Below are 72,089 nucleotides of genomic sequence, written 5' to 3' on the forward strand. Positions count from 1 at the left end.
CCAGTACCGGTATCGAGCTCATCCCTACTCAAAGGGCTTTTGACAACATAGATCATATTTTAGAATGTGAAAGCAGAAATACAGGAGTTTATTATAATATATTAAGATGAAAATTATTGTAGAGGATGAATATGTGAAAGTTATGATATATAAGTCATTAATTGTTTTATGCACTTCCATTATTGTTCATTTATCACATAGCATTATGTTGTTCTTTACTTCTTAATGGTAGACAATTACATGAAATGGACTATTAATAGCTTGATAATTCGGCTTTCATGTTGCAACTCGTTGGATTTTTTATTTTTTTAAATTGTTGGGTACTTTTTATGTAGTTATGTTAATTTCTTAGTTGATGTGCAATTTGAAAATATGACAAATGTTATTGAGCAAGTGCTTACACATTCAAGCAGCTATGGAGCTAAAAGATTGGGCACATGTTTGTTTTCAAAGTTTCTACTGAATCTGTGTTTTCATTTGCTTCATATCATGTTTGTGTAGTGTATCATACTCATAGTTGTCAAAGGCACAAGAGGCATTCAAGACTCTAAGAGTGGGCCTAGGGGCAAGATGCTTAATAGGCGAGAGTCTTGGATAAGCAAAGCGCATAGCATAAACGTACCATTTTTTTTGAGGTTTTAGACATGTTTTAGGCTTTTAAGGCTAGTTTGGGTTCGTTCCATGCCTTTTTTGTTTGTTTCAAACAAGAATGTGCGGAGTTCACAATTCTCTGTTGGAATTTGCAAACACGTTACCATCCAAGTGCTCTGGAATCTAACCCAAAGGTTGCCAGAGCGCTTATATGGTAGCAAGACGTTTTCTCTGTGCCTCGACTCGTTTGACGGCCTAGATACGAGAATGAAGGCTTTTTTTTGACAACATAGATAATAACATTGTTATTAAAATGAGCAAAGTGAGGCCAAAACAGGCTGGATAAAAATAACGATTACATTGGCGACATAAACCCGTGATTTTGAGTAAACCCTAGACTTTTCTTCAAGAATTTTAGAGCTAAAACGTCAATTAACATATTTGTGTCTCTTTAAATTCAAACGACCCGCTTGCAGTATGCGTATATAATGTATATATGTGTGGGCGCTCGGGGGGGGGGAGTGAAAGTGTATATTTTTAACGTTATTTTACAAAATTTCGTGAAAATAACGTTAAAAGAGAAGGATGGTTAATCACGCATCATGTGGTGGCGTTGATAGCCGAAAGACAAGGGGTACATACATTAATCGGCATTTGTCTCAATTGTTGGGTGTTATGTGCCTTATGTCCAAGACTTGATACCAAACTACTATCGAGCAAGGGGTCTCACTGGAAGCAGTCTCTCTATTCCTACGGGGTAGAGGTAGGGCTGTCTACATTCTACCCTCCTCAGACACTATCTTAACTTTGCTATTGATGAAATTTACCGAGTATGATGATGAGGATGGTGTTTCCCTTTAATTTCACACTTAAATTCGATAACATTATTAGTAACAATACATTTAACGTTCACGTCCCATACCATAAACATATAAAGCATAAATAGTTACCACAGACATTGTTCTCAAAGACAAATAATTGTTCCGACAACTCAGGTTTTATTGAATGACGTTTCTAGACCACCTAACTTGATTCCACAAAAGTTCAGCGATCCTAGCATCCTAGACACATGTCGCATACATTAAAATAAGGTCAATACACATAGTGTAAAGGTGAGCACACAAGTTTAATATCATATAGTATAGCGAAAACGTTTTACGCATAACCAACATGTAACACGTAGAAATGTGAAGCAAGTAAGCTATCAACAATGAAATATGCAACCGACATGACTGCGAGTTGTAGAATGCGCAACACATTATCACCACTGTGACCATGTGAGGTAAAACCCTTAACAACCCCTGTCCACGACAGGTGCTGAGTCCAAACTATAGTACTATCATTGCTAAGGTGCCAGGCAACAATCACTGTGTAAACATAACATACAAGCATTCATCGAAAACACGTATAACATGCGAGAGCGGTCAGCGTATGAAAAGTGTTTGCATTGTGTGTTGATGTGATTTGATATTGGTAACGTATGTAACACTCAAAAGTGCGTTAAGCAAAAAGGGATCGAGTATACTCACAGAGCGTGTTTAGTAAATAAACACTATCTTGGATTGAAGGGAGCGCGTGGGAGATTAGCTTGATCACAGAACGATAGCGTGTAACACCTCAAAATTCGAACTATTAAATTCGTTAGCATGTTGCCATGTTTAATAAAATGAGATACAATAACTAAGTTAATAAACCTAGTTAAATGCCTATTAGATAAGCTAAATGATGAAACTTGTGGCATTTATGATAGTAAGTTAAACTTGAGGGACTTAGAGTGCCAAACTTGGGAGTTTAATTTATTAAAACAAAAATCACACACACACCCACACAAGGTGTGCGTGTGATCGAGCAGGAGAAAAGGGGAAAGGGTGTAAACCCTAACCCACATGAAATCATCAAATTGGAAAAGGATTTGAGGGTTAATTGGATGCATGAACCAAGATTTATGATCACTCAAGCGTTCTTGACACCAAGTAAGTCGAATTTTGCATATTGGTGATGTTTGATTTAGTGGGTTTAGTGTAATTCGTGAATGTAATGCTAAATCTAGTATGAATGATGGTTGCTATGGTTGTGTAGACATCAAGATATGTTAAATTTTGAATATGAACATGGATTAGGCAAAACCCACTTGTATGTTAAGGAATGGCTAGAAATTTTGAGGTTTCTACATGTTAATTTGGTTGTTGTTGATGATCTTGTTATGAATAATTGATGTCACAACCATATGTTCATAGTTAGGATGAAATATTGTTATGAACTTGATTGATTGTTAATAAGCTATGTGAAGAATTAGTAGGAATCACGCTTTAAAAGCTTGTACATAATGTGTTACAAATGCGAAACCCGCCAAGTGTTCGATGAAATGCCTAAGAGAACAAATTGTGAAATTATATGAAAGTTGTGGGTAAGTATGTATAGAAAGTGTTTGTAGTCGTTAGCAAAATAATATGTTAAGTGTGCTTACGATGGAGTTCATATGAGAATTCGGATTGAATGTATGGTTTGGTAAAATTATGCATTAGGAACTTGTACCTTATGCTTCAATGGTGTGATGCTCGCCATGTATTTGATGCGCTACATTTATGGTAATTAAAAGTGAATGCGTATGAGTGTGAAATGAATAGCTTATTGGTAAACAATAATGTTGGAGTTATGTCGTGAACGTATGTAAGATAATAACTTTGATTAAGTGAATGTTGAACAATGTGGTTGTTAGTTCATGTTTATCTATGATAAAGTTCGACTATTAAGAGTCTATGTAGTTAAAAGTTGGAAATGGATGTGATATGAATAAACATGCGGACTAACTATGATATGGGCATAATGACTTGAAAGGATAGGAATCCCAAATTGACATGGACTCAAGTATGGAAAGCTAATGGGTCAAGCGGAGGTGAGGAAGCAAGCATGAACACTAACGCTTAAGGTAAGTGATTCCGTAATCACTTCTTAGTTGTTTATGTAATGTTATATGCAATTTAATTATATGTGATAATTGAGGTCGAATAGGAATAAATTGTATGATGTCAATGAAGTATTAAACGGATTTTAGTTTTGATCCGAGCAAGGTAGGTGTGATTAAGAAATTGTAGCTAAGTAGTGGAATTGGTTACTTATGTAAGGAATTCCTTTGTTATTAAGGATAGAGCATAGTTGACTAAAATGCCCTTGATAGGTATATTGGACAAACGACCTTAGAAGTCGTTTGGAAACGAGCTATTCGATTAGAGTAATGTCTAGGACAAGTATGAAAGCGAAGTATAGGGTTTGGTATGTCATAGTCCACTTAATGCGCAAATACCCATAACGGGTCAAAAATAAGCCTTTGAGCGAAAATGGGTTAAGAGGATGCAAGACGTCCGAGAATTTAATCTTTTATGATAGGTGCCAATGAAATTATTAAAGTTCATATGAGATTGAGGTCAAATAAACAGATTATGTTGATAAATGCACGAACGGGTCAAATAGTTAGAAAATGATAATATGTCGAATGCACGTAAGTTAAGAATTTCCTTAATCCGGAGGTAGGATTTTAAGTTAATATGATAGAATGTGAATTTACAAGCATGTAGGAAGAAACAGGAGGTTAAACGGGTAAACGGTTCAAAAGTTATGCGAGTTTTAGTGCGTTCGAACGACGAAAACAACACAGCAGGAAAACTGATTTTCGAGAGGCCGTAGCCTACGCCCAAGTAGGCCGTCGCCTACGACCCCTGGAAAGTCAGTTTTTGCTGACGGGTTATTTTGCTGCCTACGGAGGTTTTTGGCTACGTGTAAATGCAAGGGCCGTCGCCTACGACCCCTAGGGCCGTCGCCGACGCCCTCCCCATGTCCAAAAAGCTGAAATTTAGTTATTATGTTAATTATGCATCGTAGGCTTCGGTATATTACCCGTGGTCTATGGCGAGCCTTCCAATCATGATTTCGAGTGTTCCCTTTACGCTTATGAGTTGTAAACCTAAGTCTAAGACCCATGTAAATATTGTATGATTATGTAAAGATGTAGGAAAGGTATGTACGTATGTAGTTGTGTATGTATGTATGTGTAAAGACATGTAAGAGTGTATGCACGTAAGTAAGGTTGTAGGAAAGGTATGTATGTATGCATGCAGATGTGTATGTATGTTTGTATGTAAGTACGTATGTATGCATGAATTGATATGTTAGAATTTTAACGTTACTAATTATGCGTTTGAGGTCGGTATGTGATGAAACAATGGTTAACCGGGCAGGATTAACACACTGGTCTCGTCAAGAAGGGTTAATCCCTTCCTCTCGAGGATCGCTGGCTGGATCACCGGTGGTTGATCTCCTGCACAAGGAAACAAGCCGTGACTCGTAACAAGGAGGATGGGGTGGGGGTGCTCCTTGTTACCACTCTCCGGCGTGAGAATCAGTAGTTTGCTTGGGAAGCAAAGTAAGATAGTAGTAGTAGTGAGAGAGTTGTGAAGAGATACCTCAAACCTGGTTTGGGGTTGGTATTTATAGCCGAGGAGTGAAGGAGGGGGATGATGGATGGACTGACGACGTGCTGCACCTTTGCAGGTGTGTCAGGCTTGTCGGTTGTGGAGGTTACGCCACGTCAGTCCATTGCTTACGTAGCTCTGACAGGTAACTGCCATTGGTGCCACTTGCACTGTGGTGTCAGTCCCACTTGTTGAGTGCATAGGATGCGGTGCAAGCCGCATCGCTGCATGCGGTAACGTCTGAGGTTACCGCGTCTCCTACTTGTGACCAAGAAATACGCGAGATGCGGTGCTGGCCGCATCGTCATCCGCGGAGACTATTTGCCTGCATCCCTTGTCGTGACGAAAATGGCCATATGGTGCGGTGCCAGCCGCACCGTTATGTTCATCTTCTTCTATGCCTAAGGTAAGGCTTCCTTGTATTGATAGAAGTGTTCACTGGACGCGGTGCGAGGCCGCATCGCTATGAATACTTCCGTTTTCATACACCAGATGTGATGCTATGTCGCATCACTCTACCGTTCTCATGTTCCATGTAAGTCCTCCTTCGTTACTAGATAGATTGGATTCAACCCTTGTGCCGACGCGTTCACGCATGGGCACAAGTAGGTTGTTAGCTGGTGGGGGTTTTGATAAGGGTAATGGTCACTCGCGGTCGATGCTGACGCGAGATCTGGGACAATACCCCTTCAAGTCCCCCCAGTCTAGTGTTGCTGCCACATACAAGTTGTATGTGGGAGGAGTACTGGACTATGGTGTTTGGAAGGTAGTTTGGAGTCTTGAGAAGATCCTAGACCATGTGGATGGTCTTTTCTGTATGTAAATCAAGCTGGAGGTCTGGAAGGGTCATCTGACGCCTCTTCCGTATCGGTGAAGGAATTTCGTCTGATGCGAAATTCTCAGCCGTTTTATGTCACCAGGTGGGTTGCCACCTGTTGTTGTGCCGAAGGTCTCTTGGGGACTTTGTTAGTAATGCTGCACAAACTTCGAACCAACCTCTGAGATGGTGGTTTGAAGGTATGCACAGGCTTTCAACCTCTGAGAGGTGGTCTTGTCTTCAAACCAATTGTTGAAGTGGTGCATGAAGAAGAAAAGAAACTTTGGATCAATCTCTGAGATCAGGATCAAAAGTAGTTGATGCTTGTAAGTGCTTTGCTCAAGCTGTATGTTCAGCATCTAGTCATGAGATGACAATCCCTTTTTTGTTGGGTTTTCGTGTTCGTCGTCATAGCTCTCTAGTAACCGCACGCCCTTTGCGGTTACCTCGTTGCGTCATTGTTGGCCATGTTTGGTCGAACAATGTAGATTTGTACTATGGGTAAACAAACATGGTCATAGGCAAGGGTATGCCCACCATTGTTTATTCTATGCGGCCCATAGGCGGGCAAACAAAGTCATAAGCAGACTTGTTACCGCTGTTCGGACGCTTGCTGTTCGATAAGGGCTTGTTTAGAGCGCTTATCTGCGTTCTTTCTGGAGCCACTTACCTTCACGCTCCAATACCGAGTTTGCCTTGAAGTAGCTTCGCTCGGTGATGTGGAGTGAGCTTGGCTCTTCCGTAGCAACCAGTCTGCGGAAGCTATGGTTATGTCCGTAGCTACTCGTGAGTGTCTGCGGTTTTGTATTACCATATTCGCTCGAAGCGGGTGTGTTGCTCGGATGTAGCTCTTGAAGGTTCAGGAGTCAGGGTTGCTGATGTGCGCGCGCGTACATTCCCTTCCTTCTTTATGTTAAAGAAGGTGTTCATGTACCCTCTGCGGTTGTGAACCGGACAGGAGGGATTTGAAGCTTGAAGAGAATGAAGGCGATGCGGTTTACCTGTGTCTGAGATGCGGTTCAGTCCAAAGAACAACGCTGGTTCTGAGCATCCGACACACCTGAACGGGCTCGTGTGTGTCATGTCCGCATATTCCACGTGTGCTCGTGGGTAGTGCGGATAGGTATTATACCCCCTTATAGTGTAGAGATATATTTTTTACCTATTTTTAGGGGTATGTTAAAAAACGACATGCGGTATGGGTTATGGTGCGGTATACCAGAGAAACCGCATGCCGCTTATTGTTGGATAATGTAGTCGCTTTTTCTTGCCTACGTGGCTGATCTCACGTGTGAGTTGGTGGAAGTTGGTGAGATCTTTCTGGCATGTGCTGAAATGAAAGGACATTTGCACTGCCCGAGGCATTAAATGCACTGTAGCAAGGAGTGTAAACGTCTCCTATGTCAGGCGCGTGGGCGGCCACGCGCGCGTGATAACCGTCAGCGAAAACGGCGCTTGACACGTGGTGTCGCGCAATTCGCTCTTTTTGAACGTGATGATTCGTTTTCTTCCTCCGCATTAATTGCGATGGGTATATAAGGGGAAACCGTTCGTGGTTTCCCCTCACTTGTTCGAAATTTCAAAAATTTGCCGGTGAGAGAAAACTTTTTCTTTGTCTTCTCCGACGATATTTCTTGAAGTTCCGGTGAGGTTTTTAGTTTTTCCACTCACTGTCTTCTGTTTCTTTGATATATCTGATGGCTGAACCATCAAGTCCACACAATGTGGAGGGTGAAAACCCTGAACAGTCGGTAGTAGCGGCTGATGAAGACGAAGATGATGACGTTGACGTTCCCGGTGGTGGGTTACCGGTGTTGAAGTGGTCAAAGGGTGGTTTTAAACTCCTGATGACCACTGTGCAGATGGCCGACGATTGGGATGCCACCTACCCACAAGAGTGGGATACCGGTGCCGATGCTCCGGCCGGTTATATAACTTTGTGGGCCGATTTTTTCAACGACGGCAACCTTAGGTTGCCGGTGACGGTGTTCGTTGCGGAGGTGTTGGAGTATTATCATCTCCATATCTCCCAACTTAGTCCCTTTGGAATGTTCCGAATTAGGAACTTTGAATATACATTCCGTGCCCATGGCTTGCCCATTACAGTGGAAAATTTCCGGCGATTCTACCAGTTGACGGTGAACACCCGTTTTTTCTCGTTTACTCAACGGCATGGGAGCTTGAAGTTGATGACGCCCCCTAAGGGTGTGACAGGAGGGAAGAAGAAATTCTTCTATGTGAAAGCCTGTGCGGTCTATGCCAGCATGTCTTTCAGGAATGTCAACGTTGGAGTTTCTGATGAAGATATTCCTGTTGCCACCGCAAAGACTGTGGATTGGTTCTCTAGGCTGCGGCCTATTGAACTCAAGAAGTTGGATAACAATCAGCTGTGGGTATTGCGGATGATGCTCACTAGACCGGATAGGAAGGCAAGGCCCGTTTTGCGGGAAAAGAGTGGTGGTAAGTTTGTTACTCTTTGTTGTTTTCCTTATTTCCTAAGCCTTGTAGTAACCTGCATGCATGTGTTGTATCAGCGGATGCGGTTGGCTCGTGGAGAATGTTTGAGCCCGATTTCGAGGGCCGGGTTGAGCTTATTGCGGTTGAGCTGAAGAAAGGCTTCAACCTAGAAATTCTTAGCAACTTCCGCGTACCGTCGCGTGCGGTGCTGGATGCCCCGGTTCTGGGAGACGCAAGAGGTAGTTCATACATTGCATTTGTTTTTTCAGTTTATCTTTTTGACTGGTTTTCTTGATTATGTCAATCCAGGTATCCTTGCGGATTTGGGGAAGTTTGAGAAGCGCATTCCCAAAAAGTATGCGGAGAAGAAACCGGTGAAGAAAACCGCGCGGGGTCATGGCAAGGGGAGTTCTGAAGGCTCAGTTGCCCCTTCTTCAGTTTCTGAAGCCGCATGTACCTATCGATCTTGTTATCGCGGATATACCGATTACGTGGTAGTATCTGATACCCTTGAGGGCTTGGGTGTTGTAGGTAGTGGTGCGGCTGCGGGTGGAACTGCTGCGGTTCCCCCTATAGTTGGTGAGAAAAGAGGACCAGAGCAGAAGGCTGCTGGTGGTGGTGAACCAAAGCGTCGGAGACTGCAGACCAAAAGGGCTGCTCCGGCGCAAAAGAAACCTGCGGTTGCTGCTGGTAAGTATATCCCGTTTCATTGTTTTGCATGTACAATATGTTGGATTAACAATTGTTGCTCTTTGTGTTGCAGAATCCCGAGATGCAGGGTATTCTTTCTTTGACTTCCCTTCGTCTCCCCTGCATACCGCTGCTGCGGGTGCGGGGGTACCGAAGGAGACTGTTGTGCCCAAGGAGCCTACGGCCCCTTTTGTTGGGCCGGTTCGCGATCCCACCGTGGAGAAGACGGTGGAAACGACTGCTGACCAGATATTCGACACTGTGGATTCCTCAGACAATCTGATCTCTCCTAATGAGGGTGATGGATTGGACTTGAGGTTTTCAGATGCTGGTAAGCAGAAGTCTGATGCTGAGGTGCGGCAGCAGGATGCTGAGCCGCGGAAGTCTCCTGCTGGTGAGAAGGGTACCGGTTCGTCTGCCGGTGGTGCGGGTTATGATGGGCCTCCAATTCAGCCTGGGGAGTCTGAATTGGAGTATTACTACCGCACCTATACCCAGGGTCGAAGTACTGTTTATCACCGACCCCCCTGGACTGTTATGCAGGGGGATGATATTTCCAATGACCCTTCTGCGTGCAAGGAGATTTTGGGTGGTCTGGGTACTCCGTTTGAAGTTGATCGTGCCCGTTCGGCACCCCGTGAGCTGCGGATCAACCAACTTTCTACCATGCTAGTAGGAAGTTCCATAGTGGCGAACGCCATTTTGGAAGACTATCGGGTGTTAGGCCGCAGAGAGGATGAAGCTGCTCGCTTGCGGGCCGAAGCGGAAGAGTTGGTCAAGGCTGCTCGTGCGGGTGCGGAGCAGCTTGAGAAGGATAGAGCTGCTTTTGAGAAGCAGAAGCAAACCTCGGAGTGGGTTGCCACTGCTCAGTTGAAACAAGTTCGTACTCTTGCCAAACTTCTTTCTGATGAACGCAAGAGTTGGAATGAAAAGTATTCCAATGAGTGCAAGAAGTGGAATGAATCTTGGGCGAAGCAGAATGACACTCTGTTTCGTGCTCGGCAGGAGTTGACGAACACCAAGGCAGCGAACGTTGCCTTGGGCAAAGAAAAAGCTGCAGCTGAGGCCATTGCGGTTAAAGCGCAGCAAGCAGAGGCCCTGGCTATTAAGGCGCTGGAAGAGGCCAAGAAAACGGGGGCCCGTACTGCGAAGGCCCTAGATGAGGCCAAAGAGAGGGAAAACCGCACTTCGAAGGCTCTTGGAAGAGGCGAACGCGGAGCTTACCCGCTTGGGTAGGGTTGTTGCCAGCCTTCAGGTATGTTTCGTTACCTCTGTTGTATATTTCCTTCATTGTTTTGAAAATGTTTATCGAGTAACCTGTTTTCTGTTTTTTGACAGGCTGAGGTTCAGGCCCGAGAGGTCGCGGTTAAAGACCTTACTGCCCGCGTGTCGGTTGCGGAAGAGCGGGCTGATGCCGCTGTTGAGGCCAAGGATGCCTTGGCGTCCTCTATGGACCAGCTGAAGGCTGACCGTGAGTGGTTGCGGACTCACGGTATCGTGCGTGTAAGTATCCGTTGCCTTTATATTTGCTTGGATTAGCATCCGAGACTTATGATCCTTTTATTGCAGATTGTTGAGGCTATCATGGATGCCCCTGAGACCGCAGCTGGCTTGGACTTGGTCAAGCAGCGTGCTCGTGACGCTGGTTTTAAAGCTGGTTATAACCGCTGTATTTCCCATATGAACGTCATGTCTATAGGCGGTGTTATCGAAGAGCGATCCGGCTTTCGGGACGTGGATACCGAAGCTCACCTGAACGTGGCCGTAGCCTCCTTTTATGATACGTCCCTCTCTTGTGTAGAGGAACTGGACAATTGTTTAGAGGCTGCGGACTATGTTGATCGCCTGCGGATGCTTTATCCTGATGCGGAAGAGGAAGATCCCGCTGGTGGTGCCGAAGGAGGTGCGGGAACCAGCGGTACAAAATAGGGCTTAGGTTGGCTAGTGTGCCTCCTTTTTGTTTCCCTCTTGTATAGAATAGGAACTTTATGTAAATCCATTAAGCATCACGTGGGTGCTTGAATTTTTTGAATATAAAGTTTTTTGTTCAATTTGTACAAGTGTTTTTACTTCTTGCATTTTTGAACGTATGTATGCGGAACTTTACCCATTTGTGAATGGGGTCAAGTATACTCCATACTTTTGTCGTATGAGTACGCGTCAATTCTGTTATTTACCCCGTTAGGGTTTTAGGATTGTGTAAGCTTTGTAAAAGCTTATATATCCGGAACTCTACCCATTTGTGAATGGGGTCAAGTATACTCCATACCTTTGTCGTATGAGTACGCGTCAATTCCGTTGTTTGCCTTTTTGGGCTCAGGAATTGTGTTAAGTGTTAACAAAAAACTTGTTTATCCGGCCGGATAAATATGCAAGTCTTTTTGCCTTCTGCTGGCCTATTACAATATTTGTGTGTGGTTACCACTTTGTATGGGTATCGCGAATGAAGATTTTGCCAATCTGTTTTTGGGATACCGCAAAGTGGAACACGCATTTGTAATAGTAGTAACAAACAATAATGTATAAAATTGCTTATTTATTTATTTATTTATTTGCCAATGGCCTGCGGCCCGATAGGTTACATAGAAAAATGTAAGAACATGGTTTACATATAACAGCCAACATTCTAGGAGATGGGAGACCTACTTCCGCGAGGATCACCGCTTCTGAACCGTAGACTAGGCTGAAAGTTGTCTCCCCGTTGCTTGTTTTTGGGCTTGTACGGTGAGCCCATAAGATACTTGGGAGTTCATCGACCCAGCCACGCCTGGCCGTTCCCAACCGTGCCTTTATCCCTTCGACTAGGCTTTTATTGATACTCTCAACTTGGCCGTTCCCTTGCGGGTGTGCGACTGATGAGAATATGTGCTCAATATGTAGTTCTTCTAGCCATTTTTGAAATTCATCGGCAGCGAAGTTGGTGCCGTTATCGGTGACAATGCACATTGGTAAACCGAAACGGCAGATGATGTGTTCCCAAATGAACTTTCTTGTTATCATAGCAGTGGTTGAGGCGAGCGGTTTTGCTTCTACCCATTTTGTGAAGTAATCGACCGCTACTATGATAAATTTGACCGCACCCGGAGCGTCAGGGAAGGGTCCCACAACGTCAATTGCCCATTTCTGAAAGGGCCATGCGGTTGTGACGGGGACTAAGTTGTTCTTTGGCCGCAAGGTTTTTGGAGCATGACGTTGACAGTCAATGCATTTGGCGCAACTCTTTGACGGCGTCCAGGTGCATGTCGGGCCAGTAATACCCGGCATTCATGATTTTGGCCACTACCATGCGCGGTCCAGCATGTATGCCACATATGCCCTCGTGTATCTCTCGGATGAGGTATGTGGCATCCTGTGGGTTGACGCATCGCAGGAGTGGCCCGAGGTATGACTTTCGGTATAAGATACCGTCTCCCATTTGATAGTGGCACGCTTTGTGTTGCAACTTGCGTGCCTCTGACTTGCTTTCGGGAGTCACACCTGATTGTAGATATGCGATAATAGGTGTCATCCATGATGTTGTACCGTATTGAATGACATTGACTTGGCGTAGGGGTACCGAGGGATTTTGCAGAATTTCGATGCGTATCTCCTTTGCCAAGTGTTGGAAACTGGTAGATGCAAGTTTTGATAGTGCATCTGCGGACTTGTTTTCGCTTCGATTAATATGGCGAATATTGAACGAAACGAATTTGGATATTAGTTGCAGGGCTTGCTCGAGGTAGAGGATCATGATATCCCCTTTTGCGGCATAGTCGCCGCGTATTTGGCCTGCAACTAATAAAGAGTCGACGTGTGCTTACAGATGTTGCACGCCGATTTTGACTGCTAAACGTAGCCCCGCTAACAGGGCCTCATATTCTGCCTCATTGTTTGTGCTTTTGAAATCGAGGCGGATTGCATATGTAAGCTCTTGGCCGTCAGGGCTGACGAGTCGCAGACCTGCACCCGCACCTTCCTCGTTGGAGGCACCATCGGTGAATAGTGCCCATGTTTCTGAGGAGGATGGCGTTGGTGCAGGAGTTTGTGCTTCTTCGCATTCTTGGATGCGATTCACCGGTACTTCGGCGGCGAAATCAGCTAAGATCTGGCCTTTAATCGCGGGGCGCGGTTTATAGTGTATCGTGTGCGCGCCCAGCTTGATTGCCCATTTTGCTAATCTCCCAGAGATGTCAGGTTTGGATAGGATCGGGTCGATCCCGTAATTGGTTAGCACTGTGATGACGTGGTTTACGAAGTAGCGTCGCAACCGTCTTGAAGCGTGCACTAATGTTAGCACCAACTTCTCCATTATTGAGTATCTCGTCTCTGGGTCGTTGAGCATCTTGCTGATGTAATAGATGGGTGTTTGAACCCCCTCTCGCTCCACTATCAATACCGCACCCACCGCGTTGTCCGCGGCGGATAGGTATAATATGAGTGGCTCATCCTTGCGTGGTGCGGTTAGAGTTGGGAGTTGTATCAAACACTCCTTCATTTCCCGGAAGGCCTTTTCAGCCTCTGCGGTCCACTGGAATTGTTCTTTCTTTGAACAGCTCCGCAGGGTCTTGATGAAAGGATAAGACTTAGCTGCATGGTTGGCTAAGAATCTGTTGAGTGCCGCTAGTCTGCCGGCTAGCCGTTGCATATCTTTCATCGATGAAGGCGATGGCATGCGCTCGATCGCCTGGACTTTCTCCGGGTTTACCTTGAATCCATCTTTGGTCACGATGAACCCAAGGAATTTGCCTTCTTCCATTCCAAACGAGCATTTCCCTGGATTGAGCTTTAAGTTAACGCTTCGTAGAGTCTGGAATGTTCTTTCAATGTCTGTGAGCATGGTATCTTCTTCCATGCTCATGACGACTAGGTCGTCCATGTAGATTTCGACACTTTTGCTTATTTGGCCGCGGAAAGTGTCGTTTATCAGCTTTTGATATGTTGAGCCCGCGTTGCGCAACCCAAACGGCATCTTTGTATAACAGTAATTTCCGGTGGGAGTCCGGAATGCCGTTTTGTCTTCATCCTCGATTGCCATTTGTACTTGATGGTACCCTTTGTAGCAATCGAGGAAACACTTCCACCTGAATGGTGCGAGATTATCGACTTTTTCGTCGATTTATGGAAGCGCGTAACAATCCTTGGGGCAGGCTTTGTTAAGGTCTTTGTAATCGACGCACATGCGCCAGCCCCCGGAAGGTTTCTCTACCATGACTGGGTTGGATAACCAAGTCTGGTATTTGACTTCCCGCAGGATGCCTGCGGAGAGCAGTTCTTCGATCTGCTCTTGCATCGCCTGATTTTTAGCTGATCCAAGGTGGCGTTGGCCTTGGATCACTGGCTTAATACCTGGCAAGGTATTCAAGTGATGTTGCGCAATATCACATGGGACCCCGGTCATGTCTGCGGGTGTCCACGCGAAGATGTCTTGGTTCCTGAAGAGAAGTTGCTTCAGGTGCGCTTTGGTGGCTGGGGACAAGGCGTGACCCAATGTGACCTTTTGTTCTGGGTATCTCGCGTTGAGAACCCATTTTTCTGGTTGGTCGTTGGGAGTGGGCCTTGCGACCTTGGTCGGACGTATTTCGTCCGACATCATGACGTCCCTGCGGGCATAGATTATCGCGACCCCCGATTCGGTTGGGAAACCGACCGCAGAGTGGGGACGGATGTAATCATATTGAAATCTCCTTGGGATTCTCTCCCGAGGAGTACGTCATATCTGGAGGTGTGAGGTAAAACCATGAAGTTTACCTCTTCTGTCCTTGTGTGTCTTCCGTTGGAAAGACGCACAGGAAAAGTAATCTGGCCCAGGGGAAAGACAGTTTCCCCTGCGAACCCGGCCAACGGGTAATCTACTGCTTGCAACCGATCTTTGTCCTCCTGGTCGAACTGGTTGAAGCATTGTTCGTAGATTATATCAGATGTACTGCCCGGGTCGATGAATAGACGCTCGGTGCAGTAGTGTGCCAGTTGGCCTGAAATAACGACGGCGCGCCTATCGCGCGGTCCGCCTCGGACTTTTGGAAAGACGACTTGCTCGTCTTTCCAGTCATTGTCCGGCCTTCTCGCCGCTTTGCGCGGCCTACCTTTGCCTCCGTGGATCATGTGGGTGGAAGCCACGTACATGGTTCTCTTCCCGGAGGAGGTACCTTCGCCATGAGGGGTGATGCGCTTGGTGGGTTTTTGCCCACCTGGCAAAAGGTGTTGCAGTTTCCCCTCCTTTAAGGCCCGCTCAATCTCCAGCCGGAGACTGATGCAGTTGTTGGTGGTGTGGCCCGAGTCCTTGTGGTACTCACAGTAGAGTGTGAGGTCCTGATTTTTCTTTGACTTCATTGGTTGGGCCGGCCGCAAGAACTGTGGGTCCGCAAGAAGGACCTCACTTGGCGACATGGTGATCTCGGTCCAGTTGCGATCCCGAGAATCTTTTTTTGACGCCCGATTGTCTCGGGCGGAGTTGTGGTTCCTTGGGTCGAACGTGTTGGTTCGCGGGAAATATGGTTTGGAAATGTTGTCACGATTTCCCGCGTCCCTGTTGCGTTTATTATTACGCTTGGACCCTTGGTGGGAGGTTTCGGCTTGGGGCTGTGCCTTCGCCAGATGCGGTTCAAGAGACCGCTGCGTCTGGGCGTATGTCTTGACCGCGGTCATGACATCTTCCCATTTTTTAGGCAAGCCTTCCTTGCCTGAGATGGTCATGACCATCTGCTTGTCCCTGACTGCCTTGATGAAGTGGTTCCGTGCCATTTGTTCTGCCACGTCACCTATCTCCAGGCACTCTTTGTTGTAATGGACGACGAATGCTTCGATAGATTCGTCGTCCCTTCGCCAGATATTCATGACGTCCATCGAATCGCGTTCGTGGCGTCGTTGTTGGCTGAAATGGGCGAGGAACTTGGTACGCAAGTCCTCGAATGATTCCAGTGATCCCACTGGCAAAGAATCGAACCATGCCCTGGCCAGGCCCGTGAGGGTCTGGGGGAAAAAATTACACCACGTGGGTTCATCCCACTGGCCGTTGCACCCTGCGCCCATGAAGACGTTCATGTGGTCGTCCGGGTAGGTCGAACCACTGTATTTCCCGATGCCGAATGGGAATTTTGTAGTTGTGACCCGGGCGTGGGCAATCCGCGGGGCGAACTTGGAATTTTCGGCTGCTGCCTTTGGCCTGTATGGTTCATTAGCAGGGCGCTTGGCCGCCCTGAGGTATGTGTTGCGGGGGTGACTGGGAGGAACATAGTTGCGCCCTCCCGGTCTGCTGCTGGTGTCGTGCGAATCCCCGCGGTAGGTACAGTCGTCAGGGTCGGTATGACCGTACCCTTCGGTGTATGGTTGTGGGCCCAGCCTGCTCTGAATACCTAGGCTGTGTCGGGAGGTAGACCGCCGCCTGTCCTCGCCATAAGGACCAAGGCGGGTATGCACTGGTCCTCTGGTGTGGGACCCATACGAGGAATCGTCCTCGTGGAGTGTGCGGACCGAACAGTAAGACGATCCGCGGTCTTCACGTCGGCTTCTTGAAGCCGGACGTGAATGTACCCTGCCGTCGTATTGTAAAATACGGTCAGCAGGGGTGTGCGGTGCTGGGGTAGGCCCAGCTTGTATATGCGCTTCCGCACAAACGCGGTTGTATGTTGCTGTCAGCAGGGCTGCCTGCTGATCATACTAGGTATGAACGTCCATGCCTGGTGGGATCGCAGGTGCGAACTGTGATAAGTCATGTCCAAACGTAAAGGAGGGACCCCTTTGTGTGGACGTGCCAATGTGTCCGGGTTGGGAGGTCGAGGGATTGACCCCTATCGGAGGTGGGATTGGGGGATTTTGGTTATCCGCAGTGTTGTTTTGGTGATCAGTCATGATTTTGAGAGAGGAAAAGGATAGATGAAAAAATGCTAAGAGTAGCGGTGGGCGCCAATGATGAAACAATGGTTAACCGGGCAGGGTTAACACACTGGTCTCGTCAAGAAGGGTTAATCCCTTCCTCTCGAGGATCGCTGGCTGGATCACCGGTGGTTGATCTCCTGCACAAGGAAACAAGCCGTGACTCGTAACAAGGAGGATGGGGTGGGGGGTGCTCCTTGTTACCACTCTCCGGCGTGAGAATCAGTAGTTTGCTTGGGAAGCAAAGTAAGATAGTAGTAGTAGTGAGAGAGTTGTGAAGAGATACCTCAAACCTGGTTTGGGGTTGGTATTTATAGCCGAGGAGTGAAGGAGGGGGATGATGGATGGACTGACGACGTGCTGCACCTTTGCAGGTGTGTCAGGCTTGTCGGTTGTGGAGGTTACGTCACGTCAGTCCATTGCTTACGTAGCTCTGACAGGTAACTGCCATTGGTGCCACTTGCACTGTGGTGTCAGTCCCACTTGTTGAGTGCATAGGATGCGGTGCAAGCCGCATCGCTGCATGCGGTAACGTCTGAGGTTACCGCGTCTCCTACTTGTGACCAAGAAATACGCGAGATGCGGTGTTGGCCGCATCGTCGTCCGCGGAGACTATTTGCCTGCATCCCTTGTCGTGACGAAAATGCCCATATGGTGCGGTGCCAGCCGCACCGTTATGTTCATCTTCTTCTATGCCTAAGGTAAGGCTTCCTTGTATTGATAGAAGTGTTCACTGGACGCGGTGCGAGGCCGCATCGCTATGAATACTTCCGTTTTCATACACCAGATGTGATGCTATGTCGCATCACTCTACCGTTCTCATGTTCCATGTAAGTCCTCCTTCGTTACTAGATAGATTGGATTCAACCCTTGTGCCGACGCGTTCTCGCATGGGCACAAGTAGGTTGTTAGCTGGTGGGGGTTTTGATAAGGGTAATGGTCACTCGCGGTCGATGCTGACGCGAGATCTGGGACCATACCCCTTCAGTATGTAATGCAGGAATGAGTACGTCGGATTCTTATGAAATTTAAGCCGAATCCGGAACATGAGAATGAGAAGGGTTATTCGAATGGATCAAGTTACATTATCGAACGTTATTCAATCTTTAATTATTTGAGATTAATGTTATATGATGTTGTCATCGACTAATGGCTAAGCTGTATGTGATGCCCACAGGTACTACACGGACTTCTTCTGCTGCTAAGGAAGTGAAGCGGACGTAGATCGAGTCAAGAGCAAGGATTGTACGGATAGATCGGTCACATAGTTGAAGTATATAATGTCTAGAAATCTAAATTTTAGTATGAATGTTGTGAATTCTTTTATAGAACGTTTAACATTTTTAGAATTTGGAACCTTCGTGAAAGTAATGTCGTTAATAAGGAAAGAAATTTTAAAGCTCTTTTTCCGCTGCGTCATTTTTAAGGTTAAACGTGTTAGAGTGTAACATAGCGTAAGCGTTGAACAGTGCGAAAACATCGTGTCGAGTGAGATGAATGATCGGATAGTGGTTCGACCGGATGACCGTCCAGACGGATGGTCATCAGGACGGATGACCATTCGGTCGGTTGGTCATTCGATTGAGGAAGGGTATTTGTAAAATGTTTGAACTTTTGAAGTTTTCGTTGTAGTATAAATAAGGTCATTCGATCGGATGTCATCCAGACGGATGACCGTTCGATCAGATGGCCATTCGATTGAAAGTCGATATTCTTTGAAGTTTTGCAAAATTGATTCAGTGTGGAATTTACAAAGCAAGTCACCTGGTCGAATAGTCATTCGATCGGATGGTCATCCGATCGGATGGCTATTCGATCGAGCAACTATTTCGTTTGAAAAACTTTGTAAAATTTTCTAAGTTAAAAGTTTCACGGTTTAACCGAGATGGCATGACGACGTGTCAAACAACGGAAACCGTACCAAGTCCAGCTCAGTCGATCGGATGGGAATTACTCCATTCGATCAGGCTCAACTGTTCAAGATGAAGTTTCATGTTCAACCCGTGAATCGGTTGTCTTCACCGATGGAAATCCGTTCTTATACCGGTCATCAACTAGAGTACGAGTAGAAAACATGAACGAGTCTGGATTCCATCGATTTTCGGGTAGAAAGATATAAATGTTGAAGAAAAGTTTAAAATAGTTGTTAAACGTTTAGATTTAGTCAAAATCAGTGTAAAAACATGTAGAAATCCTTTAGATCCGAATCATTCTTGATGAGTTGAGGTCACACTTTAGTGTTCATGAGAAACCAAGGTGACGTCACTCTAAAACAGTCCAAATCAGGCGATTTCCATGGTGAAAAGTAGTGATTTGATGGAGAAGATGATGAGAAAGTGTGTGCTGATGATGGAAGTACAAGATTTAGAGTGAAAACTTACAAGAATCGTGAGGAATCGAGAGAAAAGAGCTTGAGAGTGTGTGGGTCGGACAGAGCTGTCACATCAATGAACAATTGATGTGACAGGGGGGTATTTATAGGTGAAAGGGAGAAAGGCGGTGGAAAGTTACGTGGGTCGGATAGCCGTTCGATCGGATGGCTCGTGCGGGTTAGTTTTCCAACTTTCGTTTCGTGCGTTGAGCGTTGCGTTGCGTTTAAGCGAGTTGCGAGTAAGTAATGCGACGGTATTAAACAATAGTTACACAATTAACCTAACTAACACATAACAACATAAAAGTAAGTAAATTTGCGTTTCGAGTTGCGATGCGATAGCGATGTGATAGCATTAGGTAAAATAGCGTTTAGTTGCGTTTATTGCATTGTTACTTCACACAATAATAAATCGTAGTCTAAAATAGCGTTAACTAATATATCGATTATCGAAGTTCGAGAGTACAAGGCAATAATTAAGCAAGAAAAGACAAATCTGAATAGCAACCCGACTCTTGCTTTGACTTTGACTTTGACTTGTACTTGACTTTGACTTCGGAAAGTCGAGTTGTTACATGTTGTTTGGCTATACCTCCGAATGACTGTGCAGAATGACTGTTTTACCCCTCTGAACTATTTTATGCTGAATGAAATGTATCTGTTTGGTTAGTGCTCTGAATGACGGTTCTGGAAGATTAATAATTACAAAATGAAAATACATAACATTACAGAAAATCCAAATTACATATAAATCCTTGAAAATTCTTAAAAACATACTAAAATTCAACTAGAAATTAATAGTTTGTGTAGAATTTTAATTTTAAACATTTCAAATTAGTTGACTAGCTATCTGGTTACGCAAAGTAGCCATATACTTTATGTCTTGTGATTGTGAACCCCATTATATGTCGTGAACGAACTGGCCAGCATTTTCTCCACCTTGTATTTCAGAAAACATAGTATTCTCGCCATACTCCATAAATAATTGATCACGAATATTGCATTTCCTTATAAAATTATGTACGGCGAAACAAGTGATCACTATGTCCCTTTGGATTGGAAAAGAAAAAGGAGCCATTTGCTTTAGGATTGGGAATCTCGCATTCAAAACACCATATGAGCGCTCAATAATATTTATGAGTTGTGCATGGGCATGATTGAATTTTTCTTCCTTAGTTAACGCACGTTGTCGTAGAAAATCAGCTAACCAATATCTCATATTATGGTAGGGAGTCATAAATCCACGAGTGTTGGTGTATGCAGCGTTACAAAAATAATATTTATCTGTAAACACCAGTATCAAAACTGTTACATAAACAATAGGTAATTTAAAAATAATCAAAGTTAAAATGATTAAAAATCTAGTGGGGAAAGGAAAACCCGGAAGTCGGGTTAAATGCAACTTCTTTTAAAACTCGTGAATCATGTGCAATCCCCTCCCATCCGGCCCATACAAACGTGAATATCATATCAAAATCACAAATTGCTAAGACATTCTGAAAGCATTCACCCGTTCCTCTTCCCCTGTAATGAGTATGTTGATCAACAGGCACGATTGCATGTACAAGAGTTCCATCTAGCGCACCTATTGCTCCAGGGAATTCAAGCACATCAATAACATCGAACATCAAGTGCCATAAAAGAGGTCTACACATAAAACAACTAAAATTGTCCCAAATTAGTTATGACAGCATGAAGCCTTGAAAAGGAATTTTCTGTAATAATCATGAAAACATCAATACAATAGACTTTGCATTTTATCTTTTCGAATCAACCTGAACTTTAAATGGCCTGAAAAACCGAAACCCCCAAAAAAACACCTCAAATGGGATTGAAAAAAAAAACATTCGTAAACGTCCGCTGCATAATTGTATCTGAATTAAATCTCGAATTACATATGTATCTTACGCATGTATGACATCTCACTTCAAACCACTATGCATCAGTCACTGATTCATGCCCTAAACATAAGTCTAAACATCAAATTGGTGACGAAGTTCCCTGAATTTCGATCTGTAAGTATCATATTCGCATCTTATCGTATTTAATTCATGAATTCGTAGATTATCTCATTCGATTTTGTTAGATTCATTTGCATAACATAGATAATTTTACAGCAATTATTATGATATATTAAGTATGATTTTAGTAGTTGCTCATAACATAGAAAACCATAACAGACATCATTAACTGACATCAAAACGCACACATAGCGATCGAAGAAAGATTACTTGGTTGTGAGCGAAGATTTGCTTGGAATCTGCAATTGATTTGCTTGGATGGTGGTCGCCAGAAGAGAAGAGAAGATAAGATGGAAGGAGCGTGTTAAGTACGTGGGTATTTAGGTCTTTGCTTTTCATTCAGCGATGTTTTAAAACTGAATCGGTCAGAGGCCTACGGAAACATTAAGAGGTGTCCACTTAACATACCAAACAACCTTAACTCTATCTCATTCAGATGTAGCCTCTTAATGGAATCATTAAGAGGCTACCAAACAGCCCGTAAGTTAGCATATATTTATTTGTTCCCTTCAACGGAATTTTATTAAGTTACTGAAAATATTACTGTTAAAGAGCTAGTAGGTCGTTAATATCATCGTATATATAAATAAAATTTTCTTAAATGGTTAAAGATTCTAGTATCCGATTAATCAATGTGAGGTAGCTTTAGAATGTGTCTAAGTTAAACATGTCTATAATATCAATCGTTACCCATGGCATTATAGCCTAGTGGTATGTTGGTGGTGGGATAAGGCTTATGACCATTAGGTCATGGGTTCGATTCCCACAAAGGGGGTTTTCCCGGATTTATTGGGTTTCCTCCTGAATTGGTGTATAGGCATTATTGCCTAGTGGAGATGGATATGATTGGGTGGTTCTGCTGGTGGCACGATGATACTCCAGTAGTCCGTCAGTGATCCAAATTTGCCGTTCAAAAAAAAAATATATCAATCGTTATCAGTTTGCAATACAAACATCTAATAGTTGTATTTAGGGTTTTGCTGGTTCATTGACGGTTCAGTTGGACCAGACTAAAGAACCAGATGACGTTATAACTAATTTAAAAATATTCGAATATTAATACTATTTAAATCTATACCACTATAGAATACCCCTCTTTGGGACAACACGATAATTTCACTCAATTTTAAGACCTCCTGCAAAAGCTCTTATGCGTCTGGTACAAATATTTTATGCATCCTAGTGTGTAAATTACATTTTTCTTCTGCATTTTTTTTGAATTGCCACTATATTCGGTTTGTATTTAATGACATAAATTGTAGAGTAAATTACTTTTTGAGTCCCTGTGTTTTAGTGGTTTTAATCATTTGAGTCCGAAATCAAAAAGTTTAACGCCCTGAGTCCCTAGCCATTTATTTAATAACGTTTTGAGTCCAATTTTGTTCATTTTATAACGATTTGAGTCCAAAAAATTGGACTCAAAAGGTTAAAATTTGGACTCAAAAAGACTCAAATGGTTAATGAAAATTCTTATAGGGACTCAGGTCGTTAAACTTTTTGCTTTTAGATTCAACTAGTTAAAACCACTAAAACATAGGGACTCAAAAAGTAATTTTACCCTAAATTGTATATACTTTTATTTATTTTTACTACTATAAAATACGTTCTATAAAGAGCAATCATGGTTATTAGGACACATGTTTTTTTTTCTAATAGGTTTTTGATAAACTTAGAGGAAGTCATACTAGGTTAGAATAAGTTACAATGAATCATGCATGTATTAATGGGCATATTACATTAGAGGTTAATTTATTTTAGTTTTATCTTATATAAAAATATTCACCTTAAATAAATTTTATTATTTTGGTCGACTCATCGCTATTTAAGTCGGAAATTGATGTTGTCATCACCATTCTATGAATCCACGGTTGTGTTGGATTCCCACCACATCGCACATGCACCCCTCTAATACTCTAATAATTTGAAAGTATAATACAACTATGTTATACGTCTTTTAAGGTTTTTAATGAAACATATAATTGATCTACTAACATCAATTTATCTTATAGGTTTTGAATTATCTATTTAACACAATCTTTAAGTGGTTGGGGGCTCTACTCACATAGTGCCATGATGAACAAATGTATGTATTTAGAAGTCGTTTTAGGTGTGTGTGTTAGCCGATTAAAATAGTAAAAAGAATTTAGGATGTAAACAATTACTTTAAATTGGTTCGTTAAAAACTTAAATCAAGTCAAACTTAAACGAATTTGGATCGGGCTTAGACCTAAATTGAAGCTTCTTTAGTAACAAGTCTGAGTCAGAGCTTTAAATATCAATCTTAACTAAAATTGTGAGATAATGTTAATTTTAAATTTTATTTATAATATAACTAGGTTAGAAACACGTGTATCACACATGTTAAATAAATGCTTTATTAAAATAATATGAAGTATAGATATGTTAAAATCTTGAGCAAATTGCACTTTTCGTCCTTTATGTTTCAAAGTTTCTGCAAGCGCTGTCCTTTAACCTTAAAAGTTACACTGGTTGTCCTTTATGTTTGCACATGGTTACAGGCGATGTCCTTTGTTCCAAACTCAGTTAAGTTTTCTTGTTAACTCTGAACATGTGCCAACCATGTGAGGATAGTATTGTCTTTTTCTTTATCATTTAAGAAATTAAATAAAAAAAAATCCAAACCCCCTCTATCTCTCCTTCTCTCTCATACTATCTCTCAACCTTCACCCCTACCAACCTTCAAAGAATTCCGGCAACTCCCGCCACACAACCACGTCGTTAATCACCCACCATCTCTCTGTATCATATTTGTATTCTTCTTCGTTGTTTACACATTGACCATCGTCGTTTTTCCGTCTCATGTTCATCATTTTTCATTTTCTAAAGCAAAATCGCTAGAAACCCAAGACAAAACAGGGATGATATAACAATGTTACTGCTTTGTAAAACAAAGGACTCAAATCAAATTTATCACAAATAAATAAAGGAGAAACCCTAATGGCGCCTGCAGTTCATCGTGTGAGACTCGCCTAATGTGTTAAAACACCCTCTTAAAGACACATCATCCTCGATTATAGTTGGCCTACCATCCCAAACAACACATGAGTAACTTTGATACCATTTGTGACATCCGGCCCTCGTACCGATTGATATTGTCCGTTTTATCTATGAGAAACTCACAATTTTGTGGTTACTCAAGTGAAAACTTCACCGGAGGAAATCCGTCACACTTTACTCTAATTCATACATAATTAAAACATTCCTCTTACATCTAAAAATCATTGTATTAAAAGCTTATTTATAGTATTTGAGGTTATATATTTCTTATAGCACTCACCTTTGTATTGCCTATTCTATTGTTTAGTTAATAAAATATATATATTTTCAGTTTTTCGTTTATTAGACAACTAGCTTGTAAAAATTACAATTAATTGAAGATTAATTTAAAAATAAGTCTTCATAACTATCCTTCCATAAAAGTAGACACTTTTTATAAAGAAAAACTTAAACTTAGATAGGATATCATTTTCTTGTTTATTTATTTCTCTTTTGGCATTGATAGTGGCTCACGAAGAAGACCAGAAGGTGGAGGATAGAAGTCTTTTGACCTCATGTATGTATAAATTATTAATAAAAATTGTCACTTCCTGAAGGGAAAAGACTGTTGACCTTAAATATGAGCCGTTGACTTACATCCAATGTATCTGTATAATTCATCAAGTTGTAGGATTGGTTGGCTCACACTATTTTGGAATATTTCATTTTCACTATAATAAATTTTAAATATAAATAACAACTACTAATGGCTGTTATTACATATTCATCCTCTAGAATCATGAACCCAAATCCGAACCAACCTTTGTTACCCAAATCCAAACCAACCTTTGTTTACTCAATTGTTAAATAACGGCTATATTTAATAAAAAAATCTAAAACCGAAAAAAAGGATTTTTTATTTCAAATGGGCAATCATCTCTTATTTGTTGTCGTACGTCCCCACGAATGTGTATGCCACAAACATCCACAAACGTGGCCATGCAATACAAAGTTTGCGGACTACCATGTTTGCCATGCTGATATGGCTGCTTTTGGGTGTTGGTGAAATTTAGGGTTGCTTGGTTCACGAAATTCTCTTAAATTAGAAAATTTTTCATCTGAAATCTTCTTCAATTGATGGAATTCACTTTCCTTTCGCTTCCGAATGTTTCATTGAACAATAAAATAATATCAATATTAATGCTTTATTCCAATGTTTTAAATATCAGTATGAGCCGGCCGGTTATACTGTTAAACCGGATATCAGACACGAGTCCGTTACGATAAAGGCCGGTAAAACTCGAATACGGTATGTCTTATGTACCGGCGGTAAATCCGGTTCTACCGGTTCAAACCATTAAACCGGTTTGCATTATCTTAAGATTAAATTTCTTAATTTTAATAAAATATGATATTAAGGTAATATTGATATTCCATATTTATGGTAATTAACCTAGTGCATTCTATTTAAATATTTCATCGCTGATGAAATTATTACTTACCTCATACAATGCAATATTGTTTATAACTAATAAAAATATTATTAAAATGCTTAATAGTTTAGAATAAAAATAATTGTTTTTAGATAAAACTATGAGAAAAATGCCCGGATAGTCCCTGTGGTTTCGCCTTTTTTCACCTATAGTCCCCAACTTTCTAAAACTACCCGAATAGTCCTCAAGTTTTCATTTTTTGTTCTCGGATAGTCCCTGGGTCTAACTTCAGTTACTTTTCTCTGTTAAAATGATGTGAAATGACACAAGTACCCTTACCTTAAAAGGCCAAACCATAGGGACTATCCGGGCATCTTCTTCATTTTTATTTATAAAACCCCACCACCACACTTCATCTTCAACCTCCACCCAGATATGTTATCATCGTAATTTGTTGTCGAAATCCGCCATGGCTGCAATCATAGTCCGATACGGATCCGATATGTAAATTCCGATTTTGCTTAATATAATTTCCATCGTCATAGCCTTTTTTAAATGGAACAACAACAGCAACATAATCATCATCACTCATCATCATCAATCATCATCAGAAAACGCTGCTAGTCGAAATGGCAAGAGGAAAGTTACTCTAAGAAACCTCCTCATTCTCACCTGAGCCTCAATTCAATTGAGGTAAACAAAAAAACGGTTTTTGACCTGAACAGAAACCGATCCTTTTCCACTTATCAGTTTGAGAACTACTCCCTTGAAACCGGTTAAGAGCCAGAACTAGTTTTAAACCGAACCGAGCCTTTTCCACTTGTAAAGAGGTAAATGAATAGGCTCAGATCTGTAATTGGGAGATGGGGACAAAGAAGAAACGTGTTACGCCGTGGCTACAGATACACATTTTCATGGTAAGAGAATATCAAATTCTTCTTCACTATGCCATCTGGATCTTGCCCTGCCAAGATACAAATCGGATCTTCGATGTCCCCTCTGAATACACTGATCATCACAGCCTTTAAACAAGTTTACAAAATACTGTTACTATCACAACCTCCACCATCACCATCATCAAATGGCACAGAAACCTCCTCAATCGCATTCTCACCCTAGTCTCAATTCACATGAGAATAACACAACATAACACCTCATCTACTTTTTCAAGATGGTTAATATAAATATAGAGGTGAACAGAAAACCGGTTTGTGAACTGGAACCAGTTTTGACCTGACCCGAAACCGAATATGATACAGGTTTGGTGAAACTGGTCCCCTTTCTCCCTTGACACCAATTAATAACTAGAACTAGTTTTAAACCGAACTGATCCTTTTCCACCTGTAAACTAGTTTTACCAAACACCAGTTTTGACCATTGTTGACCCAAACCGAAACCATTTCAACCTGAACCGGAATGGGATTAAAAAAACGAAATGTGCACCTCTAGGTAGATAAATGTTCTTATACAGAGTTGTATCTCCAACGATAAAGGTTCTGAGGATCAAATATATTATCATCGGAATTTACTGTCGAAATCCGCCATGGCTGCAATCACAGTAGCATGTATCAAATACATATTGTCCGAGTTGCCTAGCCAAGATACGAATCAGATATGTAAATTCCGATTTTGCTCGAAATAATTTCCATCGTCATAGCCTTTTCAAATGAAACAACAACAGTAGCAGCAGCATCAACATAACTAGAGAGAAGATGATGTCGGCGGCGATGGTGGAGGGTGGAGGAGGGTGATGGTGGGTGGAGGTTGAAGTTGAAGTGTGGTGGTGGGGTTTTATAAATAAAAATGAAGAAGATGCCCGTAGATTGTCCCTATGGTTTGGCCTTTTAAGGTAAGGGTATTTTTGTCATTTCACATTATTTTAACAGAGAAAAGTAACTGAAGTTAGACCCAGGGACTATCCGGAAACAAAAAATGAAAACTTGGGGACTATTCAGGTAGTTTTAGAAAGTTGGGGACTATAGGTGAAAAAATACGAAACCACAGGGACTATCCGGGCATTTTTCTCTAAAACTATAATAAATCATAGTTGAGATTGAATTGTTTTTGAGATGAATTTGTATTTTATGAAATTTCCAGTAACCTGGTTTAACCATCCAATACAACCCGATTTAACCAGTTGAATTATTTTAAAGACAAGCCCGGTATGCTTTAAAAACCGGTTTTTAAAACATTGGTTTATTCAATTTGAATTTTTGTTTGAAAAGTATATTTGACTTTTTACTTTTGAAATAACCCACACACTCTCCTCTATAAACTTGCCCTTTCCACACGCCCCTTCCCCAATATTCTCTCTTCTTTTGATATTTTCAAACCGCCATTGATTCTCCTCCGATCATCCTTCAATAATTCCTCTATGCTTCTGTAATCCAATCGGAATCAATCACCATGCATATCACCGGTTCTCACTCTTCATTTCTTCTCCGGCGAGCTTCTAGGTCTACAACCTCACGTCTCCACTCTTCAATTTCCGCTAAATCTCCTCCGCCGCCGTCATCTCCGTCACCGTCACCGTCGCCAGTCGCGTCGCAGTTCCGCTCTCACACCGCCGCATCGGCCGCTTTCCGTACCGTTCGCTCGCGGTGGAGCCACGGCGTTGATTGGAGGTCTCCGGCTTCGTTGAGTTCTCAGATCCGGACTGCTGCTTCTCCTGTTCTGGATCGGTTTCATCGCAATCTCTCTACTATCGGTAATCATTTCGTTTGATCTATCGGTCTGATTGTGTTTCTGTTGCTTTTGATTCGAAGATTTGTTGTTGTTTTGTGCAATTGTGTAGTGTTGTGTGATAATAATTGGTGTGGTTATGTTTGAGATTATATTTAGATATGTAGTTGTGGAATTTGAACGAATGTGTATGATTGTTATCTAGTAGCTTACGCATTAAGCAGGAATCAGGATTATGATGTATGAAGTCAACAGTGGTTTAATGATTCGAAGGTTTGTCGTTGTTTTGTGTAATTTTGTAGAGTGTATGATACTAGTTGGTGCGGTGATGTTTGAGCTTATATTTAGTCAAGTAGTTATGCAATTTGAAAACATAACATGCTTAGGTTTGTTATCTGGTAGCTTACGCGCGGGATTATTTATCTGTATGAAGTCAATAGTGCTTTAGAAATGCAACTTGCAAGTGCTACTGTAAGCTAACAAACAGTAGTAATTTACTCATGATAATATGACAAATTATGTGGCTGTGCTACATAAGTATTGATGTGAACAGAATTACAGAAGCACATATCAGAACATACTTGGCTTTTTTTGTTATTTTTTGTCATGTTTTGTTTGCTTTCTAGTGCTTCTTATTCTTTTGTTACCTGATATTGATGATTCTCAATGAACTTTTAGATCTGATTAGTTTACGCAAATGCATCTACAGCCTCGGAGCATGCTTTCAGTGGGATTTTGACTGGTCTCCCTAAGCCTGGAGGTGGGGAGTTTGGAAAGTTCTATAGTTTGCCTGCTCTGAACGATCCAAGAATAGGTAAATTTGAAAGAGTGCGACTGCTATTGTTTTAAAATCTCTAAATTAATGGTATTCATCTTGTATGCCCGTTTAACTGATCAACATTTTGTTTATTCGGAAATCAGACAAACTACCATATTCAATCCGGATACTTCTGGAATCAGCGATCCGTAATTGTGACAATTTCCAAGTCACTAAAGAAGATGTTGAGAAAATCATTGATTGGGAGAAGACTGCTCCAAAGCAAGTTGAGATTCCATTCAAGCCGGCCCGTGTTCTGTTGCAAGTACGTATTTTGAATTTTTTGGCTCAGTTTTGTATGAGCTTGTAGACATGCATTCTGTGTTTTCTGTTGAAGAAGTTGCATTGTAATGTATGTTTATTTTTCAGGATTTTACTGGTGTGCCAGCTGTCGTAGACCTTGCATGTATGCGTGATGCCATTAATAACCTTGGTGGGGACTCGGACAAAATCAATCCTTTGGTATGCATGGCTCTACATACATACATAATTACATACGTAATACGTACATATTGATATTTTTTTTGGGCATTTGTTTATCATTTTTAATATTCTGGTGCAGGTTCCTGTGGATCTTGTGGTTGATCATTCGGTTCAAGTTGATGTTACTAGGTCTGAAAATGCTGTAAAAGCAAATATGGAACTTGAATTTCAGAGAAACAAGGAGAGATTTGCTTTCCTAAAGTGGGGCTCTAAAGCTTTCCAAAACATGCTTGTGGTTCCACCTGGATCTGGTATTGTACATCAGGTATAGGGTTTATTGATCAAACTATATTGATGCTTGTAGGTTGCAATTTCAACCCATTTACTTATGAATGGATCAGTTTGGGTTGTGTTTTATCCCAAACAGACCACATAAAAAAGTAAGCTAAAAGGGTATCGGGTCAAATGGTACGAATGCGTTGAAAGTTGGCCAATTTTTTTTTTAAGCTTAAAACCTTCTAAGCAACTTTAACCAAATATTTAGATTTTTGTTTTCTAGTAATATTGTTTTTGTAATCATAATTAGCGCATTCGTTATCTATATAAATTAGTGATGAGATCAGTACCTTACTGATACCGTACCGACAAATACCGAAACCGAAATTGAGCTCAACCCTAAGCTGAATATCGTACCGATGATGTTTGGTTGGTATAGGTATCGTAAAAATATCGAAACCGGCAATTGTTAATAACAAATACCAATACCAATACCAATACAGGTGGTGTTTGGACGGTACCAGTATTTGGCAAACTTTATATGCATGTTTTTCATCTCTTGTCTGATAACGTACTTTTTGTTTTTTTTCTTAAATTCAGGTTAACCTTGAATATCTTGGACGTGTTGTTTTCAACAATGACGGAATGCTGTACCCTGATAGTGTTGTTGGAACTGATTCTCACACTACTATGATTGACGGGTTAGGCGTTGCTGGTTGGGGAGTTGGTGGAATTGAAGCCGAGGCTGCAATGCTTGGGCAGGTAACATTATAAATACTTTACAATGGTTCTGTGCAAATTTATATATATGTTAAATAAGTAAAATATCATTTTCGTCCCTGAGGTTTGGCCAGTTTTGCGACTTTCGTCCAAAGGTTTGTTTTTCCGCATCTGGATTCAAAAGTTTTGAAATTTGCCATTTTACATCCGGCTTGTTAACTCCATTCACATTCTTAAATGCGTTAAATCAGGGGTATTTTTGTCTGTTTGTTAACTTAAAGGGCAATTTGGCCTTTTTCAGGGGTATTCAGTCTTTTTTTCATAAAGTGAAAAAGACCGAATTGCCCTTTAAGTTAGCAAAAAGACAAAAATACTTTTCTTGAAAGATGATTTTCACGAGCCGGAGGAAAATGGCAAGATTTCAAACCTTTTGGATCCAGATGCGGAAAAACAAACCTTGGACGAAAGTCGTAAAACTGGCACAAAAATGGCATTTTACTCTTCTTGAAAGATGGTTTTCATTTTCACTATTTTTTGGGGAAATTTTCTGAAAGTGTATTTTGACAATGACAGCCAATGAGCATGGTGTTGCCCGGTGTTGTTGGGTTCAAGTTATCAGGAAAACTGCGTGATGGTGTAACAGCTACTGATTTGGTTTTGACTGTTACCCAAATGTTAAGAAAACATGGCGTTGTAGGCAAATTTGTTGAATTTCATGGTAGGTAAACTTGGTAGTAGTTTGCAGGTACAGGGTAAAAGGAACATTTACTTACTGATGTGTCTATTTTTATTTTATTTTGTTAGGTGATGGTGTGGGTAAAATATCACTTGCTGACAGGGCTACTATTGCCAATATGTCGCCTGAGTATGGTGCAACAATGGGGTTCTTCCCAGTGGATCATGTTACTCTTCAGTATCTCAAGTTAACCGGACGAAGTGATGATACAGTATGTTCATTTTCATTTGCGTGGACATAGAAAACGGGTCAATTTGGGTTCCATCTATTGATAACGGACTTTATGAGTAAAAAAACTGAAAATGATAGCTATCAAGGAAGTGGGTCGAACCGGTCGAACATGCACTCAAATGCTTAAACCTCATTAAACCTTCATTATTTAGATAATACAGTTTAGAGTTAATTACTGTTTTCGTCCCTGTGGTTTGTCAAAAATCACTATTTCAGTCCGTTAGTTTAAAAATTGCGATTTCAGTCCTTGTGGTTTCACTTTCGTAACCATTTCAGTCCATGTGGTTTCACTTTCGTAACCATTTCAATCCATTTATTTTGTTAGTACAGGGACTGAAATGGTTACGAGGTGGACTGAAATGGTTACGAAAGTGAAACCACAGGGACTGAAATCGCAATTTTTAAACTAATGGACTGAAATAGTGATCTTTGACAAACCACAGGGACGAAAACAGTAATTAACTCTACAGTTTATGTAATTATACTGAATACATTAGTTATTGATAGTAACTAACAAAAGAGACAAAAATGTATTGGTGGGTCAACGATCTTGATGGATGCGTTCCTCTGTGAATTTCAGGTTGCTATGATAGAAGCATACTTACGTGCAAACAATATGTTTGTCGACTATAATGAGGTAAGCCGCTTTGTCATATTATTTTCTTTATTTCTTTATTGTCACCTGGCTAATCAATTTTAGTCTAATACGTAACTATGCAATTTCTAACTCAGCCACAACAAGAAAGAGTCTACTCATCTTATTTAGAGTTAAACCTTTCAGAAGTGGAGCCATGCATTTCAGGACCAAAGAGGTGTGTACAGTGTATATATATGTATGTGTGTGTATATGTGTATATTTGTGTGTATACCACGTCATTCTCATTTTTTTGATAGACCTCATGACCGAGTCCCTTTGAAAGAAATGAAAGCAGATTGGCATTCTTGCCTTGATAATAAAGTGGGATTCAAGGTGAGTTTACTTCATGAACATCTAAGTCGTCTTAACATTATTACAAAGTGTTGTAGCATTTGTTAACTTGCCACTTTGCATTTTGATAAAAAAAAACTTCAAATTTTAGGGATTTGCGGTACCAAAAGAGGCACAAGACAAAGTTGCAAAATTTGATTTTCATGGACAGCCAGCAGAACTTAGGCATGGCAGTGTTGTGATTGCTGCTATTACAAGCTGCACGAATACGTCAAACCCTAGTGTTATGCTTGGGGCTGGTCTTGTTGCCAAAAAGGCTTGTGAACTAGGCCTACAGGTTAGTCATGCATATTCTATTATGTGTGTGCGAGTGTGTGCATATATACATATGCATGTATATATGTGTGTGTATGTATATCTGTGTTTATATTGGTGTTAATTACTTTCACCTTTTTATCTGTATGTAAGAAAAAACATGTTTTTTTTTCATTATATGTAACACACTTCTAATTTTCTATACCATTGTATGTTAGTAACTTCTGTTTTAGGTAAACTGGTACATGACTTCACCATTTTACATGCAATAATAGGTTACTTACCCACGCCGATACAAAAAGTAAAAAATACGAGTTACATACAATGAAAACACATTTTTTTTGTTACACAATGAGCAAAATGTGCAAGCAAGTTACATTTTGGATTATGGGGTAATAAGCCCACATATATTGATCTAACCTTCTATAGCAAGTATAATGGTGATGTGTCATGACAAAAAGGTGAATATATTACATTTTGGTGTACCAAACCTGTATATATCGTGCCATATAACCTAATTTCATCATCTGATGCTTGATGACCAGGTCAAACCATGGGTTAAAACAAGTCTTGCACCGGGCTCTGGAGTTGTTACAAAATACTTGCTTCAAAGGTATTGACTATTTGACTTGTACTGGTTGAAGAACATGATTACTTTAAAGTTGCTTCTTTTAACTAACATCGATCCATTATTTTTTATAATACAGTGGGTTGCAGAAGTATTTAAATGAACAAGGGTTCGACATTGTTGGATATGGATGCACAACTTGTATTGGAAATTCAGGGGACTTAGATGAATCAGTTGCATCTGCTATTTCTGATAATGGTATAGTTACTCTTGCTTTCATAATCAGCTACTTAACAAGCTATAGCTAGAGTTGGTGATTTCTACCCGTTTATTGATGAATGGGCCAATATGGGCTTGTATTTATCTCTAGTGGGTCAAATAAAAAACTTTATCTCGAGCTATGCAGTTAATATCGGGGATATATCGGTGATATATCGGTTGTATCGGTCCCTTAATAAAATATCGGTGAAAATATCGGTACCGATATTATCGGCGATATTGACCGATATTTGACCAATATAACCGATATAGCACCGATATTTGACCGATATAACCGATATATCACTGATATATCACTGAATTATTGGTGTTAAATTGCTATATATATAAATTCTGCATTATATTAAAATTACCGATATCCCACCGATATCTCACCGAGATAACCTATATTTCAAATATCGGTCCTTGACCGATATCCGATATTTTACCGCATTAACTGCATAGGTCTCGAGAGAAAACATGTCAGACTGATCAAACAGGTTGAAAGTCACCCAAACTCCCAAAGTGTATTGTTAATGCATGTCACTTTGCCATTTATTTAAAGTATTGATCATCATCGAAATAAAGTATCTTTTAGTTAATCATATTTGAAACACTAATTCTTATAACATTAAAAGGGTAAGTTGTCACATCAAGACAACCTTTGCCTCTCAACTTTAATCAAGACAATTTTAGCCCCTCGACTTTGATAATAACATGTTTAACCCCAACTTCAATAAGGTTTTTTTTACACTTTGACCCCTCAACTTTGATAATGACATGTTTAGCCCTTTAACTTTAATTTAATTAGGTTTTTGGTTTTTCTTTGCCTTACACTTTATTATAATTACTAAGTAGATCCTCAACTTAGTTTTTCTTCTTTACACTTTAATTTAGACTCTCAACTTTTGTTTTTTCCCTTTACACTTTATAGCAGTTACTAGTTAGACCCTAAACTTTTAGTATTTTTTCCTCTCTTACTTAATTTTGGTCGTTTCTTTTTATCTTTTTTTTTTTTTTTTTTTTTTTTTTTCTAAACACAATGTTTTCCTGAATTTCGTATGTATCGTCGCAAGTAAGTTATTTTAACTACGTTCCGAACCCGCCAGGGTATTCGTTTTTGCCAATACCGTAACAAACTCAACCGATAACTTTTTCGTGACTTTTGAATATACCGCCATGGGCCTGTGGCGTTTTTTTCATCGTCACACAGACCTTTTTCGCTACCTCTAGTTTGCCTTCATTTTATTTATTTGGAATGTCTAATTGTCTATAATAACTTGCTGCTGGTGTGGGTGCAGATATTATTGCATCAGCGGTTCTCTCTGGAAACCGAAACTTTGAGGGGCGTGTTCACGCTTTGACAAGAGCGAACTATCTTGCATCGCCTCCATTGGTTGTTGCATACGCCCTTGCTGGCACTGTAAGATTTTGACTTTATTTAATGTTTAAAATAATTTATCCAAATCCATAGTACACCGTTGGTGAATGTCACCTTCTTGTGCCAGGTTGATATTGATTTTGAGAAGGAACCAATTGGAGTTGGAAAAGATGGAAAGAACGTTTATTTAAGAGATATATGGCCCAGTAGTGAGGAAATTGCAGAAGTAAGTTTCCGGCGAAAGTATTTTGCTAGTTGTTAATTGCTAGGTTGCAAACTGAACTGGGTCAGTTGGGTGGGTAAAATGTCAAAGCGGGTTGTGGTAAATATGTGTTTGGTAGCCTCTGAATAGTCATTAAGAGGCTACCTCTTAATGGAACCATTAAGAATTTTACCAATGAGCAGGTACAAGAATGTGACATGTGATGATTTACGATTCAGAGGTTACCTCTTAACCATTCAGACTTGAGGTTACCTCTTATTCATTCAGAGGTTGTAAACCATTAAGAGGTAGCATCTGAATGGTCATTAAGAGGCTACCAAACAGCCCCAGTTTTTTGGCACGACACAGTTGGGTTTATAAGTAGTTAGTCTTTTTGATACCTAGTTAGTTGTTCGGTGACAAAATTGAATGTTTGGAGTGTGGTAATGGGCAGGGGTGTAAACTTAAACGAAACGAGCCGAGCCAAGCTCGCTAAGTTACGAGAGCTACTCAAGATCGCCTTGTTAAAAGACTCGAATTGAGCTTGCGCTCGGTTCGTGAGTAGTTTTTAAAGCTCGAGCTCATCTTGTTTTATATATATTTATTAATACTAATTTGTTTATATATGTGTGTATATATATAGTGGAAGGTTAACATGCAATAGTCCTTAACGTGCGATGCGTACGTGAGTAAATTACGCATGTTATAACACTCAAAACCCTAATCATGCATGAACAAAAAACCATGATCACGGCATCACACATGAACAAAAACCACAATCACACATGTGGTCAACAAAAAAACAACAAAATCACGCATGAGTAAAACCCTAATCACGCATGTTAATGTTCATAATTACGCACGTTAAGGACTGTTGTATTTTAAACTTTTTCTATATATATTTTTATTATTTGAGCTTTTATATATACATAATATATATTAGTTAGTTATATTATCATAACTTGATATATAACAATAATGATGTAAATACATAATTTAATAAATTACATAAATAATAGGGTTCGGGCTCACTCAATTCGAGTCTTTTAAAAAGCCGATCTTGAGTAGCTCACGAGTGACTTGGTTTGTTTACACCCCTAGTAATGGGTCAAAACAGGTTTTATGCCTGGGTTTACGCGGAACACTTTTCGTCCAAATTTTGAAGTTTTTTTGAATCAACAACTTGTGTGTTGAATACGATTATACAAAATAAATTAGTCCAGTTAATTATATTTTGAGTCACTTGATATGAGAGTTTTATTAGTAAATACAATATACAATTTGGGAGACTTTCATCTTTCATGTTTCAACCCTCTTGATTGACTTGATTCTCTACCTTGTAAGCTAAGTTCCTTAAATTAATTGTTTGACCCCTATTTAAAAAGTAAGAGTAAATTTCTGTTTTCGTCCCTCAGGTTTGTCCATTTTAACTAGTTTAGTCCAAAAATCTATTTTGTAACAAAACCATCCCTAAGGTTTGCATTTCTTAACGCTTTTCACCCCTAAGGTTTGCATTTCTTAACGTTTTTCATCCCTAAGAATTAAATGAAAAAGCACCCTTAGGGATGAAAAACGTTAAGAAATGCAAACTTCAGGGCTGGATTTGTTATAAATTAGATTTTTGGACTAAACTAGTTAAAATTGACAAACCTCAGGGACGAAAACAGAAATTTACTCTTAAGGTAAAGTGGTCAAAATTGCTACCTATGCCAATTGGCGAATTGTATGTTGACTGAAATTGTAATTGGTGCAGGCTGTTCAATCAAGTGTTCTACCTGATATGTTTAAGAGTACCTATAAATCCATCACCGAGGGAAATCCAATGTGGAATGACCTAAATGTCCCTGAAGCCAAACTATACTCTTGGGATGAAAATTCCACCTACATTCACCAACCGCCATATTTCACAAACATGACGATGGACCCTCCTGGGGCCCACGGTGTGAAGGATGCATACTGCTTACTCAACTTCGGTGACAGTATCACAACGGATCACATTTCGCCTGCAGGAAGCATTCACAAAGACAGCCCGGCTGCTAAGTTTCTTCTTGACCGTGGTGTTGACCGCAAAGACTTCAATTCTTATGGCAGTCGAAGAGGTAATGATGAAATTATGGCCAGGGGTACTTTTGCCAATATTCGCATTGTTAACAAGCTTTTGAAAGGAGAAGTTGGCCCGCAGACTGTTCATATTCCAACTGGAGAGAAACTCTCAGTTTTTGACGCAGCATCGGTAACTTTTAAAACCTGATCATTATTGTTATTTATTATAGCGAGTTATTGTTACCGTAAAAGAAACCATACCATTAAATTAGTACTTTAATATGGTTTCTAACTAGGGCTTAATGTCACACAGTAGTAACATACTTAGGTTGCTGGTCTGCTTTTGTAATTATACTCAACTAGTGGGTTACCACCCGTGTTCCGTATCGGGTTCAAAACATGGATAAAAATAAGCAAATTGCAAGAGTTAAAGTTGTTTGATGTTTTAGTCGAGGGGCTAAAGTTGTCATTATTAAAGTTGAGGGGCTAAAGTTGTTTAATATTAAAGTTGTGGGGCTAAAGTTGTTTTAGTTAAGGGGCTAAACATGTCATTATTAAAGTTGAGGGGCTAAAGTTGTTTGATGTAGTTTAGAGGCTAAATATATCATTATTAAAGTTGAGAGGCTAAAAATGTCATTATTAAAGTTGAGGGACTAAAGTTGGTTGATGTGACAAGATAGTGTATTTATAGTATATATATGTGTGTGTATATATATAGAGGAAGGTTAACGTACATTACGGCTTAACGTACATCACGTACGACAGGTAATTACGCACGTTCATTTTAAAATCACGCACGTTATAACTCAAAAATCCAAAATTACGCATGTTGAAACACAATAATCACGCATATTGAAAACATTAATCACGCATGTTATAGAACAAATCACGCACGTTGTCGTACGTGAAGTACGTTAAGCCGTATTGTACGATATACTTTTTCTATATATATATAACACCTTGTAAAATGCTGAAAAAACTCACTTATAATCACTATTTTTCTTACAGAGGTACAAGGCTGCAGGTCAGGATACAATTGTTTTGGCCGGTGCAGAATATGGAAGTGGAAGCTCTCGAGATTGGGCTGCCAAAGGTCCCATGTTATTGGTAAGTCGGGATATTTCTTTCTCAATAACATTTCTACTCTTGTAAATTTTAAAATTTGGTTGTAACGGGTCAATAAAAATATGCCACAGGGGGTTAAAGCGGTAATTGCGAAAAGTTTTGAGAGGATCCATCGAAGTAACTTGGTAGGAATGGGTATTATACCTCTTTGCTTCAAAGCTGGTGAAGATGCCGACACATTACAGTTGACCGGTCATGAACGATACACCATTGACTTACCAAACAATATTAATGAGATCCGGCCCGGTCAAGATGTCACTGTCAAAACCGATAGTGGGAAATCATTCACGTGTACAGCCCGTTTTGATACTGAGGTAATTTTACTTTTACACATCATGTTCATGTATATGAACTAACTACTATCGAACATATGCATTAAACATATTCAAAGTTTCAAACATTATCGAACCCATACACTTAGGGGTGCAAACGAGCCGAGCCGAGCCCGAGCTCGACCAGGCTCGAGCTCGAGCTCGTTTAACATATGAAAGCTCGAGCTCGAGCTCGGCTCGATTCGAGCTTTATTTCTGAAGCTCGAGCTCGGCTCGAAGGTAATTTTTCAAGCTCGAGCTCGGCTCGGGCTCGACTCGTTTACTATTTTTTAATTAATTTATATTAATTATAATTATTATTATACATATAATTTAGTTATTTTTATATATTTATATAAATGGTAATTATTATTATATAAATATATGTTTAATATATTAATAAAAAATATATAAATAGAAAGCTCGATTAGTCTCGCGAGCCGGCTCGAGCTCGATAAGCGAAGCTCGGGCTCGGGCTCGTTTAGTAAACGAGCTTGTTTTTAGGCTCGGGCTCGAGCTCGTTTAAGCTCGGCTCGTTCGAGCTTTTTTTCGAGCCGAGCTCGAGTAGCTCGCGAGTAGCTCGGCTCGTTTGCACCCCTACATACACTCAAACCGTACATCACCTTAATGTATTCTTTTGCTGTCATGTAGGTCGAATTGGCGTATTTCAATCACGGCGGCATCCTTCCGTATGTTATCCGACAACTAGCGGCACAAAAATGATCTGTTTAACAGAGCTTTATTAAACTGTACAATTTGAGAAAATGAAAAATAAAATATTTGTTTTTTTCTCTAGTTGCATATCAGATTTTTCAAAATCTGGATTGATCTGCAATTGTTGCAGCAGGTTTTTGTAATAATACCCTAATCCTGCTGTGGAGGTTAGGCTGGTTAATTACCTTCAATAATTTTAGGGCAGACAGACATATATTTGAACTTTTGACTGACACAAGGAAGTCAAAGATGTTTAGACTTTTGTTATTTCACCAAAGTCATCTGGATTGGGTCCGTTGAACCTCCGGCTCACGCTGGCTGCACTTTGGGTTTGTTTGTGTTTGCTTAGTAAAGTGTGAAGAACGAATGGACACAAGAATAGGTTTTGTTGAATGTGAGATTATATTTATTTGTGTTCGTTGCTTTTAATGGATAAAAAGGATGAATATACATGAAGAAAACATAAAACATCTAAAAAGGATAGCATATAAACAAATGGGAAGCTTGTTCGTGTTCCTTTAAATGAATATAAATCCTTATTTGTGTTGAACAATTTAATAGATTAGCAAATCTTAACTTGCTGTCAAATAGTTTTATGGATGTTCTAATTAAAAAGTTTTAGACCAAGTTGAAAAGTTACGTAGAAAAATAAGATCTTAATGTTTATAATAAACAGCCATCAAATGACGACTAATTTGTAACATCCTACGTTACGAGACAACGATTGTAAGACCATGTGTAGTGGTAACAACTTATAATGCCCCTATCATGGGGCATTATCCGACACGTGGCGTTCTAGTCAGCAATGGGGCATTATAGCAAAAGTGGCGTAGTGGGGCACTATGCCAATAACCCCCATTCAAGTATTTCTCAATTTTTTTTTAACTTAAATACTTCATTAAATAAAAAAAAATACAATACTAGAAATAAAAAAAAACATCCGATTAAGTTAAAAAAAAACACACTAGTTTCCGTCTTCGCTTTCTTCACCCTCGCCAACTTCGTCTTCCTCGTCCTCCGTTTCTTCCTCTCCCTCAGGTGGTACATACCGAACCGACCATGCGTGGTGTACCAAATCAACCTTTAACTGGGAATGGTACGGTTCGTAACGCAACTCTCGCACATTATTCACTCTTTCTTCCATTGACGCCTGTGGATGCTTCTCTTGAACGGCTTCTGGCACATAATTCTGCCATATCGCCTTTCCTTCGTCTTCCAAAATCATGTTGTGCATGATTATACAAGCGTACATAGCATCTCTCATTTTTTGCTTGCTCCATGCACGACAAGGATTTCTCAAGTATTGCCAGCGTTGTTTAAGAACCCCAAAACATCTCTCAATGTCTTCTCATACGAATTTGAGTATAACTCTTTCGTTTTAAAACGGAACTCCGCGGAATTTATACAGTATATTCTAGTGAGCGTATAATACTGTTACGAAGCCTTGGGAACGTTAAAGGGTCACTCAGAGGTATAATTAAACATGTTGACACAGTTAACCCCTGTAGCCCGTAATCTCTCACTTTCTTCCGCGTTCCGCTTCCGTACGATTTATGATTTATTCGTTTGAAGGTACAAGCATTATTTAGGGTTACTATACAGTATATTTACCCTAGTTGACATTTATAACCCTCGAATTTACATACTTTCAAGGTTTGTCAAAATTAGTCCTTTATTTATTATAGATGCCACGTGTAATCAAATGACACGTGTTAACACATCATTGGACACAAAAATTCGAGGTGTTACATTACCTTTTTACAAAGTTTTGACCCGTTCATGCGTTTATCAAACAAACATGTTTGTTTGATCCCAATCTCACATGAACCTTATAATTTAAATGTTATCTATCACAATAGGTTCAATTCACGAGTTTATGTATATTCTTAAACCCGTTTGTACTTAAATACTTATTTTGACCCGTTAAGGGTATTTAAGCACTTTTCCGCATAATTCATACTCGTTTATTTCTAGCATCTTATTTCCACAATATTTATCAAATGATCTTCCACCACAACTATATGTGTGGAGGATTTAATGTGGAGATATATTTATTCCGAGTTTTACTCCTCGGATTATCATTTTACGGCAACGACTCATATAGGGTCATTTGACCAAAGAATTACTTCTTTCGCTTTTTATACTTATTCTAAGTATCTATTTGCTTGTAAAACTCATTTCCAAACAATCTTTAAGGGTCGTTAGCTCTATTTGGCTTACAAGGGCGTTTTGGTCAATTTTAGTTTTCCTTTACGCCGAAGGACTTTTAAATACTTGTTGACCTAAAATTCGACCCCCTTTAACTATGATTTTGTTTAGAAACCATTATGTTTCTAAAACACCATGTCTATAACTCAAATTATTCGGTTTACCTAAAAGATAACCGAATATTCATTTTGACCTTTTTTAACTCTTATAGAACTTCAAGTTCTAAATGATGAGCTGAATCATTATACATACCTGATTCGGATCAATTTATTGACCCGTTTCAATACCTTGCATCCATAATATGCTAATTCGTAGCATTTTAAATCCATAAACCATTATTAACCTATAAGCGTAAAACTTGGCAAGTACTTATTAGTCGTCATTTGTCAATTGACGCTAAAATGTCACCCTTTGACCCATTTGGTCTAAACGACCAAACAATTTGCGTTTGTATTTAGAATGGTATATATATATATATATATCTACCATTTCGTTATTTAACCCATTTCGGCTTATACCGTAGGGTGTCTTATAGCTTTAACCTATGTTTGTCGACACGCGACTAATCCTTATCATGTGTTACCCTATACGGTAACATCTCGAGATTCATTGCATGTTCATTATTTCGCGGCTATATTACCATTTACTCATGATTACCATTAATCATGGTTTTTATCAATTTTATATATGTTCCGTCTCGTATCAATCGCGTCGGAATCCATATTTCCAATATTATCATTATCGAGTTTATAGCTTATAGAATAATTAAGTATTCTACAAAAAAAGTGTAAGTTTTACTTAGCTTGCATCCGCTTATACTTTTCTTAAGTAATCGTCCCACTTGACCCGCTTCTTCTCAAGCTTCCACCTAGCTTGTCAAAAGTCGAGCTATAATGCGATCATCCACAAGATAGTTATATTAGTCATCAATACTATGACTATTATACTTATGGACTCTCTTTACAATTTTCCGCATACGATTTTTATTATAGTCCGGTTTGACTCTTAAAGGTCAAACTGCTTATATCATATGCAATTGCACTAATGAACTCAATATACTCAGTTGCTTAGCTACTCAAGCAACAATCATGTATAAACCATGTGCTAAATATTTCACATAATTAATAACTATGATAGTGAAAGGTATTTCTACTATCATCAAAACACATTAATTCACCAAGTTCACCTAGGCATTACATCGAACACCTTATGGGCATGAAATTTTTACTACTAGCAATCAAGCTCATGACTAACTACTTAGCCAAGATTAACATTATTTTCAAGTTCTTTACATCTAGCATGCATAACAACACCTAGATTCGTTTCACAAAAATCAATAACACCCGTTTCATGATCAAGATTCTAGTATTCTTAATCTCTCTACAAAACCCATCTAACACATATGTGGGTGATTCTCAATTTCATGTGTATAAACATCAATACATCAAATTATTGATTAGGGTTCATTCCTAACCATGAATTTATCATAGTTTCATTCAAACATCTAACATTCAAGCTTCAATTTCGATTTTTCATAAGTTCATCAAGAACCCCAACTTCATAAATATCAAAAATTTGACATACCTTACGATCCCCTTGACTTGGTGATCGTTTATTTATGTTCATGCATCGATTTGGGTCTTGATTTGCCCTCCAATTTGATGGATTAAGGTTAAACAAGGGTTTCCCCTTGTTTCTTCTCCTGATGATCAACATATACACACACTAAGTGTGTGATATGTGTTGATTTTTATGTTTTAATAAAACAAGTTTCCTTTTTGGCAGCTTTGGTCCCTCAAGTTTAGTTTGTTATTAATTAGGTCACAACCTAATTATTTTTTAACAATATTCCCACTGATTAAATAGGTTAAATATTCCTAGTTAATTTAGTGGGTTCGGGGAATTTATGACTAGGCTTATTTTAAGTCCCGTTAACTCGGGCTCTTATAAACTCAATTCCTTAAAACTTGAATTCGCTTGTATTTAATATTAGGATTTTCTTATTTAAATCCAAATATTTGCCGGGTTATTTTTACTACTAACGGTACTTTACCCGTTTTTTAGTATTAACGGAGTTTGATTACCAAACCCGATATCGGGGTGTTACAGTGGCGTCGGTAGCGGGTGGCGGCGGTGCCGGGTGACGGCGGTGGCGGGTGGCGGTTAAGGTGGGTGACGGCGGCGGATGACAGTGGTGGTGGGTGGTGGCAACGGTAGTGAGTTGTGGTGTTGTTAATGATGGGTGAAAAGGGAATGGAATGGAAAAAAAAACGGGGGGAGGAATGGAATGATTTTGAGGGAATGGAATGCATTTTGGAATGGCGATTCCATTCCATCGACCAACCAAACACTCTTTTCTTCATTCCACCTCTCATTCTGCATACCAAACGCTACCATACAGTTTCAACTAATTGAAGATAAATTAAAAAATAAATTGGTGGCATTTTGGGATGAGATCAGACTTTGAGACCAATAGGTTTTGGGTTCGATCCCCACAAGCGGGGGGTGTTCCATATTTATTTGGTTTCCTTCTGAATTGGTGTATAGACGGTATGTCTAGTAGAGATGGATATGATCGGGTGGTTCCGCTTTTTCCCATATTTATTTGGTTTCTTCTTAAATTGGTGTATACACAGTATGCCTAGTAAAAATAGATATGATCAGGTGATTTCGCTGGTGACATGATGATATTATAGTGGTTCGTCAGTTACCCAAATTTGGAGTTGAATAGAAAAAAGAAGAAAGTAATCATAACTATCCTTCCTTAAAAGTAAGCACTTTATAAAGAAAACTAAGAGAGGATAGCATTTTCTTTTTGGCATTGATAGTGGCTCGCGAAGAAGACCAGAAGGTGGAGGATAGAAGTCTTTTGACCTCATGTATGTATAAATTATTAATAAAAATTGTCACTTCCGGAAGGGAAAAGACTGCTGACCTTAAATATCAGCCGTTGACTTACATCCAATATATCTGTATAATTCATCAAGTTGTAGGATTGGTTGGCTCACACTATTTTGGAATATTTCATTTTCACTATAATAAATTTTAAATATAAATAACAACTACTAATGGCTGTTATTACATATTCATCCTCTAGAATCATGAACCCAAATCCGAACCAACCTTTGTTACTCAAATCCGAACCACCTTTGTTTACTCAATTGTTTAATGATGGCTATATTTAATAGAAAAATCTAAAATCGAAAAAAAGGATTTTTTATTTTAAATGGGCAACCGTCTTTTATTTGTTGTCGTACGTCCCCATGAATGTGTATGCCACAACCATCCACAAACGTGGCCATGCAATATAAAGTTTGCGGACTACCATGTTTGCTATGTTGATATGGCGGGTGTTGGTGAATGAACTTTAGGGTTGTTTGGTTCACGAAATTCTCTTAAATTAGAAAAATTTTCATCTGAAATCTTGTTCAATTGATGAAATTCACTTTCCTTCCACTTCCGCATGTTTCATTGAACAATAAAATAATATTAATATTAATACTTTATTCCAATGTTTTAAATACCGGTATGAGCCGGCCGGTTATACTGGTTAAACCGGATATCGGACACGAGTCCGGTACGATAAAGACCGGTAAAACCCAAATACGGTATGTCTTATGTACCGACGGTAAATCCGGTTCTACCGGTTCAAACCGTTGAACCAGTTTGTATTATCTTAGATTTGATTTCTTAATTTTAATGAAATATGATATTAAGGTAATACTGATATTCCATATTTATGGTAATTAACCTAGTGCCTTCTATTTAAATATTTCATTGTTGTTGAAACTGTTACTCACCTCATACAATGCAATATTATTTATAACCAATAAAAATATTATTAAAATGTTTAATAGTTTACAATTAAAATAGTTGTTTTTAGATAAAACTAACATAAATCATAGTTGAGATTGGATTGTTTTTTGAGATTAATTTGTATTTTATGAAATTTATAGGGTTAACTAATAACCCGATTCAACCGCCCGATACAACCCAATTCAACCAGTTAAACTATTTTAAAGCCTAGCCCGCTATGAGTTAAAAGCCGGTTTTTAAAACATTGCTTTATTCAATTTGAATTTTTGTTTCAAAAGGATATTTGACTTTTCACTTTAGAAATAACCCACACACCCTCCTTTATAAACTTGCCCTTTCCACACGCCCCTTCCCCAATATTCTCTCTTCTTTTGATATTTTCAAACCGCCATTGATTCTCCTCCGATCATCCTTCAATAATTCCTCTCTATGCTTCTGTAATCCAATCGGAATCATTCACCATGCATATCACCGGTTCTCACTCTTCCTTTCTTCTCCGGCGAGCTTCTAGGTCTACAACCTCACGTCTCCACTCTTCAATTTCCGCTAAATCTCCTCCGCCGCCGTCATCTCCGTCACCGTCACCGTCGCCAGTCGCGTCGCAGTTCCGCTCTCACACCGCCGCATCGGCCGCTTTCCGTACCGTTCGCTCGCGGTGGAGCCACGGCGTTGATTGGAGGTCTCCGGCTTCGTTGAGTTCTCAGATCCGGACTGCTGCTTCTCCTGTTCTGGATCGGTTTCATCGCAATCTCTCTACTATCGGTAATCATTTCGTTTGATCTATCGGTCTGATTGTGTTTCTGTTGCTTTTGATTCGAAGATTTGTTGTTGTTTTGTGCAATTGTGTAGTGTTGTGTGATAATAATTGGTGTGGTTATGTTTGAGATTATATTTAGATATGTAGTTGTGGAATTTGAACGAATGTGTATGATTGTTATCTAGTAGCTTACGCATTAAGCAGGAATCAGGATTATGATGTATGAAGTCAACAGTGGTTTAATGATTCGAAGGTTTGTCGTTGTTTTGTGTAATTTTGTAGAGTGTATGATACTAGTTGGTGCGGTGATGTTTGAGCTTATATTTAGTCAAGTAGTTATGCAATTTGAAAACATAACATGCTTAGGTTTGTTATCTGGTAGCTTACGCGCGGGATTATTTATCTGTATGAAGTCAATAGTGCTTTAGAAATGCAACTTGCAAGTGCTACTGTAAGCTAACAAACAGTAGTAATTTACTCATGATAATATGACAAATTATGTGGCTGTGCTACATAAGTATTGATGTGAACAGAATTACAGAAGCACATATCAGAACATACTTGGCTTTTTTTGTTATTTTTTGTCATGTTTTGTTTGCTTTCTAGTGCTTCTTATTCTTTTGTTACCTGATATTGATGATTCTCAATGAACTTTTAGATCTGATTAGTTTACGCAAATGCATCTACAGCCTCGGAGCATGCTTTCAGTGGGATTTTGACTGGTCTCCCTAAGCCTGGAGGTGGGGAGTTTGGAAAGTTCTATAGTTCGCCTGCTCTGAACGATCCAAGAATAGGTAAATTTGAAAGAGTGCGACTGCTATTGTTTTAAAATCTCTAAATTAATGGTATTCATCTTGTATGCCCGTTTAACTGATCAACATTTTGTTTATTCGGAAATCAGACAAACTACCATATTCAATCCGGATACTTCTGGAATCAGCGATCCGTAATTGTGACAATTTCCAAGTCACTAAAGAAGATGTTGAGAAAATCATTGATTGGGAGAAGACTGCTCCAAAGCAAGTTGAGATTCCATTCAAGCCGGCCCGTGTTCTGTTGCAAGTACGTATTTTGAATTTTTTGGCTCAGTTTTGTATGAGCTTGTAGACATGCATTCTGTGTTTTCTGTTGAAGAAGTTGCATTGTAATGTATGTTTATTTTTCAGGATTTTACTGGTGTGCCAGCTGTCGTAGACCTTGCATGTATGCGTGATGCCATTAATAACCTTGGTGGGGACTCGGACAAAATCAATCCTTTGGTATGCATGGCTCTACATACATACATAATTACATACGTAATACGTACATATTGATATTTTTTTTGGGCATTTGTTTATCATTTTTAATATTCTGGTGCAGGTTCCTGTGGATCTTGTGGTTGATCATTCGGTTCAAGTTGATGTTACTAGGTCTGAAAATGCTGTAAAAGCAAATATGGAACTTGAATTTCAGAGAAACAAGGAGAGATTTGCTTTCCTAAAGTGGGGCTCTAAAGCTTTCCAAAACATGCTTGTGGTTCCACCTGGATCTGGTATTGTACATCAGGTATAGGGTTTATTGATCAAACTATATTGATGCTTGTAGGTTGCAATTTCAACCCATTTACTTATGAATGGATCAGTTTGGGTTGTGTTTTATCCCAAACAGACCACATAAAAAAGTAAGCTAAAAGGGTATCGGGTCAAATGGTACGAATGCGTTGAAAGTTGGCCAATTTTTTTTTTAAGCTTAAAACCTTCTAAGCAACTTTAACCAAATATTTAGATTTTTGTTTTCTAGTAATATTGTTTTTGTAATCATAATTAGCGCATTCGTTATCTATATAAATTAGTGATGAGATCAGTACCTTACTGATACCGTACCGACAAATACCGAAACCGAAATTGAGCTCAACCCTAAGCTGAATATCGTACCGATGATGTTTGGTTGGTATAGGTATCGTAAAAATATCGAAACCGGCAATTGTTAATAACAAATACCAATACCAATACCAATACAGGTGGTGTTTGGACGGTACCAGTATTTGGCAAACTTTATATGCATGTTTTTCATCTCTTGTCTGATAACGTACTTTTTGTTTTTTTTCTTAAATTCAGGTTAACCTTGAATATCTTGGACGTGTTGTTTTCAACAATGACGGAATGCTGTACCCTGATAGTGTTGTTGGAACTGATTCTCACACTACTATGATTGACGGGTTAGGCGTTGCTGGTTGGGGAGTTGGTGGAATTGAAGCCGAGGCTGCAATGCTTGGGCAGGTAACATTATAAATACTTTACAATGGTTCTGTGCAAATTTATATATATGTTAAATAAGTAAAATATCATTTTCGTCCCTGAGGTTTGGCCAGTTTTGCGACTTTCGTCCAAAGGTTTGTTTTTCCGCATCTGGATTCAAAAGTTTTGAAATTTGCCATTTTACATCCGGCTTGTTAACTCCATTCACATTCTTAAATGCGTTAAATCAGGGGTATTTTTGTCTGTTTGTTAACTTAAAGGGCAATTTGGCCTTTTTCAGGGGTATTCAGTCTTTTTTTCATAAAGTGAAAAAGACCGAATTGCCCTTTAAGTTAGCAAAAAGACAAAAATACTTTTCTTGAAAGATGATTTTCACGAGCCGGAGGAAAATGGCAAGATTTCAAACCTTTTGGATCCAGATGCGGAAAAACAAACCTTGGACGAAAGTCGTAAAACTGGCACAAAAATGGCATTTTACTCTTCTTGAAAGATGGTTTTCATTTTCACTATTTTTTGGGGAAATTTTCTGAAAGTGTATTTTGACAATGACAGCCAATGAGCATGGTGTTGCCCGGTGTTGTTGGGTTCAAGTTATCAGGAAAACTGCGTGATGGTGTAACAGCTACTGATTTGGTTTTGACTGTTACCCAAATGTTAAGAAAACATGGCGTTGTAGGCAAATTTGTTGAATTTCATGGTAGGTAAACTTGGTAGTAGTTTGCAGGTACAGGGTAAAAGGAACATTTACTTACTGATGTGTCTATTTTTATTTTATTTTGTTAGGTGATGGTGTGGGTAAAATATCACTTGCTGACAGGGCTACTATTGCCAATATGTCGCCTGAGTATGGTGCAACAATGGGGTTCTTCCCAGTGGATCATGTTACTCTTCAGTATCTCAAGTTAACCGGACGAAGTGATGATACAGTATGTTCATTTTCATTTGCGTGGACATAGAAAACGGGTCAATTTGGGTTCCATCTATTGATAACGGACTTTATGAGTAAAAAAACTGAAAATGATAGCTATCAAGGAAGTGGGTCGAACCGGTCGAACATGCACTCAAATGCTTAAACCTCATTAAACCTTCATTATTTAGATAATACAGTTTAGAGTTAATTACTGTTTTCGTCCCTGTGGTTTGTCAAAAATCACTATTTCAGTCCGTTAGTTTAAAAATTGCGATTTCAGTCCTTGTGGTTTCACTTTCGTAACCATTTCAGTCCATGTGGTTTCACTTTCGTAACCATTTCAATCCATTTATTTTGTTAGTACAGGGACTGAAATGGTTACGAGGTGGACTGAAATGGTTACGAAAGTGAAACCACAGGGACTGAAATCGCAATTTTTAAACTAATGGACTGAAATAGTGATCTTTGACAAACCACAGGGACGAAAACAGTAATTAACTCTACAGTTTATGTAATTATACTGAATACATTAGTTATTGATAGTAACTAACAAAAGAGACAAAAATGTATTGGTGGGTCAACGATCTTGATGGATGCGTTCCTCTGTGAATTTCAGGTTGCTATGATAGAAGCATACTTACGTGCAAACAATATGTTTGTCGACTATAATGAGGTAAGCCGCTTTGTCATATTATTTTCTTTATTTCTTTATTGTCACCTGGCTAATCAATTTTAGTCTAATACGTAACTATGCAATTTCTAACTCAGCCACAACAAGAAAGAGTCTACTCATCTTATTTAGAGTTAAACCTTTCAGAAGTGGAGCCATGCATTTCAGGACCAAAGAGGTGTGTACAGTGTATATATATGTATGTGTGTGTATATGTGTATATTTGTGTGTATACCACGTCATTCTCATTTTTTTGATAGACCTCATGACCGAGTCCCTTTGAAAGAAATGAAAGCAGATTGGCATTCTTGCCTTGATAATAAAGTGGGATTCAAGGTGAGTTTACTTCATGAACATCTAAGTCGTCTTAACATTATTACAAAGTGTTGTAGCATTTGTTAACTTGCCACTTTGCATTTTGATAAAAAAAAACTTCAAATTTTAGGGATTTGCGGTACCAAAAGAGGCACAAGACAAAGTTGCAAAATTTGATTTTCATGGACAGCCAGCAGAACTTAGGCATGGCAGTGTTGTGATTGCTGCTATTACAAGCTGCACGAATACGTCAAACCCTAGTGTTATGCTTGGGGCTGGTCTTGTTGCCAAAAAGGCTTGTGAACTAGGCCTACAGGTTAGTCATGCATATTCTATTATGTGTGTGCGAGTGTGTGCATATATACATATGCATGTATATATGTGTGTGTATGTATATCTGTGTTTATATTGGTGTTAATTACTTTCACCTTTTTATCTGTATGTAAGAAAAAACATGTTTTTTTTTCATTATATGTAACACACTTCTAATTTTCTATACCATTGTATGTTAGTAACTTCTGTTTTAGGTAAACTGGTACATGACTTCACCATTTTACATGCAATAATAGGTTACTTACCCACGCCGATACAAAAAGTAAAAAATACGAGTTACATACAATGAAAACACATTTTTTTTGTTACACAATGAGCAAAATGTGCAAGCAAGTTACATTTTGGATTATGGGGTAATAAGCCCACATATATTGATCTAACCTTCTATAGCAAGTATAATGGTGATGTGTCATGACAAAAAGGTGAATATATTACATTTTGGTGTACCAAACCTGTATATATCGTGCCATATAACCTAATTTCATCATCTGATGCTTGATGACCAGGTCAAACCATGGGTTAAAACAAGTCTTGCACCGGGCTCTGGAGTTGTTACAAAATACTTGCTTCAAAGGTATTGACTATTTGACTTGTACTGGTTGAAGAACATGATTACTTTAAAGTTGCTTCTTTTAACTAACATCGATCCATTATTTTTTATAATACAGTGGGTTGCAGAAGTATTTAAATGAACAAGGGTTCGACATTGTTGGATATGGATGCACAACTTGTATTGGAAATTCAGGGGACTTAGATGAATCAGTTGCATCTGCTATTTCTGATAATGGTATAGTTACTCTTGCTTTCATAATCAGCTACTTAACAAGCTATAGCTAGAGTTGGTGATTTCTACCCGTTTATTGATGAATGGGCCAATATGGGCTTGTATTTATCTCTAGTGGGTCAAATAAAAAACTTTATCTCGAGCTATGCAGTTAATATCGGGGATATATCGGTGATATATCGGTTGTATCGGTCCCTTAATAAAATATCGGTGAAAATATCGGTACCGATATTATCGGCGATATTGACCGATATTTGACCAATATAACCGATATAGCACCGATATTTGACCGATATAACCGATATATCACTGATATATCACTGAATTATTGGTGTTAAATTGCTATATATATAAATTCTGCATTATATTAAAATTACCGATATCCCACCGATATCTCACCGAGATAACCTATATTTCAAATATCGGTCCTTGACCGATATCCGATATTTTACCGCATTAACTGCATAGGTCTCGAGAGAAAACATGTCAGACTGATCAAACAGGTTGAAAGTCACCCAAACTCCCAAAGTGTATTGTTAATGCATGTCACTTTGCCATTTATTTAAAGTATTGATCATCATCGAAATAAAGTATCTTTTAGTTAATCATATTTGAAACACTAATTCTTATAACATTAAAAGGGTAAGTTGTCACATCAAGACAACCTTTGCCTCTCAACTTTAATCAAGACAATTTTAGCCCCTCGACTTTGATAATAACATGTTTAACCCCAACTTCAATAAGGTTTTTTTTACACTTTGACCCCTCAACTTTGATAATGACATGTTTAGCCCTTTAACTTTAATTTAATTAGGTTTTTGGTTTTTCTTTGCCTTACACTTTATTATAATTACTAAGTAGATCCTCAACTTAGTTTTTCTTCTTTACACTTTAATTTAGACTCTCAACTTTTGTTTTTTCCCTTTACACTTTATAGCAGTTACTAGTTAGACCCTAAACTTTTAGTATTTTTTCCTCTCTTACTTAATTTTGGTCGTTTCTTTTTATCTTTTTTTTTTTTTTTTTTTTTTTTTTTCTAAACACAATGTTTTCCTGAATTTCGTATGTATCGTCGCAAGTAAGTTATTTTAACTACGTTCCGAACCCGCCAGGGTATTCGTTTTTGCCAATACCGTAACAAACTCAACCGATAACTTTTTCGTGACTTTTGAATATACCGCCATGGGCCTGTGGCGTTTTTTTCATCGTCACACAGACCTTTTTCGCTACCTCTAGTTTGCCTTCATTTTATTTATTTGGAATGTCTAATTGTCTATAATAACTTGCTGCTGGTGTGGGTGCAGATATTATTGCATCAGCGGTTCTCTCTGGAAACCGAAACTTTGAGGGGCGTGTTCACGCTTTGACAAGAGCGAACTATCTTGCATCGCCTCCATTGGTTGTTGCATACGCCCTTGCTGGCACTGTAAGATTTTGACTTTATTTAATGTTTAAAATAATTTATCCAAATCCATAGTACACCGTTGGTGAATGTCACCTTCTTGTGCCAGGTTGATATTGATTTTGAGAAGGAACCAATTGGAGTTGGAAAAGATGGAAAGAACGTTTATTTAAGAGATATATGGCCCAGTAGTGAGGAAATTGCAGAAGTAAGTTTCCGGCGAAAGTATTTTGCTAGTTGTTAATTGCTAGGTTGCAAACTGAACTGGGTCAGTTGGGTGGGTAAAATGTCAAAGCGGGTTGTGGTAAATATGTGTTTGGTAGCCTCTGAATAGTCATTAAGAGGCTACCTCTTAATGGAACCATTAAGAATTTTACCAATGAGCAGGTACAAGAATGTGACATGTGATGATTTACGATTCAGAGGTTACCTCTTAACCATTCAGACTTGAGGTTACCTCTTATTCATTCAGAGGTTGTAAACCATTAAGAGGTAGCATCTGAATGGTCATTAAGAGGCTACCAAACAGCCCCAGTTTTTTGGCACGACACAGTTGGGTTTATAAGTAGTTAGTCTTTTTGATACCTAGTTAGTTGTTCGGTGACAAAATTGAATGTTTGGAGTGTGGTAATGGGCAGGGGTGTAAACTTAAACGAAACGAGCCGAGCCAAGCTCGCTAAGTTACGAGAGCTACTCAAGATCGCCTTGTTAAAAGACTCGAATTGAGCTTGCGCTCGGTTCGTGAGTAGTTTTTAAAGCTCGAGCTCATCTTGTTTTATATATATTTATTAATACTAATTTGTTTATATATGTGTGTATATATATAGTGGAAGGTTAACATGCAATAGTCCTTAACGTGCGATGCGTACGTGAGTAAATTACGCATGTTATAACACTCAAAACCCTAATCATGCATGAACAAAAAACCATGATCACGGCATCACACATGAACAAAAACCACAATCACACATGTGGTCAACAAAAAAACAACAAAATCACGCATGAGTAAAACCCTAATCACGCATGTTAATGTTCATAATTACGCACGTTAAGGACTGTTGTATTTTAAACTTTTTCTATATATATTTTTATTATTTGAGCTTTTATATATACATAATATATATTAGTTAGTTATATTATCATAACTTGATATATAACAATAATGATGTAAATACATAATTTAATAAATTACATAAATAATAGGGTTCGGGCTCACTCAATTCGAGTCTTTTAAAAAGCCGATCTTGAGTAGCTCACGAGTGACTTGGTTTGTTTACACCCCTAGTAATGGGTCAAAACAGGTTTTATGCCTGGGTTTACGCGGAACACTTTTCGTCCAAATTTTGAAGTTTTTTTGAATCAACAACTTGTGTGTTGAATACGATTATACAAAATAAATTAGTCCAGTTAATTATATTTTGAGTCACTTGATATGAGAGTTTTATTAGTAAATACAATATACAATTTGGGAGACTTTCATCTTTCATGTTTCAACCCTCTTGATTGACTTGATTCTCTACCTTGTAAGCTAAGTTCCTTAAATTAATTGTTTGACCCCTATTTAAAAAGTAAGAGTAAATTTCTGTTTTCGTCCCTCAGGTTTGTCCATTTTAACTAGTTTAGTCCAAAAATCTATTTTGTAACAAAACCATCCCTAAGGTTTGCATTTCTTAACGCTTTTCACCCCTAAGGTTTGCATTTCTTAACGTTTTTCATCCCTAAGAATTAAATGAAAAAGCACCCTTAGGGATGAAAAACGTTAAGAAATGCAAACTTCAGGGCTGGATTTGTTATAAATTAGATTTTTGGACTAAACTAGTTAAAATTGACAAACCTCAGGGACGAAAACAGAAATTTACTCTTAAGGTAAAGTGGTCAAAATTGCTACCTATGCCAATTGGCGAATTGTATGTTGACTGAAATTGTAATTGGTGCAGGCTGTTCAATCAAGTGTTCTACCTGATATGTTTAAGAGTACCTATAAATCCATCACCGAGGGAAATCCAATGTGGAATGACCTAAATGTCCCTGAAGCCAAACTATACTCTTGGGATGAAAATTCCACCTACATTCACCAACCGCCATATTTCACAAACATGACGATGGACCCTCCTGGGGCCCACGGTGTGAAGGATGCATACTGCTTACTCAACTTCGGTGACAGTATCACAACGGATCACATTTCGCCTGCAGGAAGCATTCACAAAGACAGCCCGGCTGCTAAGTTTCTTCTTGACCGTGGTGTTGACCGCAAAGACTTCAATTCTTATGGCAGTCGAAGAGGTAATGATGAAATTATGGCCAGGGGTACTTTTGCCAATATTCGCATTGTTAACAAGCTTTTGAAAGGAGAAGTTGGCCCGCAGACTGTTCATATTCCAACTGGAGAGAAACTCTCAGTTTTTGACGCAGCATCGGTAACTTTTAAAACCTGATCATTATTGTTATTTATTATAGCGAGTTATTGTTACCGTAAAAGAAACCATACCATTAAATTAGTACTTTAATATGGTTTCTAACTAGGGCTTAATGTCACACAGTAGTAACATACTTAGGTTGCTGGTCTGCTTTTGTAATTATACTCAACTAGTGGGTTACCACCCGTGTTCCGTATCGGGTTCAAAACATGGATAAAAATAAGCAAATTGCAAGAGTTAAAGTTGTTTGATGTTTTAGTCGAGGGGCTAAAGTTGTCATTATTAAAGTTGAGGGGCTAAAGTTGTTTAATATTAAAGTTGTGGGGCTAAAGTTGTTTTAGTTAAGGGGCTAAACATGTCATTATTAAAGTTGAGGGGCTAAAGTTGTTTGATGTAGTTTAGAGGCTAAATATATCATTATTAAAGTTGAGAGGCTAAAAATGTCATTATTAAAGTTGAGGGACTAAAGTTGGTTGATGTGACAAGATAGTGTATTTATAGTATATATATGTGTGTGTATATATATAGAGGAAGGTTAACGTACATTACGGCTTAACGTACATCACGTACGACAGGTAATTACGCACGTTCATTTTAAAATCACGCACGTTATAACTCAAAAATCCAAAATTACGCATGTTGAAACACAATAATCACGCATATTGAAAACATTAATCACGCATGTTATAGAACAAATCACGCACGTTGTCGTACGTGAAGTACGTTAAGCCGTATTGTACGATATACTTTTTCTATATATATATAACACCTTGTAAAATGCTGAAAAAACTCACTTATAATCACTATTTTTCTTACAGAGGTACAAGGCTGCAGGTCAGGATACAATTGTTTTGGCCGGTGCAGAATATGGAAGTGGAAGCTCTCGAGATTGGGCTGCCAAAGGTCCCATGTTATTGGTAAGTCGGGATATTTCTTTCTCAATAACATTTCTACTCTTGTAAATTTTAAAATTTGGTTGTAACGGGTCAATAAAAATATGCCACAGGGGGTTAAAGCGGTAATTGCGAAAAGTTTTGAGAGGATCCATCGAAGTAACTTGGTAGGAATGGGTATTATACCTCTTTGCTTCAAAGCTGGTGAAGATGCCGACACATTACAGTTGACCGGTCATGAACGATACACCATTGACTTACCAAACAATATTAATGAGATCCGGCCCGGTCAAGATGTCACTGTCAAAACCGATAGTGGGAAATCATTCACGTGTACAGCCCGTTTTGATACTGAGGTAATTTTACTTTTACACATCATGTTCATGTATATGAACTAACTACTATCGAACATATGCATTAAACATATTCAAAGTTTCAAACATTATCGAACCCATACACTTAGGGGTGCAAACGAGCCGAGCCGAGCCCGAGCTCGACCAGGCTCGAGCTCGAGCTCGTTTAACATATGAAAGCTCGAGCTCGAGCTCGGCTCGATTCGAGCTTTATTTCTGAAGCTCGAGCTCGGCTCGAAGGTAATTTTTCAAGCTCGAGCTCGGCTCGGGCTCGACTCGTTTACTATTTTTTAATTAATTTATATTAATTATAATTATTATTATACATATAATTTAGTTATTTTTATATATTTATATAAATGGTAATTATTATTATATAAATATATGTTTAATATATTAATAAAAAATATATAAATAGAAAGCTCGATTAGTCTCGCGAGCCGGCTCGAGCTCGATAAGCGAAGCTCGGGCTCGGGCTCGTTTAGTAAACGAGCTTGTTTTTAGGCTCGGGCTCGAGCTCGTTTAAGCTCGGCTCGTTCGAGCTTTTTTTCGAGCCGAGCTCGAGTAGCTCGCGAGTAGCTCGGCTCGTTTGCACCCCTACATACACTCAAACCGTACATCACCTTAATGTATTCTTTTGCTGTCATGTAGGTCGAATTGGCGTATTTCAATCACGGCGGCATCCTTCCGTATGTTATCCGACAACTAGCGGCACAAAAATGATCTGTTTAACAGAGCTTTATTAAACTGTACAATTTGAGAAAATGAAAAATAAAATATTTGTTTTTTTCTCTAGTTGCATATCAGATTTTTCAAAATCTGGATTGATCTGCAATTGTTGCAGCAGGTTTTTGTAATAATACCCTAATCCTGCTGTGGAGGTTAGGCTGGTTAATTACCTTCAATAATTTTAGGGCAGACAGACATATATTTGAACTTTTGACTGACACAAGGAAGTCAAAGATGTTTAGACTTTTGTTATTTCACCAAAGTCATCTGGATTGGGTCCGTTGAACCTCCGGCTCACGCTGGCTGCACTTTGGGTTTGTTTGTGTTTGCTTAGTAAAGTGTGAAGAACGAATGGACACAAGAATAGGTTTTGTTGAATGTGAGATTATATTTATTTGTGTTCGTTGCTTTTAATGGATAAAAAGGATGAATATACATGAAGAAAACATAAAACATCTAAAAAGGATAGCATATAAACAAATGGGAAGCTTGTTCGTGTTCCTTTAAATGAATATAAATCCTTATTTGTGTTGAACAATTTAATAGATTAGCAAATCTTAACTTGCTGTCAAATAGTTTTATGGATGTTCTAATTAAAAAGTTTTAGACCAAGTTGAAAAGTTACGTAGAAAAATAAGATCTTAATGTTTATAATAAACAGCCATCAAATGACGACTAATTTGTAACATCCTACGTTACGAGACAACGATTGTAAGACCATGTGTAGTGGTAACAACTTATAATGCCCCTATCATGGGGCATTATCCGACACGTGGCGTTCTAGTCAGCAATGGGGCATTATAGCAAAAGTGGCGTAGTGGGGCACTATGCCAATAACCCCCATTCAAGTATTTCTCAATTTTTTTTTTAACTTAAATACTTCATTAAATAAAAAAAAATACAATACTAGAAATAAAAAAAAACATCCGATTAAGTTAAAAAAAAACACACTAGTTTCCGTCTTCGCTTTCTTCACCCTCGCCAACTTCGTCTTCCTCGTCCTCCGTTTCTTCCTCTCCCTCAGGTGGTACATACCGAACCGACCATGCGTGGTGTACCAAATCAACCTTTAACTGGGAATGGTACGGTTCGTAACGCAACTCTCGCACATTATTCACTCTTTCTTCCATTGACGCCTGTGGATGCTTCTCTTGAACGGCTTCTGGCACATAATTCTGCCATATCGCCTTTCCTTCGTCTTCCAAAATCATGTTGTGCATGATTATACAAGCGTACATAGCATCTCTCATTTTTTGCTTGCTCCATGCACGACAAGGATTTCTCAAGTATTGCCAGCGTTGTTTAAGAACCCCAAAACATCTCTCAATGTCTTTTCGTGAAGACTCTTGAAGCTTTTTAAAGTATGCTCTTTTTTCATCAATAGGATCACTAAACGTCTTCACGAAAATCGAATACCTAGGATAAATTCCGTCGCTCAAATAATATCCATGAGGGTAGTAGTTTCCATTTGCGTAAAACGACGCTTTTGGAGCTTTGCCAGAAATCCACTCCTCTAACAACGACGATTGTTCAAAAACATTGATATCATTGCATGACCCGACCACGCCAAAGTAAGCCGACCAAACCCAAAGGTCCTGTGAAGCAACCGCCTGAAGAATAATAGTGGGGCCTTTTTGGTCACCACGTATGTGTTGGCCTCGCCATGCAGTCGGGCAGTTATCCCAACGCTAATGCATGCAATCTATGCTCCCGATCATACCTGGCAAACCATGCTCGGCATTATGTACCTCATAGATCTTTTGAAGGTCCTCCCATGTAGGCGTTCTAAGATAACGCGCACCGTACACATCAATTATACCTTTATAAAAAAATATAGACAAACATAAGATTCAAAAAAAAAAAAAAAAATTCTAAGCATACTCGTCGTTTAAAAAAAAATAAAAGTAAAGTATAAGAATTGTACCGCGACAAAAATGTTCCAAGCTGTCTCGTGTTGTTTTCTCCGCCATTTTTAGATACTCGTCGTTGATGTCGGTAGTGTTACCATAAGCAAGGATTCGTAATGCCGACGTACACTTTTGGATACCGGTAAATCCAAGTGCCCCTCTCGCATCCGGTTTTTGTTTAAAATAATCGTAGTTGGCTTCCAAGTCGTCGACTATGCGTAGAAACAACCGCTTACTCATTCGGAAACGACGCCTAAAAAATTCGTTTGAAAATGTCGGCGCCTCGTCAAAATAGTCTTTCATCAAACGATCGTGTGCCGCGCGTCGGTCTCGTTCAACATAGCCTCTTTTATTTTTTTCTGCTTGGGGCCGACGAGAATGGTTGACATATCTCACCGCTAGTTGACAAGCACTTGTAACCGCCTCTTGCTCAAGCTCCTCATCGGTCGAACCATCGCCATCCGCAAAATACTCGTTGTAGTAAAAATTTACCATGAATGAAGAACTAGGAGAATCTATCAAGTTTTTTTAAAAATGGTTGGATTTTTTAGAGAGGTTTTGAGATTGTTTTTGTTGAAAATGAATGAGTTTTGGTTGTTTATATATATATATATATATATATATATATATATATATATATATATATATATATATATATATATATATATATATATATATATATATATATATATATATATATATATATATATATATATATATATATATATATAATAGGTTTAAAAAAAAATTAAAACAACTAGCCGTTAGAAACTAGCCGTTTGATTGGTTGGTTGAAATTGAGCGAGCGTTTTAATTTAAACGCCGGGGGGATTTTTTTTTTTCGAAAATCACGCTCTATAACGCCTACCGTAATGGTAGGCGGGGCGTTTATAATGCAAAATTTTTTAAAAAAAAAAACGCCCCACTACGGGCGGTCTAATTGCGTACAACAAGTAAAACACGAAAGTTTGTGACACTTAAACCTTGTTTGGTTGAAAGAGCTTGAAGCTTTTAGGTTAGGAGCTTGAAGCTTTTGTTGAACGCTCCTACTAGTAGCGTTTAGAAGGAGCTACAAGCTGTTAGGGAGAAAATGACTATTTTAACCTCTAAAGATAATGAACTTTTTAGTTATGTTCATTTTGGTCATTTTATACATTTTATTAAAATTTCCAGCTACTCTGTCAAACACCTAAATATATCTAAAAAACTACAGTCACCAGTTACAGCTACCAGCTTCCAGCCACCAGTCACCAGCTACTTTTGCCAAACATACCCTCAATATAACAACCCATTTCACTTTGTAATGTTTTTATGTATGCCATTTCTGTACGTTATCATTGGTTTTATTGGTTACGTTGACCAGTGTTAAAGGCTGTATAGACGAAATTGTGAAATCAGATGGGTGATGTATTTATCAAGGGTTCTAATATTAACACATAGAAAAAACTTATTTTCACATGGTGTATACAGGCCATATAACATTATACGACCCGTATACACCATCAAGCTCAAAAAGAAAACTTGTGTTTCCCATAGTCACAGACGATTGCGGTTTGTATTTCGCATAGCCACCGTTTCCGGAGTAAAAAAACCGACGCGGTTTGCACATTCAATCTTCAATACTTCATTAAAATACCACTAGTAGAAGAACCCGACACGTCATCATGTTACGGAGAATGCTCTCGAAATTGAAGGAAAAGGAAAAGATTTGTTGAAATCGAAGAAAAGAGTAAAAAAGATGAATTGAGGCGTGCATTTGGAACAAGAAGTCCAACAATCCGTTTATTATCTGTTGTTGTCTAAACAATATGAATGCACGCAACGAATTTGACAACTGTGACAACTTATTAAAAGTAGAAATCACCTCCAATCCTTTCCTGGTCAAATCACACAATATAAAGTTTAAAGTTATCGTATGTTGTGGTTTGGAAAGATGACCGAATAGAGATCTGAATAACAAACTGTGGAGAACGTGTTTGTGTCGGGTTCTTCTGCTAGTTATTCGGAATGTTTCGGATCATCATAGAAGACGTGTCGGGTTCTTCTGCTAGTGGTTTCTGTACCCATCCCCGCCGATAACTAGCAGAATCGATAAATAACCAACACAAAGATCTCCGCGATCGCTAAGGTTTCCATCAACGGACTGATCGGTAACGTTATTATACTTGTGCTCCGATTTAAGCGGCGTGTTCCGATCAACGTTTATCGGCATTGTTAAAGGTGATGAAGAGTTTAGAAACCCTAGAATGATTGTGTTTTTACTGGAAAAAAACGTGATATTATATACGGGCCGTATACAGTTATACGGCCCGTATACATTTGGTAACATCAAAAACCTCATAAAATAAATCCATTGAGCCGTATACGTTTTACAAATCGTATACACATGTATACGGCTCGTATAACTATATACGAGCCGTATATAGTAAAATCAAAAAAAACATTCCTTGCGCATTTTCCTATTCAAAAACATTCGATACGACTCATATACAATAGAGGGTGTGAAAATAAAATATATGGTATGTGTAAATAAGGGGGGCCATTTATCAATGATTCTTGCATTTTTCACTGAAAAAGAGTTCCTTGCAAATGTTTTGATTGAAGGTATGTAATAAACTATTTTTATTTAATAAAATAAAAACCCTTAAGGAACAAATATATATATATATGTGTGTGTGTGTGTGTGTGTGTGTGTGTGTGTGTGAAGGATAAAACGAAAACACTTGAGTTGAGAAAACTCAAAAAATCTTTGTAAAAACCTCATGTAACATTTTTATTTCTTTCTAAAAAAAGGAAATGTAACATAAATATGTTTGAACATTTTTATAAAAAAAAACAAAAAAACACTGAGTAGTTTATTTTTTAAAAAGTGTTAAAAATTTCATGTTACATAATATATATGTCGAAAAAAATGTAAGATACAAATTTTGAACATTTAAAAAAAACAAGTAGGCGCTTTTTACATTTTTTTATAAAAACGTTCAAGCCCATTTATGTTACATTCCCTGTTTTTTTTAGAAAAAAATAAATATGTTACATACGCAAACATAAGCCCATAAACCATTTAAACCCATTTTTTTTAAAATACAAATGACAAACACGCCCAAACCTCAGGGACGATTTTAGCAATTTACTATAATTTTTTATTTGTATCTTAATTTGATTTTTGCTATTTTTATTATGTGACCCGACTCAAACCGCTTATCGGGTCAAGACAGAAAAAGCCGAAACTTAGTGATAGACAATCGGTCGTCCTTCTCTCAAAAATTTCCGAACCCGTAAGAAAAAAAAAATCCTGCCTACAATACCTGGCCCGTACAAATGTGGCTCATAAGTCATAAGCAGTGAACTGAACCACCAGTGTTTTGGGTTTCCATCTAGTCCTGAAACAGTTGCATCTACATGGATAAACTTTTTTAGTTAGTCACCCCTCATTACATAAGATAAGATTCAAACTCAAAAGATAAAAATATTTCTTTAAAAAATATCTCAAATCACTTAGAATTCAATATTTGAATTTATTCCTTACACAAATTCAATGAATCCTGCCTGAACTTGAGGAAACAAGAAGTCCAAAGCCAAAAGTGAAAGCAACCTTTTTTTGTTGAAAATTTTGGATCCAATATATATATATTTTTAAAGTTTTTCTTATATTATGGTTACAATCAAGTAAAAATAAATGACCAAATAACGTACAAAGTTGCATATACTCATGTTTTAAATATATAAGACCTTTTAAATCATTTATTTAGATATTCTATTACTATGACTATTGCAACATGAATTTCATATCATCCCATGACACATTCTATACACAATCAATTTTAAACAACTATCTAAGAAAACTACAGAAGTGAAAATTACGACATAGTATGCATACGTGCATAATGTTTGGTAGAAAGAGAGCTAAGTAAAGTGTTATATAACTATGTTATGTATCACAAATTAAACAAAAGATACAATATTTATGAGTTTTTGTACAATTCTCTACTTAAAATCAAGGTTGCAGAACTCGCTAGTCGCTAGTCGGCAGTTGAGGTGGGACTAGCGACTACTCGGGATTACTCGAGATTAATCGGGATTAATCGGATCGGGTTTTTTATATGTAATTTTCAGTTTTATGTATACGTATACACATTTTTATAGGTAAATATTTTAGGTAGCTAGGTTTTAACACTTACTCAACTCATTTTTTTAAGTATACAAGATTAATTGTTGGAAATTAACATGGTTTAGTTGGAAATTAGCCGAAATTTAGAGGTTTTGCCTGAAATATACTGGGATTTTTGTCGAAATCTGGTCGGAATTGCCGAATTTTGGTCGGCCGACGAGGCCCAACTAGAGCTGACTAGTGATTATTGGACTGATTAACGAACAATTACTCAGTTACGTCCATATTTAGTCATGTTAACGAAACTAAGAATAAAATTGTGCCGGTTTAAATAAAATTTCATGTTTATAATTCATCTTTAACAATTAAAATAGTAATAAGAAAATACCATTTTGGTATTTAAAATACTGAAAAAGAATCAATTGAATATCGGCCGGCACACGCATCGCACGTGACCCATCCTTGCATTTGAAGTCATTGACCAACTTATTTCTCTTCCGTGTGAAACAAACAATCAATCAATCAAACATGCATACACACGTTATTTCAATTTCACACACACATGTATATATACATATACATATACACACACTCATTGTAAGTTGTATACAAATGATGGATCTCATGCTCCGGTTCACATTGCTGCTGCTTCTTCTCCGTAAGTCATGATCCGACATTCGTTTAACTTTTTTTATTCATGTAATAAAACACTGAAACGTGTTTTCAGTTTGGTCAAACTCTGAAAACACGTTTCTCTGCTGGTTGAGAGTTGACCAGTTTAGCCCGTTTAATTTTACTAAAGTTTGTTGCTTATGACATGAAAAGTAAAAGAGATGTAATTATTTTATATACATTTTTACTTTTTGTTATATTTTTCTTTTTATTCTAGAGTACTAGTATTCAAAAAGATATGATAGAATAAAAATTTAAAAATCCATATCGTGTTCGGGTTCATCTCTGATTTGTATTGCGCACAGATGCAGGCGTATCCGGGTCATATAGCACCGTAATTAATTCTAATCTACCGCGATTAAACATTAAGGAATCTCAGCCTGTTCTCCCCATACTCTCACCTTCGCCGTTAATGCCATTTACAAATGTTAGTGTGCCAAAACTTTCAGGTATTTTTTCACCTTCCTCTTGTAGTTTAATCTATATGACCTCTTCCCTTTTGTTTAAACTTGACATGAGTTGTTCTAACTCTTCAGGAAAGTGTCCATTGAACTTCTCAAACGTCGAAAGCGTCATAACCACAACCGCAATTGATTGTTGGGGTTCACTAGCTCCATATCTAGCCAATGTAGTATGTTGCCCTCAACTAGATGCCACAATAAACATCCTTTTAGGCCAATCTAGTGGAACCCTCACCCTTAACGACGACACTCTCGCTAAATATTGCCTCTCGGACATCACACAACTCTTGGAAGCTCAAGGCTCCTATAACCAACTTCTTGAACTATGCTCGATCAACCACACGAACCTCACACGGGCTTCTTGCCCATTGGTAGATCTCACACAAATTGAAAACATTTTGAACAAATCTAAAGTTTTTGAATCTTGTAAAAGAATTGATCCTGTGAAAGAATGTAGCCATAGAGAATGTGAGAATGCTATAACGGATGCTGCGATAAACATGGCTTCGAAGAATTATAGTGTGCCGGACATGATTGATGATTGTAGGAAGATTGTGCTTCGTTGGCTCGCGAGTAAACTCGAACCTTCTGATGCAAGTAAAGTTTTGAGAGGAACTTCTAGTTGCAAGATCAATAAAGGTAATAATGTCTTGTAAATGTGAAACTTATTGCTTTCAAGTAGGGTTACTTTTACTTGCATACAAAGGTAGCCAACTTTTATATTTCTTTGGTGAAAGAGCCGGAAAAATATATATAAATTTAGAGTAAAAATCTCGTACAAAGTGTCTTATTGTACAAAACGTACGAATGACATGGAAAAGTAAAAAAACGTGATGGCATTTTCGTAATAATTTTACTCGTAGTTACCCTATAAGATCAAAATTACACTACAATATCATTTGTAGAGTAATTATGATACGCTATAAAATTACCCTGTAAGATCAAAATTACCCTACAAGATCAAAATTACCCTATAAGATCGTTTGTAGAGTTTTTATGATATTCTACAAAATTACCCTGCAAGATCAAAATTACCCTACAAGATCATTTTACTCATAGTTACCCTACAAGATCATTTATATAGTAATTTTGATAATTACCATGCGAGTAAAATAATTACGAAATTATCACAGTGTTTTTTTTATAACTTTTCCACTCTAATCGTACCTTTTGTATGATAAAATACTTTGTATTTGATCTTTTATCTATAAATTTAAACAAGAACTACAAAACAAGACGGAGATTAACTCCCGAGAGACCGAGACCAAACTATTAATTGGACCCTATATAATTGGGTATAACACCCGGCCCACATCAATCCAAGACTATACCTACTTCTCAAATTGGGCCTATTGGTGGCCCATTTGAATAAATAAGCCCATAGTAAAACACACACTATTGTCATTATTATTATTATTATTATTATTATTATTATTATTATTATTATTATTATTATTATTATTATTATTATTATTATTATTATTATTATTATTATTATTATTAGTCATTACAATTTACAATACATGAAACATATGACACTCTCCAAATACTAAGGCCAACCGTAGTCATAAAGCCTTTTGTGGGGCGTTATGCGACACGTGTCGTGTCGTGCCACGTCACACAGGGGCTTTATGGGGCGTTATATCACTAGAGCCCGTAGTCATAAAGCCCCTACCCATCATAATTTTCGTTTTTATTAATTAATTATAAAAACCCATGTTTTTTTGTGATTGGTCCAATTTTGAAAAGCATCTCCAAAACGCCGTGATAATAATGGCGCCTCCCCCAAATTTCTGAAACATGGCGCCCCTCGTTTTGGTGTTCGGGGCGCTATGGGGGCTTTATGAAGGAAAAGAGCGGTATATGGAGCCCCATTACACATGCTCTAAAAAAAAGTATTAATTTGGTTCGGATCAAAACATGTTTTGACCAAAAGGTTAAAACTAGCCGAAGTTAAAGTGGACAAAAGTTGGTTTTTTCATGCAATTAACCCTAATCAGTTTCTTGTTTTTTAACTATTATCTGTATTTTTTCGGTCTAGTTTGTCCGCTTGTCTTTCCTGACACGAAGAACGTTTCAAAAGCATGCGGAAACACAAATAATAACCAAACAACTTGTTGTGATACCTTGGAGCATTACATTACTAAGTTGCAAGATCAAAGCTTCATTACAAACTTGCAAGCCATAAGTTGTGCTTCCTCGTTCGCTGCTAGTTTGCAAAAAGCAAATGTTTCGATTAATGTATACGACATTTGTCGTGTTAAACTCAAAGATTTCTCACTCCAAGGTTAGATTTTCTTGTACCTACCAAGAGTTCTGTTTTTAATGTCATGTTTGGACCACTTTTAACAATTTTATAGGTGGGGTTACTTTGGTGTTTTTATGTTGTTAATCATGGAATTGACTTCTTCCTATACAACAACAGTTGGATCAGAAGGTATGTAAGATTTTTGAAAACTTTAATTTATTGATCTATTAGCACCATAAATTTACTTTTACACCATTTGATTTAGTTGCTAAGAGTAATGTTTTCTTGGACAGTCTAATCTAATCCAAGGATATTATTTTGTTTAGACTCTGGTTGTTTGTTTCCAAGCTTGCCTTTCGATGTGACGTATGATCAAAGTTCAGGAATCGACTTTAAATGTGATCTTAACGACAATGTTGCAGCACCATGGCCGCTTTCTCCTCATTCTTCGTCTAATCCAAGTAGGTCTACGTGTTTGCGCTATTTTGAAAGATTGGATCGGTTGGTTGGACCAGGAGTTGAATCCAACATCGGTTTTGTGGGTTGGATCAGTTATATATATATTTTTTTATTTTTTGCAAAACGGTCTTAAAAATATTTTTTATAGGTGTCATGATTCTGTTCCAATACATATTTTATAAAGTAGATACGCTTTGCCAAGCGTACTAGGAAAATATAACTAAACACACTAAAATTCATTTACATCTCCTTTATTTTCAAAAAGTGTCTTCGTTATTTTATTTGTCTTCTCGTATAAATAGTATTTACATGTATTATGCATATTTAAATAAATTTTCAAAAATAATTTTCAAAAATATTTATGAGTCATTATGCTTTTAAGTCCGATTCGACAAGTAAACCGGTAAGATGTTTGGTTTAATAATCGGTCTAGTTATGGAATCATATTATTGTCGTCTAAAAGTTCATAATTTCATATATCGTACTAAATTTCACACTATTGTGTATCGTTTTCTTTAAACGTAATACATAAAGTGGTTATTTAATCGATCACACCACTTATTTTTTAACTCTCATCATATTTGTCTATCATTACGTACAAATGTATTATACAGTTTTCACAATTCATTACTTAAATTTAATTATGTTCGAACGCACTATATATATCTATACCGAATTGATTTCACTTACTAGAGTTTTTAGAAGAAAAAAATTACAAACATGATATTAATGCCTAATGGGAATGTACAGGCAGTGAGCTTCCAGCACTTCCTAAAGCAACATCAGATCATAAAGGCGAGCTTACTTCTTTATTAAAAAAATTTATTAATTTCTTACCTTTTTATTAATTATTTTTTATATCAATCAATTTTACAGGGCTGCAGGATAAACTGTGCATTTCAACTTTAATATTGATGCTCACCTTGTTGCTTGTTCATTTGATGCTCAACTTAGAGTCATGACAACACGCGACATACGATACGATTAGCAGCCACGAAAGCTAGTTTGGGCACGAAACTGCGAGTTACATGGTTCATAGAGTATGCGCGTGCTAATTGTAAGCATCTAGCGTAAAACAAACGAATGTAAAGTACTCTACCGCTTAGCCAAAGATTCGTGAAAAATGGTTTTTGATCGATTTTACTCGTGATGTCGTTGTAGATGTTTTATGCATTTTACTTGGTGTGAATGGATTGTGAACATTCGTGAAATGATCCTCAAGAGTTCTTGAATTTTTTGTGAAATCCTCATTGATAAAAACATGGAACAGATAAAAAGTTTATAAAAAACCTTAAGGATTAAAAGGCGTAAAAATAAATAACAATGAATATATGTGTGGGCCCTTGGGTGACAAAAGTGAAAGTGCACTAATTTTAATGTTATTTTACTAATTTCATGAAAATAACGTTAAAAAAAAGGGATGGTTAATCATGCATCATGTGGTGGCGTTAAATCGGCAATTTTCTTAATTGTTGAGTGTTATGTGTCTTATGTCCAAGGCTTGATACAAAACTACTATCGAGCCGGGTGTCTCACTGGAAGCAGTCTCTCTATTCCTACGGGGTAGAGGTAAGACTGTCCACATCTTACCCTCCTCAGACTCTATCTTAGCTTTGCTATTGATGAGATTTACTGAGTATGATGATGAAATATAAATAACAATGACTAGTACTTTTTTAAATAAAAAAATACATTATTTTAAATAATATGAGGTAAAACCAACACCGTAATGTATTGATTAGAAACAAGTATATAAGTTTAATATGGTGACGGTATTGTTTATATATACTTTACCTCTTATAAAGGTTTGTCCCATGGTGGTACTTAGTGTTTTATTTTTAATAGATAATCATGAATAGAAATCAAAGCGAAGATGCTCAATAAAATCCCTTTATACCTTTCACAAATGCACATCATGTTTTCGTCTTCTTTTTTAAGACTAAATGCACTTGTATGATAACTTTTTCATAAGCATCAATGCTAATGTAACTCGAGTATAAGTTGCACCATATAATGCATTACCATTTTCGAAAGGGAAGTGGAGTTCCGTCTCTTTTCCATTTGTAGTTTTTATGTGTTTTCATTAATGGTGCGTAGAAAACCTACTAATGATACAGAAGTCAGATAATTAATATAACCGAACCAAACAAAAAACCAATAGTTTGGTTTATTCTTTTTTATAAACCGATTTTTATGCTTCAGTATCTATTATACTTGTCTTTGTCTTTGTCTTGGCCGACTTTGACTAAGTCAACTTAAATCCTCGAAAATCCGAACTAACTTTGACTAAGTCAACTTGAATCCTAGGTAATTGAAAAACCTTACTCTTATGGCCCTATGAATCCTTTGCAATCGAAAAATCTTACTCTCCACTCTCCGCCAACATCAAGATAAAAATAGAGCAAACTCTTTCTTCAGTCGACAAGAACTAGTTGAAACCAATCAACTGACTCCACTATCACCCGTAACAAATAACAGGACAAAACCGATCTATACACAGATCTAATCTCCATACTTCTTTTTAAATATAAGTGTTTAAAGTTGGGATAAAAGAATCATATGCTCAATCAACTATCTTATTACTATTTCATTCTAAAGTAATATACTTTATACATCACTTACATATATATTGTTTTCATTTATACCAAATTGATTAGATGCCGAATAAATCTTGAAAACTTTTTGAAAACAAAACATATCATGGATTACTTTTTCTATCAATTAAATAATAAAAATAAAAAAATCAAAGAACTCTTTATGGTTCAAATAAACAAATGTATGATTTACACGATCACATATATGCAATGTGCTAAATGTACTCATATACACGTCTAGTCAGCTGTCACATCAAATTTTCATAAATAAATAAAAAATTAATTTTCTCTCCAACCTTACAACCATCAAATTGAATCGTTTAGACCACCAAAAAATCATCAAACTGAATCGTTTAGACTGTCAAAATCGCACCATGAAACCATCGACCACTTTGGTTAATGTTTATAGAAAACCGTCAAACCATCGGTCCATCCGAAATCTCGACCGAACTAGACGGTGAAGAACTCAGTTGTTATCTAATAAAAAGAGTCCTAATAAAGCCACACCCTGTATATGAGCCGAATAACGTTATACGGCCCGTATAGAATAATCTAACATGATAAATATTGGGTCGTATAATATTATACGGCTCGTATAGATGGAGAATATATTAGGCCATATAACATTTTATACGGTCGTATAACATTATACGGGTTGCATACCGTTATATAAGGTTTGGGTCGTATAACATTCTATACGGGTCGTATAATGTTATACGACCCGTATACATAGAGACAAAAAAACATTCTCTAACATTTTTTTGTGCAACAATCAGTTATACGACTCGTATAACTCTATACATGTCGTACTTTGAAAATTTAAATTTTAGAAGTGTACTTTGAAAATTTAAATTTTAGAAGTGTAGACGCAGAAAATAATAAAAATCAAACAAATATCCCAATCAATATTTCTCCATGTGTATGTAATTAGTCCAAAAAATAAACATAAGTGGACTTAGTGGTGCACAAAAAACCTGAACCCGGACCCGAAAAAAAAACCCGGAACCGGGTATTATAAAACCCGGGTTTTTTATACCCGAACCCGACCCTACCCGTAGGGTAGGGACCGGGTATGCATATTTGATCTAAAACCCGAACCCGGAACCGGTTTTTTTTATACCCGGTTTATACCCGAAACCCGGTTTTATAAATACCCGAACCCGAACCCGGAACCGGTTTATACCCGAAACCCGGTTTAAAAAAACCCGATTTTGATGTAATCTTGTTTAATTATGTATGCGTTAAGACATCTAGTTCTTATGATTTTACAAAATTATGTATGCACTTTGATGTAATGAATCTTGTTTAAGTATTAGGTTTCTAGTTCTTATGATAAACAAAATTATGTAATCCACATATTTCTTTTCAAAGCCCAAAAGAACTAAACCAAAACCCCACTAAATCTCGTGACAATGCATGGCTGGTCCTGGTTGTTCTCATTTGATTTTTTTCGGCTCAACATGCAATTGCTTGAGCCACCTGCATCACTCGTCTAGCCTTCTCCAGCCACCTGCATCACTCGTCTAGCCTTCTCCAGCCACAACCGCACTACCCGATGCGGTTTTTTCCCAACCCGATGCGGGTTTTTTAATACCCGGTGCGGGTTTTTCCCAACCCGATGCATACCCGAACCCTACCCGATGAATACCCGAACCGGACCCGAACCCGGAAATAGGGTATTATAATACCCGGGTTTTATAAAACCCGACCCGAACCCTACCCGAACCCGGGTATATAGGGTATACATTTTTGGTAGAAAACCCGGACCCGGACCTGACCCGGTTTTAAAAAAAAACCCGATTTTTTAAAACCCGATCCTACCCGAACCCGATCCTACCCGAAACCCGGTTTTTAAAAAAACCCGATTTGTGCACCACTAAGTGGACTCTTAACTTTATTCTTATCCAGCCATCAAAATCATTGAACACACAAAAACCCATTAAACAACCCACTCTTAATTTTGACCCGTTTACGTATAAATGGGCCGTTTTGACAAATTGGCTTAAATGGGCCGTTTTGACATAGTCTATGTGGTTTTCCAAAATTTTGGCTTAAATGGGCCGTTTTAACCTAGTTAGTGTTTTTTTAACTGGGAGTATTTTACAAACAAAAGTGAATAGTTCGGATTATTATTGGTGATTAAATGAGTTGGGATTATTATTGGCCAATAACAGTGAGTTGGGATTATTTAAATCCAATTTGCCTACTTCATTTGGTGATTAATCTTCTTTGACTATATTAAAAGCTATTTTGACCACTCAGTTGTAACTAGATTTTAGGTCAGACCATAAACTGAATCGTTTAGACCTTCAAAATCACACCATGAAACCATCGACCACTTTGGTTTATGTTTATAGAAAACCGTCAAACCATCGGCCCATCTGAA

General features: G+C 38.3%; 3 protein-coding genes across 3 annotated transcripts; all 3 read left to right on the forward strand.

The window, feature by feature from the left end:
• Positions 1–27,957: 27,957 nt before the first annotated feature.
• On the forward strand, positions 27,958–39,840 carry LOC110938184 (aconitate hydratase, cytoplasmic). The gene is made up of 20 exons (XM_022180649.2): positions 27,958–28,404; positions 29,089–29,193; positions 29,301–29,461; positions 29,566–29,658; positions 29,759–29,944; positions 30,496–30,657; positions 31,189–31,333; positions 31,420–31,562; positions 32,163–32,219; positions 32,315–32,394; positions 32,477–32,552; positions 32,662–32,847; positions 33,371–33,438; positions 33,533–33,651; positions 34,953–35,074; positions 35,160–35,258; positions 36,988–37,467; positions 38,286–38,384; positions 38,474–38,716; positions 39,365–39,840. Exons 1-20 carry the CDS (start codon positions 28,104–28,106, stop codon positions 39,434–39,436), a joined length of 2,997 nt encoding a protein of 998 aa, XP_022036341.1. The 5' UTR covers positions 27,958–28,103; the 3' UTR covers positions 39,437–39,840.
• Positions 39,841–45,761: 5,921 nt separating this feature from the next.
• Positions 45,762–57,649, forward strand: LOC110938185 (aconitate hydratase, cytoplasmic). Its single transcript, XM_022180650.2, has 20 exons — positions 45,762–46,213; positions 46,898–47,002; positions 47,110–47,270; positions 47,375–47,467; positions 47,568–47,753; positions 48,305–48,466; positions 48,998–49,142; positions 49,229–49,371; positions 49,972–50,028; positions 50,124–50,203; positions 50,286–50,361; positions 50,471–50,656; positions 51,180–51,247; positions 51,342–51,460; positions 52,762–52,883; positions 52,969–53,067; positions 54,797–55,276; positions 56,095–56,193; positions 56,283–56,525; positions 57,174–57,649. Exons 1-20 carry the CDS (start codon positions 45,913–45,915, stop codon positions 57,243–57,245), a joined length of 2,997 nt encoding a protein of 998 aa, XP_022036342.1. The 5' UTR covers positions 45,762–45,912; the 3' UTR covers positions 57,246–57,649.
• Positions 57,650–63,881: 6,232 nt separating this feature from the next.
• LOC110934235 (uncharacterized GPI-anchored protein At1g61900) lies at positions 63,882–68,320 on the forward strand. The gene is made up of 8 exons (XM_022177416.2): positions 63,882–63,927; positions 64,247–64,390; positions 64,478–65,041; positions 66,444–66,689; positions 66,828–66,839; positions 66,977–67,111; positions 67,860–67,904; positions 67,986–68,320. The coding sequence occupies exons 1-8, from the start codon at positions 63,882–63,884 to the stop codon at positions 68,069–68,071; spliced, it is 1,278 nt and encodes a 425-aa protein (XP_022033108.1). The 3' UTR covers positions 68,072–68,320.
• Positions 68,321–72,089: the final 3,769 nt, after the last annotated feature.

The sequence above is a fragment of the Helianthus annuus genome, chromosome 4 (genome assembly GCF_002127325.2).
Source record: "Helianthus annuus cultivar XRQ/B chromosome 4, HanXRQr2.0-SUNRISE, whole genome shotgun sequence".
NCBI classification, from domain to species: domain Eukaryota; kingdom Viridiplantae; phylum Streptophyta; class Magnoliopsida; order Asterales; family Asteraceae; genus Helianthus; species Helianthus annuus.

Coding starts and splice junctions, on each gene's coding strand:
- LOC110938184 (XM_022180649.2), top strand. CDS start 28,104: ATGCATATCACCGGTTCTCACTCTTCATTTCTTCTCCGGCGAGCTTCT. Junction 29,462..29,565: donor CGGCCCGTGTTCTGTTGCAA/GTACGTATTTTG, acceptor TTTATTTTTCAG/GATTTTACTGGTGTGCCAGC. Junction 31,563..32,162: donor CCGGACGAAGTGATGATACA/GTATGTTCATTT, acceptor TGTGAATTTCAG/GTTGCTATGATAGAAGCATA.
- LOC110938185 (XM_022180650.2), top strand. CDS start 45,913: ATGCATATCACCGGTTCTCACTCTTCCTTTCTTCTCCGGCGAGCTTCT. Junction 50,362..50,470: donor ATAATAAAGTGGGATTCAAG/GTGAGTTTACTT, acceptor TTCAAATTTTAG/GGATTTGCGGTACCAAAAGA. Junction 56,194..56,282: donor CCAAAGGTCCCATGTTATTG/GTAAGTCGGGAT, acceptor AATATGCCACAG/GGGGTTAAAGCGGTAATTGC.
- LOC110934235 (XM_022177416.2), top strand. CDS start 63,882: ATGATGGATCTCATGCTCCGGTTCACATTGCTGCTGCTTCTTCTCC. Junction 63,928..64,246: donor ATTGCTGCTGCTTCTTCTCC/GTAAGTCATGAT, acceptor TATTGCGCACAG/ATGCAGGCGTATCCGGGTCA. Junction 64,391..64,477: donor TAGTGTGCCAAAACTTTCAG/GTATTTTTTCAC, acceptor CTAACTCTTCAG/GAAAGTGTCCATTGAACTTC.